Source organism: Cetorhinus maximus, chromosome 15 (genome assembly GCF_964194155.1).
Source record: "Cetorhinus maximus chromosome 15, sCetMax3.hap1.1, whole genome shotgun sequence".
Taxonomy (NCBI): domain Eukaryota; kingdom Metazoa; phylum Chordata; class Chondrichthyes; order Lamniformes; family Cetorhinidae; genus Cetorhinus; species Cetorhinus maximus.
Window position 1 is genome coordinate 16,835,945 of NC_135893.1, and position 72,089 is coordinate 16,908,033.

A 72,089-nucleotide genomic window follows, 5' to 3' on the forward strand; every position below is an offset into this window, starting at 1 on the left:
GGAACGTAGACATTTTCCAAAACAAAGCGGAAAGAAATAACAGAAGCAATGTTTGTTTGGATCAATTTTAATTGACAAAATTGATTTGGATAAATTGTTCACTCTTGTGAAGGACTGAAGACCCAATGGACACAAATTAAAAATTCATGGGTATAATAGCACGGTGCCGATGACACTGAACTAGTAATCCAGAAACCTAAACTAATGATCCGTGAGTTCAAATCCCACTGTGGCAGCTATGGGATTTAAATTCAGTTAATTAATTAAATCTGGAGTGTGGAAAAAAATAGTATTATTCATAGTGGCCATAAAACTGGATTGTTGTAAAGCTCTATCTGGTGCTTCAGAAAAGGAAATCTGCTATCCTTACCAAATCTGGCTTCATATGTGACTCCAGACCCACAGCAAAGTGGCTGACTCTTAATTGAAATGGCCTAGCAAAGCACTCCGTTGTACAGGGATGGGGCAATAAATATCAGACCTGCCAGTAATATCCAGATAATATGAATGAATAATTGTAAATTTGGAGTAAACAGGAAAGTCAGGTGGAATTTTTTTTATTGAAATGTAATGGAGTTGTGGAACAAGTTACTAGGAGTGATCTTTGATTTGGATGATATAGGTATGTGCAAGAGGCATAGAGATGTGATAATGGAGAAATAAGGGATTGAGGGAAATGAAGAAGAGTGCAGCTGCAATCCACCTCTGATGCAGTTTACCACTTCAATGGGGAATAGCATCATCCAGTTTGATATTAAACAAGGAAAGTCCCATATTTGATCTCTGGTTAGCTGATTTCATCCAGTGCAGCAGCTAGGTAAGTCCAATTGGCCTCAGGACCCTCTTGGTTAGAAAGACGAAAATTAGCTCCTGATCATTATTGAGTGATTCTCCCCTGCCCTCCCCATCACCACCCCTGCTTCCCTGCTGAGAGTTTGCAAGTGTACATGTGTAGAGGTCACTGGAAGGGGAAGGAGAACAATTGGGTTCATTTGTGATATTCCTCACCATCAAACGATGGACTAAAACTATGTCCAGGCACGATGAGTAGTAAATAAAAAGACTTGCATGTACACTGCGTGTTTCATGACCTCAGGGCATCACAAAGCACTTTACAGTCAATGAAGTACTTTTAAAATGTAGTCACTGTTGTAATGTAGCCAAACAGCAAGGTCCCACAAACAGCAATATGATAATGATCAGAATCTATTTTTAATGATAAAAACAAAAACTACTGCGGACGCTGGAAATCCAAAACAAAAACAGAATTACCTGGAAAAACTCAGCAGGTCTGGCAGCATCGGCGGAGAAGAAAAGAGTTGACGTTTCGAGTCCTCATGACCCTTCAACAGAACTGGGTAATATTAGGAGAGGGGTGAAATATAAACTAATTTAAGGTGGGGGGGTGGGGGGAGAGAAGTTGGGGGGGGGGGGCGTGGTTGTAGATACAAGCAAGCAGTGATAGGAGCAGATAATCAAAAGATGTCACAGATAAAGGATCAAAGAGGTGTTGAAGGTGGTGATATTATCTAAGAGAATGTGCTAATTAAGAATGGATGGCAGGACACTCAAGGTATAGCTCTAGTGGGGGTGGGGTGGAAAGACTGACAGGGCATTACAGGTATGATTTAAAAATAATGGAAATAGGTGGGAAAAGAAAAATCTATATAAATTATTGGAAAAAACAAAAGGGAGGGGGAAGAAATGGAAAGGGGGTGGGGATGGACGAGGGACCTGCTGAGTTTTTCCAGGTAATTCTGTTTCTATTTTTAATGATGTTGATTGAGGGGTAAATATAAAGAATTCCCTTGCTGTTCTTCGAATAGTGCCATGGAAACTTTTACATCCACCCGAGAGGTGAGTAGGGGCCTTGGTTTGACATTTCATCAGAAAGACAGCATTTTCAACAATGCAGTACTCCCTCAGTCCTGCCCTGGGAATGCCAGCCTAGGTTATCATTCAATTCTCTGGAGTGGGACTTTGGAAGTTGTGTTGAAGTACAATGGAAGTGCATAGAGAATCATATGCCAGTAAGGAGTCAGTAATTGAGGGAAAGGAGGGGAAGAAAGGTATGGGGGGAGGAAGAGGGAAAGAGTCTTTAGAAAAACGCACTGCTCAGTTAGCCAAAGCTAAGCAATATGGTTTTGTAATAACAACAACATATTTGCATTTGTACAGCACCTTTAACATAGTAAAAGTCCCAAAGCAATAGTGTTATCAGGCAAAAACGTGACACAAAGCCACATAAAGAGATATTAGGAGGGATAACCAAAACATTTGGTCAAAGAGGTAGGTTTTAAGGAGCATCTTAAAGGTGAGAAATGGAGACATTTAGAGAGGGAATTTCAGAGCTTAGGGCCCTGGCAGCTGAAGGCACAGCCACCAATGGAGGGATGAAAGAAATCGGGGATGTCCATGAAAAGGAGGACACTGTTTGTCCAGCTGAGTACTCAATATCTGTACTCATAGGCTTTCAAAATTCAGAAGGCTTTTGATCAGGGAAGTTACTCTGCTTTCCTGTGGCCGGCAGATTTGAGTGACAGTCAGATCTCAGTTAAATGCCTCACTATAGTGCTAAAGCTACCAGACTGCCTGTTGAGAAGAGAGTTAATACTCTGGAAGCAATCCAGAATTCAAGATTTCAGTATAATGTCTCGCCAGCCACATTCTTCTAGCTCAGCTGAAGCAACTCTGGATTTACTCCAGGAAAGAAGAAACTGTGCAAACTGGGCTGATTGCCATAGAGATGTCAGCACAACGCACTTCTGTTAAGTGCATAATCGATTTTCGACACATATCAGCAGCAGCACACACAAGGAGAAGCTACAAGCTACACAGCAATATAAAAATTAATTTATTTGAAGAAATCAGTTTTTATATCTACAGTAATAAAATAGTGTCAGGTGGAGTTGAGCCATACAGATCAGAAAGTTCCCAGGTATGATCTCTGCTCTGTGCTGTGTCAGCTAGCTTCAGTTGGGTTGTTATAATTGGCCTTAATCGGCAAGCTAGGGAGAGTGAAAATTCACCAGTTCACTGGTCCAATCATTATTGCTGGAAAATGCACTTTGTGGAAATTGGTCAGGACAGGGTTGATTTGGCTTGTCCTCATCAACAACTTACCATTTTATAGCATCTTTAACATAATAAAACTCCTAAGGTGCTTTACAAGTGTTATCAAACAAAATTTGATATCCAGCCACACAAGGAGCTATTAGGGCAGGTGCCCAAAAGCTTGGTCAAAGGGGTAGGTCAAAAGGAGCACCTTAAAGAAGGAAAGAGAGGTAGAGAGTTGAGGAGATTTAGGGAGAGAATTCCACAGCTTAGTGTCCTAGCAGCTGAAGGCATAGCCGCCATTGGTGAGGCAATTAAAATGAGGCCAGGGACACAGGGGTCTTGAGGGCCTGTAAAGCTGGAGGAGATAGCAGAGCTAGGGAGGGGTGAGGCAATGGAAGGATTTGAAAACAGGATGAGAATCTTAAAATGGAGGCACTGCTTAACCAGGAGCCATTGTAGGTCAGTAGTGGGTGTGTAGGACTTGAGGCAAGTTAGGACAGGGGGAGCAGGGTTTTGAAGGACCATGGGTTTGCAGAGAGCATAATGTGGAAGGCCAGCCAGGATTGTTTTGGAATAGTCAAGTCCAGAGATAATGAAGGCATGGATGAGGCTTTCAACAGCAAATAAACTGAGGCAAGGGCTGAGTCAAGCAACGTTACAGGGGTAGAAATAGGTCATCTTAGTAAAGATGCAGTTAGGTGATAGGAATCTCATCTTCAATGCAATTTATGGTCCAATTGCATATCAGCATTCACTGCCTAAGCTTACTCGCAAACAATAGTCATTTGGAATTGGTATTGGAGGACTGGTGACACCAATGATACCAAACACAAAGGTGAGTTGGTGCACCGGGAGTGAAAATTGAATACTGTATAATAAAATGTTAAAGTGTAACTAATGATACCTAGTGAGGCCATGTTTATTACTCCCAAAGCTCAATTAGCTCAATGTGAATCTAGTTTTCACAGGTTATGTTCATCATCATTTATTAAGGAAATGCATATTGCTTGGAGTAAAAATAAAAATAAAAACTGCAGATGCAGAAAATCTAAAACAAAAACAGAAATGCAACACTCAGCACAGCATTTGTGGAGAGTTGGTATCCTGCCGCCTAATTCCAGCATTTTCTGTTTTTGTTGTATATGTCTTAGCTCTGGATACTGCAGCACATTAGACTTTGGCCTTTCAACTCTGGAATTTGGGTTAAAATTAAATCTAGTTAATGGAGCTACCTGCTGGTTGTAAGGATCCTACCTGAGTCTGGGCAGTATCATGCCAATTCCTTGAGCCCACAGCACAGAATTGGCTCCTCTTATCCCTCAACAAATACCACCAAAACAGATTATCTGGCTATTCATGTCATTGCTTTTTGTGGGAACTTGCTGTTCTCAAACTGATTGCTGAGTATGCCTACAACAGTTTTGTTTTTTTTATATTCATTCATGGGATGTGGGCTTTGCTGGCTGGTCCAGCATTTATTGCCCATCCCTAGATGCCCTTGAGAAGGTAGTGGTGACATTTCAAACGCATGAGGTGCTGTGGGACACCCTCAGGATGACAAAGGTATCAGTGCAAAACTCTATGCAAAATTGCCCCTAATTCAACAACAGTTGGCACTATACTAATAAGCTGACCCATAGAAGCATTAAAATAGCCAAGGCAATGGAAATTGTCACGCTGCTGCAGCAGGAGGAGATCTTCCTGGGTTCAGACTGAGATGCCTTGTTGGGCCAGAGTTTGTTCTTGAGATCTGGGTGATTCTGGCAAGGCTGCATTGATGGCCCATCACTAAGGTGGTGATAGTGGACCTTCTCCTTGAACTGTTGCAATCCATGGTGCTGCCATAATGCTGTTAGTTGGGGAATTCCAAGAGTTTAATCCAGTCAGTATGAAGCAATAGCAATATATTCAAATCAGGATGGTGTATGACTTGAAGGGGAACTTTAGAGAGATTGTATCCCCTGATATTACTGTCCTTGTTCTTCTTGGTGGTAAATGATGCATGGCTAGGAGAAGCTGTTCAAGTCTGCCTCTACACGATACCTGATCCTTCATGCTTGGAACCCAAAATGAAAGTGCTCCATTCCTAAATGCAGACATTCCTTACCTTAATAAGAACAAGATTCACATAGTGCTAAAAGAAAGTTTTAAAAAAAAACTACATTTTTAGCAGATCATAGTGCTGTCGGTATTCATTTTATCTGATGGGCTCCTCACAGAATGTTAAGTTTCTATGGAGACAAGCCAAAGCATTTTTTTTTTTTTGCAAGTTGTTCGTCTGGGACCTGCTGACGAATGTAATTTATAGACGAGTTACATGACTTGCATTAATCCAGCACCACCAACCTCCAGTCAGTCATTAAAAAATGATGACTTTGTTATAAAAGATCATGAGATTTCAGGGCTGCCGAATGACATTAAACTCCATGTCCCAACTGAGAGATCATCATATCCCTTCTCTTTTTTTTTTACTGCTTTTTAGATAGCCTGCCATTTTTCCCAGTGCAACTTATTGCATAATGCAACATTTCTGTGCTTGTTCAGTTTACACAACAGCATTAGACAACTTCACAAAACATTGACTAATGTGAACTACTCCTATAACAGCTCCAATACAACAACAGCTGTTTGCATTTATGTAGCACTTTCAAAACAAGCCAAGGTGCTTTACAGGAGCTTTATTAAACATAATTATTTAATACTTAGTAATAACTAGGCCTCGTAAGGAGATATTAGGACAGGTGACCAAAAGCTTGGTTTAAGAGGTACGTTTAATAAGGTGAGAGAGCAGCAGAGCGGTTTAGGTAAGGAATTCCAAAACTTTAGGCCCAGGCAGCTGGTGGCATGGCTGCAATAGTGAAGCAATTAATATCCTGAATGTGCACAAGGCCATAATTGGAGGAGCAAAAAGATCTTGGAGGGTTTTAGAGTTGGTGGAGATTATAGAGAAAGGGACAGGTGAGGCCACGGAGGGATTTGAAATCAACACTACTATAACACCCAATAACACCCTACCATAATACTCATCAGCTCCATACCATAACAGCTTTCAAGCACCCTACCATAACACCCGGCAAACCATCATATTCTTCAACTCCCTATTATAACGTCCCCAAAATTTATCATAACACCCTCCAGTATACTATACTGTAATAGCCACAAATGCTCTAACATAACTCTGATTAACATTATGATGTAACACCCACTAACATTCTACTGAATAATGGAAATGTGAGTAACAATATTCTGGAGTGTTACTTGATTACCTTTGGAGATCAAGGGCCCTAATATCTCATTTTGTGGTCTGGTGTCAAATTGTAATTTGATAACACCCCTTGAAGTGTCTTGAGACATTTTACTATGTTAAAGGCACTACATAAATGCAAGTTGTTTTTGTTGTTGTGTTGGAAGCTATTATAGATGTCATTCACATTGGTCAATGTTTTGCAGTTAGTACCTTCAGGAAGTTAAGTGGAGTAGAGTACATAATATGTTCTATACAAGGAGTGGACTTAATGGGGTGAATTGTCTTTTCCTCACTGTATGCTTTTTACCTTCAAAACCAACTCCTCCCATTATGGGCCCTCAAATATGATATCATTGTTTCCCAGCTCAATTCCCACCTCTCCCTAAACTCCACATTTGAATCCTTCTAGTACAGCTTCATCCTTTCACAAAGCACTGAAACAGCTAAAGCCACATCGTAAATGGCATTGTTTTTGACTGTGGTGCTTTTTCAAACTGCATCCTCCTCAACTTTTCTTCAGAATTCAAAACAATTGATGTTTGAAGTGCCATCCTCTCCTCTGTTGTCCAACTCTATGGGATTGTTCTTGTAATTTTTAATTTATTAATTCATAGGTTGTGGGCATCTCTGGCAAGGATGGCATTTATTATCCATCCCTAATTGCCCTTAAGAAGGTGTTGGTGGGCTGCCTTCTTGAACTGCTGCAGTCTGTGTAGTGAAGGTACTTCCAAATTGCCGTTGGGTGGTTCCATTCTTACCTATCAGAGTGTGCACTGCGTATCTCCAATAGCTTCTCTTCCTTCTTCCACAGGATCGGTTCAGGGGTCCCTTAAGGATCTATCCTTTGTTCCTCCTCTTCATTGTCTACTTTCTGCCCCTCAACAACATCATCTGAAGAGGTGGGGTCATCTTTCTCATTTACACTGATGATACCCAGCATTCCTTTTCCACAGCTGTTTTTCCCCTCTGCTACCTCTCTATTGTCTGATTGCCTGAGTGACATCAAGTCTTTCATGGGTCACAAATTCCTCCAGCTCAACATTGGGAGGACTTCCTCAGCCTCCATGACAAATTCAGTTGCCTTGCCACTGACTTCATTACCTTCCCAGCTACTGTCTCAATCTGAAGCAGACCTACTATAATCTTGGCATCCTCTTTGATTCTAAGTGACAGCTCATTGCCAGGACTACTTACTGTCTCTCCTCAACATTGCCCATCTCCTCCCCATACTTCACAGAATCACAGAATTTTAACAGCACAGAAGGAGGCCATTTGGCCGATCGTGTGTGCACCGGCTCTCCAAATGAGCATTACGACCTAGTGCCATCGCCCTGCCTTTTCCCTGCACCCTTGCGCATTGTTTCTATTCAAATAATCATCTAATGCCCTCTTGAAAACCCCGATTGAACCTGCCTCCACCAGACTTCCAGGCAGTGCATTCCAGACCCGAACCACTCATTGTGTGAAAAAGTTTTTTCTCACGTCACATTTGCTTCTTTTACAAATCACTTTAAACCTGTGCCCTCTCGTTCTTGATCCTTTTACGAGCGGGAACAGCTTCTCCCTATCTACTCCGTCCAGCCCCCTCATGATTTTGAACATCTCTATGAAATCTCCTCTTAGCCTTCTTCTCTCCAAGGAGAACAGTCCCAGCCTCTCCAGTCTATCCTCATAGCTGAAGTTTCTCATCCCTGGAACCTTTCTTGTAAACCTCTTCTGCATTCTCTCCAATGTGTTCACAGCCTTCCTATAATATGGTGTCCAGAACTGTACACAATATTCCAGCTGAGGTCTAATGAGCGTCTTATATAAATTCAGCATAACCTCCCTGCTCTTGTACTTTATGCTCCTATTAATATGCTTTATTAACTGCTCTCTCCACTTGTCCTGTCACCTTCAATGATCTATGCACATATACACCCAAGTCTTTCTGCTCCTGCACCCCCTTCAAAATTTCACCCCTTATTTTATATTGTTTGTCCATGTTCTTCCTACCAAAATGCATCACCTCACACTTCTCCGCATTGAACTTCATCTGCCACATATCTGCCCACTTCACCAACTTGTCTATGTCCTCTTGAAGTTCCACACGGTCCTGCTCACAGTTCACAACACTCCCAAGCTTCGTATCATCCGCAAACTTTGAAATTGTCCCCTGCACACCAAGATCTAGATCATTAATATATATCAGGAAAAGCAAGGGTCCCAATACTGACCCCTGGGGAAGTCGACTACAAACCTTCCTCCAGTCCGAAAAATATCCATTGATCATTACTCTCTGCTTCCTATTTTTCAGCCAATTTTGTATCCACATTGCTACATTCTCTTTTATTCCATGAGCAATAACTTTTCTCACAAGTCTGTTGTGTGGCACTGTGTCAAATGCCTTTTGAAAGTCCATGTACACCACATCAACAGCATTACCCCAATCGATAAAAGCAAAACACTGCAGATGCTGGAAATCCGAAACAAAAATAAAAATAAAAATAGCTGGAAAAACTCAGCAGGTCTGACAGCATCTGCGGAGAGGAATACAGTTAACGTTTCGAGTCCTTGTGACTCTTTATCAGAACTGAGGAAAAATAGAAATGAGGTGAAATATAAGCTGGTTGAGGGGGGTGGGACAGGTAGAGCTGGATAAAGGGCCAGTGATAGGTGGAGGCAAAGAAGAGATTGCCAAAGATGTCATAGACAAAAGGACAAAGGGGTGTTGATGGTGGTGACATTAGCTAAGAAATGTGCTAATGGTGACATTAAGGGTAGAAAGCAGGACGAGCAAGTGACAGATAGCCCTAATGGGAGTGGGGTGGGGGGAAGGGATCGAAATAGGCTAAAAGGTGGAGATGAAACAATGGATGGGAATACATTTAAAAATAATGGAAATAGGTGGGAAAAGAAAAATATATTTTAAAAATATATAAATAATTAGAAAAAGAGGGATTGAAAAGGGGGTGGGGATGGAGGAGAGAGTTCATGATCTGAAGTTGTTGAACTCAATATTAAGTCCGGCAGTCAACCTTTTCTGCTACCTCTTCAAGAAACTCCAGCAAGTTAGTTAAACACTATTTCCCCTTTATAAATCCAATCTGGCTCTTCATTATCAACCCATATTTTTCCATGTGACTACTAATTCTATCCTGAATCATTGTTTCTAGAATCTTGCCCACCACTGAAGTTAAACTGATTGGTCTGTAATTGCTGAGCTTATCCTTACAACCTTTTTTGAACAAGGGCGTAATGTTTGCATTCTCCAATCCTCTGGCACCACCCCTGAGTCTAGGGAAGACTGAAAGATTATGGCCAGTGCCCCAGCAATTTCTACTCTCACTTCCTTTTCAATATCCTTGGATGCATCTCATCCGGTCCCGGTACCTTGTCAACTTTAAGTACTGACAGTCTGTTCAACACTTCCTCCTTGTCAATTTTGAACCCTTCTAGTGACAGAGTTTCCTCGTCTGTCACCATGGCCAGGGTAGCATCTACCTCCTTGGTAAAGACGGATGCAAAGTATTCATTTAATACCTCAGCCATGGCCCCTTCCTTCATTGTAAATTCCCTTCTAGGTCCCTAATCGGCCCTACTCCTCCCTTTCCCACCCTTTTCCTATTTATATGAATATAGAAGACTTTGGGATTCCCCTTTATATTGGCTGCCAGTCTTTTCTCATAATCCTTCTTCGCTCCTCTAATATGCGTATTCACCTCCCCTCTGAACCTTCTGTATTCCTCTTGGTTCTCAATTGTATTTTCTACCTGACACCTATCATAAGCACACTCTTTCTTCTTTATCTTAATTTTAATCTCCTTTTTCATCCAAGGGGCTCTGGATTTGTTTGCTCTACCTTTCCCTTTCGATTGAATATACCTTGACTGTGCCCTAACCAATTCCTTTTTGAAGGTAGCCCATTGTTCAGCTACAGTTTTTCCTGCCAATCTTTCGTTCCAGTCTGTCTGGCCCAGCTCCGTTCTTGCCCCATTGAACTCAGCTCTTGTCCAGTTAATTATTCTTACTCTGGATTGCCTATCGTCCTCTTCTATCATCATCCTAAAATGTACAATAGAATGATCACTGTGTCCTAAATGTTCCCCCACTGACATTTGACCTACTTGGTGAAGCAGGTGAAGCTGGATGGAAGGCCAGGGTGGGGGCAAAGGAGAGATTGACAAAGGTGTGATTGTCCCTCCTGGCTGATCTCATTTCGGCCTCAACTCCAATTTCCCGCCCTCTCCCCATAACCTTTCAACCCCTTACTAATTAAAAATCTGTCTATCTCCCCCTTAAATTTATTCAGCGTCCCAGCATCGACTGCACTCTGAGGTAGTGAATTCCACAGATTCATGACCCTTTGAGAAAAGTAATTCCTCCTCATCTCTGATTTAAATCTACCACCCCTTAGCCTAAAGCTATGGCCTCTCGTTCTAGAATGCCCCACAAGGGAAAACATCCACTCAACGTCTACTTTGTCCATCCCCTTTAGCATCTTATATACCTCAATTAGATCTCCTCTCATCCTTTTAAACTCTAGCAAGTATAGGCCTAAACTGTTCAATCTCTCCTCATACGACAAGCCCCACATCTCTGGAATAAATCTAGTGAACCTCCTCTGAACTGCCTCCAATGCAACTACATCCTTCCTCAAGATAGGGGACCAAAACTGTGCACAGTACTCCAGTTGTGGTCTCACCAAAGCCTTATACAGTTGCAACAACACTTCCCTATTTTTATACTCTATTCCTTTAGCAATAAATGCCAAAATTCCATTTGCCTTCCTTATTACCTGCTGTACCTGTATACTAGCTTTCAGCGATTCATGCACGAGGATACCCAGATCCCTCTACACTAAAGCATTCTGAAGTTTCTCGCCATTCTCTCCAAGATAGCCTATTTTTATACTCTCTGAACCTAGCCTCTGAAAACCTGACTAAGCCAGTTATCTAATTAACTAGTTGCAGTTGCAAGCAGAGCCTGTATGAGCCCTGTTTTAAGGCTGGACTAAAACTCACCTTCTTCCAACCCTAACAGTATCTTCATAGATTCCTTTATCAACTTGAGACTCGACTACTCTAACCTTGCTACCTTCCAATCTCCAGGAATTCCAATTTGTTCAACGCAGTGACACATATCTGTGCTGCACCAAATTGCACCCATCCTGCTGACCCAGATGAGCTCCTGCCTGCTGCTTTTCTTTGATGTTGCCTATCTGTGACTCCAGTTCCACATCAACATGGTTGATTCTGATATGACCTTGCAAGCTAGATGTTCAGTTGTATTTTACTGCTACTCTGTAGTTCAAGAAGTCCACCACCACCTTGTCAGCTTAACTAGGGATTGGCAATAAATACAGACCTTGCATTGCACAGATAAATGTGTGATTTATCTCATTGTACTGGGGCTTTGCTATGCAGAAATTGGCTACTGCGCTTGCCTAATTAAAAACAGTGACTATATTTCTAAAATAATTCATTGGCTGTGAAGATCTTTGGGGCAGACCTGAAATTTGTGGCAGAATTTTACTGGCCCCCAGGAGGTGGAAATGAAGGGTGGGGACAGATAAAATTGTGAGGGAACCATGTCCTACCGTCGGGGCATTTTACCGATGGCAGAAACAGGATCAGACAGGCTGCCCATATTCTTGGAGCATGATAAAAAAAAGACCCAATTAAGGGTCATTTTATGGAGGTTATCGATGGTCACCGAGTGAGGAGGCCTCCCCCTAAATGGAGAAGATAGTTTTTATCAAGCACTGAGGGGAGCGTGCGCACAAAGGGCAGCTACCACCCCCCCCCCCCCCCCTCTGTTTGGAGCTACCTGCTTTAAGCGGCTGGTACGCCCCCTGGCTGTCTCAGAAGTGACCGCCACTCCTGGGGGCGCTACTGAGGCTCCTGAGCATGCTAGCCTTCTGATTGGACCGGCAGCTCTGTCGAGGGGGCGGGCAGGCGGACAGACCGCCGTCCTTAATTGGGCGGCAATCCCGGCGGCAGCCCGTCAAATTGCCGGGGGAAGGAAGATCTGCCGGTCGCCCGCCCGCCCGCTTTTCTGGCCACCCGTCCGGCAAAATTCAGCCCTGTTTCTCGCTTCACACAGACGTTGCCAGACCTGCTGAGTATTTCCAGCATTTTCTGTTTTTATTTAAGGTCTTTGCGATGTGCTGAGGACCTGAAAGATGCAAAAATAAAGAAAGATTTTTTTTGGGGGGCGCGTATTTCAAGTGCAAATTCTTTGGGCGGCAATGGTTTTCCGCTTCATGCTGCCGGTCCTCCCCAGGCCAGCAGAGGGCGACAGAAAGGAGTTGGGCAGGTTGAGAGGAGAGGGAATCTCTTTGTGAGTCGCGTCCTCCTTTGCAGCCGGGGCTGGCTTGAGGCCGGTGCCCCGCTGCGGGGTGAAAGGTGACAATGGCGGCGGCCTTGGTGGATGAGGAGATTAATAACGATGACTTTTACGCGCTTTTGAACGTCAGGAGGGAGGTGAGGGGGCTTCTGTTAGCGCACTCCGGCTATTTAATGGGCCGTTTTAGTGAAGGACGGGCAGGGCGAGGAGGAGATGGCAGTATTTTTATCAGCCGCTGCTTTGCCGTTATTGACAGCGGGCGCCAGGCGACTTTCAGTTAACGTGCGGCAGGGCCCAGCCAACACTGTGTAAATCCACGGTGCAGTGGAACAGAGACCCGTTTAAATATAAAACAGGTCTTTATTTTAATGTAGAAACCTAGCTGAGTTGCTTGGCTATTAGGCTGTTTCACCTATTATGAATAACCCAATACTGTGTCGGACTTTAGTCTTTTCATTATTTCTATTGTCTAACGGTGTACATGTGAATTTTTCACGTTTTGTCCACTTGCTTTATGGGGAAAACGCCGACATTACAGTTGATTTTGTCCTTGCAAAGGGGACTGGTATCTGCCCGGATTTGGGACAGTTCTTGCGACTTTGGCCATTGCCTCCATCCCGCTCCCTGGCACTGAAGCTGAACCAGACTGTTGGCAATCTTGATGTCCGATTTGACCCTGAGCTGAGCTTCTGACCCCTGTCCACATCATCACCATAACCACCAAAGTAAAATCACAGAATTGTCACAGCGCTGGAGGAGGCCATTTGGCCCATCGTGTCTGCACCGGCTCTCCGAGTAGGCAGTTCGCCTACTGCCATTTTTATGTCTTCTCCCTGTAACCCTGCACATTCTTCCTTTTAGATATTGGTCTACTTCCTTTTTGAATGCTCCAATTGAACCTGCCTCCATCTCACTCTCAGGCAATGCATTCCAGACCTTAACTTTGCACTGCGTGAATAAGTTTTTCCTCGTATTGCTTTTGCTTCTGTCAATTATTTTAATCTGTACCCTCTTGTTCTTGATCCTTTTGTGATTGAGAAGAGTTTCTCCATATTTACTCTGTCCAGATCCCTCATGATCTTGAATACCTCTATCAATCTCCTCTCCAACTTCTTTTCTCCAAGGAAAATAGTCCCAACTGTCCCAATCGATCTTCAAGTTCCTCATCCTCATTCTCTCGAATCTCTTCTGCACCCTCTCCAATGCCTTCACATCCTTTCTAAAGTTATCACCACCTCTGCCTCAGCACATCTGCTGCAGAAACCCTAATTTATACCTTTGTTACTCCAGATTTATCTACTCCAACACTCGCCAGCCAACCAGCTACCACCCTCTACAAACTTGAGCTCACCCAAAACATTACTGACATATGCTAACCAGCCCTGCTAACCCACCTTTCCTATGCTTTCTAATCTGCATTGGCTCCCAGTCTGGTAATGCCTCGTTTAAAATTCGCACCCTTCTGTTCAAATCCCCTCGTGGCCTTCTCCCTCCCTAGCTCTGAAACTTTTTCCAGCCCTACAAACCTCAGGGATCTCTGCACTCCTCCAATTCTGGCCTCATGTGCCTTCTTGATTTTAATTGCTCTATTATTGGCAGTCATGCCTTCAGTTTCCAATCTGTCCCATTCATTAGTGATATGGATTATTAATTTTTTGATTAAAAGGGATGGTAGTGAAACTGCCTCCATGCCTGCGGAATCTGTCCTTTAACCTTTTTAGACTTGGCAGAATCGACAAGTATCTTCTATCTGACAGCAGCATGGACCTAGTGTGAAATTATTCTGAGTGGAGCTCAGCCCAGTTTCAAATGGGCATGAACCCATAAACTAACTGTGAAGAGACCGTTTTTGGTTGTATTCCAATTCAGTGAAATACTGAGATTTCAGTTTTGTTGCTGGTGATGGTTGTGATTTGTAGTAATGAATTAATGGCTTTGTACAAGAAGTGCATTGCCACAGTGCATTGGTATCAATGTTCATACTGAATAAATGTAGTGACAGTCCTTAGAGTTATTGCCTTTTGCCAAGTCCAAAAAGGATGGGTGCAGTGATTTAAGACTCGGTTTGTTTTGCTGCTGACCAAAAAAAAATCAATAGCCTTGATAATTAAAACCTTCATATTGCAGGACATTGAAATAAGTGGAAGAAGTGGATTCCCATAATAAGAGACAGACTTAGCATCTATTTAAGTTTTAGAAATTCATAGTGCAACTTTTGAAGTGGAGAGCCTATCTGCTCCAAATCTGGGCAAGTGGCAACCCTGACATCTCATGGTATTGTCATTATTGACTAGATCATTTAGAATGCTTTGACCTCAACCCAGTTTCAAATGGGTGTCAATCCAAGGGGTGTAACTTGCCAGGAGACAAGGTGCAATGCCTACATGGAATGGAAATGTTATGTGGTTGCATTCTTCTGGTTTATGCTGCACTATTTCAACATAATAAGTAAAATATTGCCAAACTGCACCATGTTCCAATCACAAGTTCCCAACAACTGTGTTGAATGGGCACAGATCTCTGACAGGAGCCAGGTGCATGCCCCACTCAGTGGAAACAAACCTATGGGCTAATGACCTCATTGAGTGACAAGTTTAGATGGCTTGCTGGAAGTTAGGGTGCGTTGAGGAGGTAGAAATAAGAATTTTAATTTTTTTGACAAATGGGATTGTAAGAAAAGATATGCTGCATAATTTCCAGATCAAAGATTGCTTGAAATGGTGAACTTCTGTTTCACAGATGGTTGTCAGAGCTTAGCAGATATAAAATACTGAATGTATTTGCGATTGAAAAATTAGTACTGTGCCACGTGGATAATTCAGTGTTGTCCCTTATATTTTCATGACGTGCCTGCTTCAAACATGAAAAGCACTCTGGAAAACAAATACAGACCCTGACTTTGAGATTGGGTTTTGTCTGAAGCAACCACTGGGATCTCAGCAAAATGAAGTGGTTGAGGTGTCAAATGTTTCTGCTTGTGTATGTCCACTTGAACTGAAAAACATCCAGCAGTACAATGAAACAATTTGACTTAGATGTGGACTGTATCTGGAAAGAGCATCCAGATTACTATAAACTGGAGTTTAGTACTGGGGAGAACAAGCCTGTCACTGGCAATATGAGCAATTTAAGATGAATGAAGGGAATTACACAACATATTTGTTAGAGCTAGTATTGATATGGCACATTGGTACCAATACATTAAATCCAGTGATGGTGTGTTTGAAATATCTTAATATCCCTTTAGGTTGCTATGCTTGATACCTTCTGTGCTGCCTTTCGTGGTGTGTAATGTTACTTTGAATAATCAAATTCTTTGGTGTTTGAAAATCTTTTCAGTTTTGTTCTCAGTAAATGTTTGTTTCTGTTCTTCAGTCAAGGACCAGCTCAGCATGTGAAGCTCAGGTTGAGATTTTTACACCATAGTTACTCTGAGGTCTTGTGCATCATTTTGAATGTTTTAAATTTTAATTGAAGTGAGTGGTAACTGTTTTAAAGATGGGATATTTCAGATGCTGAATCCAATAAAGGGAATTGAATATTCGCAGGTTAGGTACATCAAACCTCTACACTGTCCCAGCAAACAATCTCTCAGGTCAGGTATATCATGGCTTAGATCAATAGCTCCTTCTATCCTATCTTAAGGAAACTGAGACTTGCAAATTAACATGGGCCTGCAAGACCAAACCATGTTTTTTTGCCAAACGTGAAGTAGGTTAAGTTTGCAACTGGCCTGATGGACCACTGAGTGAATCCCAGCTCAACTGCTTGCTCACTGTGCAGGAAATCTTATGTTTACAGATTTTTTTTTCAACTAACCTTAATCCAACAAACATTGATCTTTCAAACTGCTGACTACTGTCAGGCACTGTCAGTTCTGCTCCTTTTGATTAGGAGCCCTGATGCTTGGTGATGCTTTGTATGTAATACGTGACCTTTGGAGCTAGGTAAAGCATCGAGGCGCTGAAGTCCCTGTTACAGTCTCTGTAGTGCTCCCTCCATTTAAAGTAGCTTGAATGCTGTGTGTAAAAGCTCTCTCCTGGTTTGTGAGTGCGTCACCTGCCTTGGGTCTAGCGGATTCCTGGCCTGTGCTGCTGATACAATGTGATGGGGTGTTACCAATAGTCTTGTTGCCCCTGTTGGGTGAGGAAGAAGCAGGTCGGCCAGGGTTTCTGGTTGCTATCCAATGATCCCTGCTGGAAAGTGTATGTATCTGGCGTCAAATGAGGACAGAACCTGGCTGCGATGTCTCCTTCAGATCATCAGGCTGATTCGAAGAAATGCTGCTTGGCTGAACATTGGGCTCAAATCCCAGCCAGACTCCAGGTGGGATTTGGAGGAAAGGAGAAAGTATGTGAAAGAAGTAGGTGGGAAAAGAAAATTTCATACACCCTCCATTATACTCTATTGCAAAACCATTGACAATGTGGGATTGACTGATGCAGCTCGCTACTGAGCTGGATGGTGGCAGTACCTTGCACTTTATAATCACTTCAGACATAAGTCATCATTCATCAAGTATTGAACACCTGACCTTAAGGACTCGGCTGTGATGGACGATTCAACCTGCTGTTTCAATGAATTCAATATTAACAAGAAATGAAACTGTTCACTTATATCACATAATCGATAGATTGTTAAACAATTTGTCAAATAAGAGAGAAGGTCATTCGTGAAGTGCCTATTCAGGGATCTTCGCTTCCAGTTTAGTTTTATATTAATAACTGTGTAACGTGATTGGCTGCATCAAAGGTTCAAGCAATATTTTACTACTTGTCTTTGATTCTCCTTACTGCCACCATCCTTAATGAAAACTGCCACGCTTCTTGTGCATTTTGACTTTGTGGGATGAATCCCTTTGCATGCCTGATGAGTGCAGGTAAAATGATATAAGCCACTTTCTTTTCCCTGCTGTCAGAATTAATTGACAGGCATTTCACTGCGACATTAACGGCTTCTCTTCAAGACCTACTGGTGTGATACATTGTGCTCTGGTGTTCCATGGCGTGGCTCAATATTGCACAGTGACTTTTCATCTCAGTCAACCTTTTTGGCAGCGGGTCTGAATAGTAATTGTTGGAGTTGACCAGATCCAGACTGCTTTCATGTCAAAAACAGAATTACCAGGAAAAACTCAGCAGGTCTGGCAGCATCGGTAGAGAAGAAATCAGTTAACGTTTCGAGCCTTCACGGCCCTTTGGCAGAACTGAAGCATAGTTAGGAGAGGGGTGAAATATAAGCTGGTTTAAGGCGGGGGGGTGGAGAGAGAAGTTGAGGGTGTGGTGATTGTGGAGATAAGCAAGCAGTGATAGGAGCAGATAATCAAAAGATTATCTGCTTTCATGTGCCTGGTCATGCTGACCAAGCAACATGGTCTGGGAATACTGCTTGGTGTCAAGTAGGTGAGAAAGAAAATCTCGAGAGACAAGGAAATACCTTTCCAAAAAATGTTTTTTTTTAATAAAGCTGGTCATTCAGCATCAGCAGAGAGGAAAGATGGAATGATATTTTGGATGTGTAGCCTTCATTAGAACTGGAAAGATTTATACCCAAAACAGTCTAACATGGCTTCTGTTTTTACAAATGCTGGCTGATTTGCAGTGTGCTTCCAGCAATTCCAGTTTCTAATGATTTTTTTTTTCAAAAAGCTACTATTTAATGCAGAAAATGGTCTGATTGTAAACAGCTTGTTCAAAGTCATTTGTACAAACAAAAAGCTGTGCAAGAAAATTCCTATTTATTGTTTGATACATTTTTTCTAAAGAACTTTCTGTTGAGGATAAAAGTGCAAACCAGTGTCTTGCTAAAGGGTTGCTCTGGGGAATGCAGTGAACTGCAGTGTGGACAGATTGGAAACTCGGCGCCTGTGACTCTCCACATAGTGTGCTCCTGATTCATTTGTGTTGCTGCGGGCAGTTATCAGCTGGAGATCCTGCTGTTTGAGACTGGAAGAAAGCAAAATTCTGGGTGAATAGTTCAGTTAAATACTCCTGTTTTAATAGGGCTTTCACTTGCTGTTGAAGTTCTGGCTTTTTCCCAACTCTTAACTTATGTGTATGACAAAGCAGTTTCCGGAAGCATGTCCCTAATTCCTGGAAGCAAACACGTTGCCTAATGTGTGCAATGACTGGGATAGTGTACACCAGGACTAATAGTTACCCTCTTACCATAGATGCTGCTCACCAATTCTCCTGTCACGTTTGAAAAGCGGAAAATATCTTGCACTGTATTGGTCAAATTTATTTATAGGCAGGGTAATGACTCAGGGGCAAACTCCAGTAATAGAGTCCTTACCATTGCAAAATCATGGGTCTGGACAGAGTAGATAAAGAGAAACTATTCTCATTGATGGAGAGGGCGAGAACCAGAGGACTCTGATTTAAGATGATTGACAAAAGAGCCAACGTCTGCGTGAGGAAAGACATTTTACACAACAAGAGGTTAGGATCTGGAATGCACTACCTGAGAGTAGGGTGGAGGCAGAAACAGTCAAGACTTTCAAAAGGGCATTAGTTAAGCAGCTGAAGACTAAATATTTGCAGGGCTCTGGTGAGAAGGCAGGGGAGTGGGTCTTGCTGAGAGCCAGCTCAGACATGATGGACTGAATTGCCTCCTATTGTGCTGTAACTGTCTATAATTCTATACACAAACAGTTTTGCAGCTGAATCTTCACAACTCAATATAGAGACAGGTGGTAAAAACCCGAGAATTGTTGCCCAGATGCATCCCTTGAGATAATCCTTCTTTGTAGTGGAGGCAGCCTTTGAAGAACAAATGAATTGTTTCTCAGGTTTTCGAATATTTATTATTCCAACATTCAAAGTAGATAGTGTGAACAATCTCTTGGGTTTTTTTGCTTTTGATATCTGACCACAGCACAAGCTATTTGGAATGACTGACACAAATCTGCATGCACTAACATTTGAAAACTGAGATTTGTGAAGAGACTGGATTAGATTCTGATTAAAAGAAATTGTGCCACCATAGGTTGACCATCCCTTCTCAAAGCTGTCTCTTGACTACCTTACCTTTCTCCTCGCTAAGGCAATGTACATGTTTATACATGTGCCCAACGTGGTAAAAATGTACAGAAACATTTTTTTTTGAGATATAGTAGTGGCCAGCATTTATTAATGTGCTGCATAAAAGCTAGGATAACCTTGACTGCTAGTTTATTTTTACTGGAGGACAATGTTGTTGTCTACATGCTTCACACTTCTCTTTCAGAACAGTGTGAAATTGAGGAAGGTTTGTAGGCTCATTAAGTCTGACAGGCTGCAATGTGAACACTTCTTTCTTGGCCACAACCATCTTTATACCAATTGATAGGGTATTTGCCCTATATGGTGGGAGGATTTATGGGCTCCCACAACCGATACGATGAGTGGAGGGCGGGGCAGGGTGGGGGGGGAGTGAGGTGGGCACCAATACTACACCCTCCTAGTACGATTATCCTGTTTTACGTTAACCCAAAATTTGATCCTCCTGGTTTCAGTCTTTCAGTCTCCACTTGCTGTTGCTGTCTGGAGTGGGGTTTAAACCGAGGATCATCTGGGTCCTTGGCAGGTCTGTCATCACTTAACTAGAGAACAGTAGAGAGAAGGAACAGTATTGTATCTCGCTGTTGTCAATGTGTCTCAGCTGGACAGCCAGTGAATTGAGCCCAAAGGCACAAAGAACAATAAGTCAGCTGTAAGCAACAGTTGAAAGCAAGGCAGGTCACAAATAGTCACTTTATTAAATGGCCACAGTTTAAGGGTTTTTGAATAAGATCATAAATGAATTACTGATGGTCCAGTAAGTAAATGCATCGAGTGTGATTATGACAGAATTGTCCAGGACTGATATTCCTCCATACTTAAGCATCCCACTTACCTGGTCCAGTCTCACCTATGAAAAATGTTGCAGAATGAAATTGCTGGTGCTCATGAAGCTGTAACCTAACAAAATTTAGCCTCTTCAGGAAAAGGGGTGAATTCTAGAAAATCACTTCCCAGGTTTTATGGTTATTGCTGTGGAGGATTAAGAAAGCAGTGTTCAGATAGTTACTGTGACTCTGCTGATGCAATCCTCCTAGAGAAAAATGGTAGAAGAACAAGTTGTCTCTCGAGCTTATGAGTTTAAGGCTACTTATTCCACCAACAGGTTCCACTCTCCAAAACATTAAAGGGGAAACTTTGTTGCAAAAGATTTTTTAAAATCACAAAATAACTGCAGAAAATAAGTGTTACTAATTGTGTCTAGCAGCTTTTTTCAGAATCTCTTTGGAGCCAGCCAGTTTCCTTTTTGAGTGTTTCGGTCAAAGTTGTATCCATAAGTGGTTGGTTTAACTGTCCTAAACTTTTTAGATTGCTTGTTAGGCTCATTGAGTAGACAGCCTGTTCACACCCAGTTCACACCCTGTGCTGCGTTAGCTGATCTCGGCTGGGGAAATAATAGGGTTGCGTCAGTGGGTTTGCATACGCCTGCAGGAGGATGAAGAAACCTGAGTGGGATTTTCACGCTCAATTGTAACTCGGTGACTCCTAGCTGGAAAGTACTTATTTGGTGAGGGCAAGATCGAGCTGGGCTCTGGTATTTAGTTCAAGTGGGTGTTGTTTTTTCATTCTTTCTCGGTCTGTGGGCGTCACTGGCTAGCATTTGTTATCCATCCCTAATTGCCCTTGTGAAGGTAGTGGTGAGCCACCTTAGACTGCTGCAGTCCATGTGATGTAAGTACATCCACAGTGCTGTTAGGAAGGGAACTCAAGGATTTTGACTCTATGAAAGAACAACAATATAGCTCCAAGTCAAGATGGTGTGTGACTTGGAGGGAAACTTGCAGGTGGTGGTGTTCCCATGCATCTGCTGTCCTTGTCCTTCTGGGTGGTAGAGGTTGCGGGTTTGGAAGGTGCTGTTGAAGGAGGCTTGGCAAGTCGCTGCAGTGCATCTTGTATATGCTACACACTGCTGCCACTGTAAATCGGTGATAGAGGGAGTGAAGGTTGAAGGTGGTGGATAGGGTGCCAATCAAGCAAGCTGCTTTGTCTGGGATGGTGTCAAGCTTCTTGGGTGTTGTTGGAGCTGCAGTCATCCAGGCAAATGGAGAGTATGCCATCACACTCCTGACTGTGCCTTGTAGATGGTGGATAGGCTTTTGGGGAGTCAGGAGATGAATTACTTGCCGCAGAATTCCCGGCCCCTGACCTGCTCTTGCAGGTCCAGTTAAGTTTCTGGCCAATGATATCCCCAGAATGTTGATATTGGGGGATTCAGCAATGGTATTGAATGTCATGGGGAGATTGTTAGATTCTCTTTTGTTGGAGATGGTCATTGTGTGGCACAAATGTTACTTGCCACTTATCAGCCCAACCCTGAATATTGTCCAGGGCGTGCTGCATATGAACACAGACTGCTTCGGTGTCTGAGGAGTTGTGAATCATACCGAACATTGTGCAATCATCAGCGAACATTCTCACTTCTGACCTTACAGTGGACGAAAGGCCATTGATGAAGCAGTTTAAGATGGTTGGGTGGTTGGGCCTAGGACACTACCCTGAAGAACTCCTACAGCAATGTCCTGGGACTGAGGATTGACCCAAGAACCACAATCATCTTCCTTGGTGCTCGGTATGACTATGACTGCAACCAGTGGAGAGTTTTCCCCTGATTCCCATTGACTTAGTTTTGCCAGTGCTCCTGGATGCCACACTTGGTCAAATGTACCTGTACTGGAACAGCTTGGCTGGAATGGCTAGTTCTGGAGCATAAGTATTACGTATGATTGCCTGAATTTTGACAGGGCCCATAATATTTGCTGTATCCAGTGTCTTCAGCCTCACATGGAGTGAATCAAACTGGCTGAAGACTGGCATCCGTGATGCTGGGGACCTCAGGAGAGATTGGTGAGAATGAGTCCCTCTTGTTGGCTCCCTCACCACTTGCCACAGGCCAAGTTTAGCAGCCATGTCCATCAGAACTCTGCCAGCTCATGAGTAGTGGTGCCACTGAGCTTCTACCAAATACATTCTGTGCCCTTGCCTACTTGGTGCTTATTCCAAGTGGTGTTCAACATGGAGGAGTACTGACTCATCAGTTGAGAGAGAACATTAGGTGGTGATCACTAGGAGGTTTCCTTACCATGTTTGACCTGATGTCATGAGACCAGATGTGGTCCGGAGTCAATGTCGGAGGCAACTTCCTCCCAACTGTAATCACCTTCTCTGCTGGGTCTGTCCTCCTGGTGGGACAGGACATACCCAGGGATGGTGAAAGTGGCATCTGGGACATTGTAAGTTATGATTCAGTGCCAAGGCTATGTCAGTCTGTTGCTTGACTGTTACTGTGAGACAGCTCTCCTAATTTTGGCACAAGCCCCCAGATGTTGGTAAGGAGACTTTGCAGGGCCAACAAGGCAGGACAGAGGGCATTAAGAATCAACCATATTGCTGTGGGTCTGGAGTCACATCTAGGACAGACCAGACCGGGTAGGACAGCAGATTTCCTTCCCTAAAGAATATTAGTGAAACAGGTGGGTCTTTATGATAGTTTCATAGTCACCATTACTGAGACGAGCTTTTAATTCCAGATTTATTTTAAATTCCATCAGCTGCCGTGGTGGGATTTGAACCCGTGTCTCTGAAGCATTAGTCTTTGCCTCTGGATTACCAGTCCAGCGACATTACCACTCCGAAACAGTGGAAACAGCCAGTATTGATTTATTCAAATGTAAATTAGATGATTTTTCTTGGAACATAATATTTTGGTACACAGTATATGAGTTATTTGAGACATAACGTAGTAATTGTAGCATACTACGGAGGAACAGGTGACTTTGGATCTATGGTTCCGAAAGCTCTCTACCACTGGGGGTTTTACTCACCTCATGTCGGCATTTGTTGTAGATTACTTGCAGAAATTAATTGCTGCGACTAGCCAACAACTCCATCATTGGTGTATCATGCAACTAGCAGGATGGTAAAAGGCAAATTAGGTAAACTATGGTCTTTTTTTTTACCCAGAAATTCCCATGAATAACCTGTCAAACTCTCTGTCTAGGGCCATACACAAAGAATGGCCACTTGGATGAAGTTCCAGAGGATATTTGTTTCTTGTGGAACAGTAACCCAGCAGAAGTACAGGAGGAGGAATAGAGGTGAAATTGTCAAGCGAAAAGTTGACAAAAGTATGAGAACATAGCTGATGACATTCTATTTAATTTCAGGTTTTCAGAGATTCTAACTATGTGCATGAGCTTCCCTGTGGTTCTAAGAATAGATTTGTCACATCCATCATACAATAAATGGCCTGACTGTCCTTTCAGAAGATAGTTGAGAGAGAGAAAGAGCCAGCGAGTGTCAGCTGGCTGAGAGAGATGCCTTATCCAAGCCTAATTCTATTCTTTCACTTCCCCTACCAGCCTGGAGGCACTGAAGTCACTTGAGGGGCTCCCCAAGTAGCACTTTGGATAGCCCTGATCTGTATGCTTCTATACCACAAAATGTGTTACATTGATCCAAGGAGCTCTGGAGAGTGAATAGGAAAGTTTTTATTCAGCGCTCAGCCTTTCAGGGAAGTGAACAGTGTCAGAATAGCTCTCCCCTGTCATCTGCCCTGACACCAACTACAGTGATACTTACACAGATTACACAGGCAGAACTGAGTGATGTACCTTCCAACAAGTTGTATCTGGAGGACAAAATTAAACTCTTGGATTAGACAACAGCGCTGTCATCTTGACTTTACCAGGTCACTTTGAAACAACTTTTGCTTCTATCTTTTTGTGTTTAATGTTGCTGATTCATCTGTTGATCGCAGGCCACACAAGATGAGCTGAAGGCTGCTTATCGCCGGTTGTGTATGCTCTACCACCCAGACAAGCACCGAGACCCCGATCTGAAACAACAGGCAGAGACTCTCTTTAACCTTGTGCACCAGGCATATGAAGGTAAGAACCTTGGGTGGTAGAAGAAAATGGGATGCACAGCTTGATTTAATCTTTCCACCACCCTTTTTCTCAGTACCTTTGCGCAGTTGGTCTATTACATGTAAGATAATCCCAAATTATTCATACCTTTTTTTCTGGGTAGCACAGGTTGTTGTGAACCAGTTCAAAGTGTGACATGTCAATTGTCCACCTTTCCCTAACGGTTAATCCTGTCTGAAGGCAAAAAGGAAATTAAGAGGCTGTTATCCCTCAATTCCCCTTATGGCCTTTACTCTGCTCCCCTCCTGTTCTGTTCACTTTGTTGTGATCAAGATACTCTTCTCTTTTTGATCTCTTTTCTCATTCTTTCACTCTTTTCTCTCTCACTTTCTCTTTCTTTCTCTCTCTCTCTGTCGCACATTTTCATACCACAATTTAGGTTACAAACTCTCAATGGGTGTAGAATCACATATCCTGTGTATTGTGCACCATAGTTTTTAAAAGATCAGTTCATTCTGATTCCTTGTTATTTTTCTTAACAGTACTTAGTGACCCCCAGAGCAGAGCCATCTATGACATCTATGGTAAAAAGGGCCTGGAAATGGAAGGATGGGAGGTAAGGCAATATTCTATCCCAGCACTTCTCCCCAAAGGCTGGATTCAGGCTTAGACTGAAATTAGAAGGATCTTTCTTTGAGAACCTTGCATGAAAGGAGTTTGGGTGTTCTTGATTCAGTTCCTGGTGAGTGTGAGGCCACAGTCCGAACTGTTCACTAAACCAGCAATAAATTAATAACCCAACAGATTTCCTGGGTGCGAAAGCTGGTATGAACTGTCACAGTAGTGCAGCAGAAGATACCAAAATCTTGGTGTCAGTAGCGTTTGGTATTAAACACATATTGCAAATGCTTAAAAGATTGCTCCCAGGATGATGAATTTAATTGAAGCTCATGTATAAACTGCTGCTTGAGCAATACAAGGTCCAGGAGTTTGGAATAGTTTTAATTTGTATTTTTTTCCTGCAAGTTATGGCACACAATTCCATTTAAGGAGCTAGTGGTATGGAAGGGAGTATAAATCTCCTTTTGACCTTTTCCATTTTGTAAAATATTGTACTCACTGCTCAGAAGCCATGTTCCCTGATCTCTGTGACTCTTGTAGGTGAATTGCACATCAGGCCTACTTAAGGTGTCATTTATCAACTTTAATTCATAGATTTTTCAACTCTGCCCTACCACCTCACATCTATATCAGACCTCGCCTGGTTGAGCTTCCCTCCCTTTCCCATTCTTCTCCCCTGAAGCTATTGACTCCATGAGCTGATATTGCATAGTTCCATGAATATTGTACTATCTTGCCTCTTGTTTGAGCCTATGCTTTGGTTGTTGGTGTGAATCACTGTCCTAATTGATGTCCACATGTGTGAGCACTTGCCGTCAGGTTTAACTGGATCACAATATGGAACAGAACCTTGGCTTTTTAAAATATGTGCCCCTTGGATGTAGTTGATACTGGCGAGGCTTTAGCTCCTGGCTATCTGGAAATGCCTGAGGTGGTGGTGGTGGGCAACTCCTTCAACTGCTGCTGGCCTTGTAGTGAGAGTGTTCCCACAAAGATATTGGATAGGGAGTTACAGGATATTAAACCAGCAATGATAAAAGAATGGCAATATATACCCAAGTCAGGGTGGTAATGCTCTTGTCCTTATTGGTGATGGGGTTTGCCAGGTAGGGAGATTCTGTCAATGTCGTCTTGATGATTTCTGATTTTCCCTTCCAACTGAGGCTTTGGACTATTGGTCCTTCCAACCCAACTGAGATCTGCTAACTCCACATTAGAGTGCAGAATCTGAGACCCTTCTGCCCTGGCTCAGACAACGCTCACTGCCTCAGCCAGCAGAGTCACCAGGAAGTGCTATTTCCCAGTTCTGAGTGGGAGAGCATTAAATTCTGCAGGGCTGTTTTTTGACTCTTGTAGAAAATTGCAATTAAGCAGTGTGATGTGCAAGAAATTACAACCATTGCTTGTGACTTGTGTATAATTCTGTAGTTTGTGAATTGATGTTTTTTTTTACAGGTAGTGGAAAGGAAGAAAGCAGCGGCTGAAATACGTGAAGAATTTGAAAGACTACAACGAGAGAGGGAAGAGAGGCGACTGCAGCAAAGAACAAATCCCAAGGTATGCTAGGATCTGCTAGATCATTTGGAAGTGAGGTGCCAGAATGACAGCATTCCAAGAGAAGGGGGTGGAACGTCAGCCAGGGTTCCTGCTCCAGCTGGAGGGAGGGAATGTATGGGAGAGATCAAGGTCAGGGTTGTCTGTGATAGCTACCACAATGGTTGTGGCTAAAGTTTATGGCCCAGGCTTGTTCATGGAGAATGGCCAGCTGAGTGTGAAGCTATAGAACATCTGTCATTGTTTGTGCAAAGGTACCTGAGCAAGAGTTGATCTGTTCAGGGGAGGACAAGGAAATTGGTGCAGAAATAGAAAATAGAACCAAGTGGCCGAGTTGTTTCAGCTGCAAAGCATGAGTCTTGTAGGTTCTAAAATGATTTTTAATTGAAGGATTGGGTAGGCTCTGTGCCTTGTTCTGTTATTGTTATAAAAGCTTTGTATAAGGTTGTATTTTAACCCTCTTGTTTTTAGCTTTGCATTTTCATGGAAATTCAACCCAATCATACCAAAACACAATTATGGCTATTACTGTGGTCACTATTTTATATCCAAAGAAGGCTTTGGACTTGAACAATTAACTGCTAAAGGGTTACTATGTGAAATATTTTATTTCCAATGGGTTTCTTTCACTTGTAGGATGTTTCTCGCACAATTTCCTTGTCTTTAATCCCACGGAGTACGATGTACTGTTTCAATTCATTGCAATCCAGCCATTGTCTGAGTGGTTGTAAAATACTGACCATGTTTACCATAACATTCTCTTGTTTCTAAGCTGAGAAGAAAATAAAGGACTTGTATTTATACAATGCCTTTCACAATGTCAGGACTTCCTAAAACATTTCATAGCCAATTAAGCATTTTTGAAGTGTAGTCACTGTCTTGCCATAGACTTGGTGATTTTCAAATGTCAAACAGGTGCAAGAGGTGAAAAATTGAAATCGCTTCAAAATGTGCGTGTATGTCTATGTTCATAGTACATTACAAATGTGTCTGTGTGTGAATTCTGTTAACATTTTCTATTATAAGTTCTTATGTCTGCACTTAAGTACCCTTGTAAATTTGTCACGTTCAACTTGTAATCTCCCACCAGTGGAGGAGCTGCAGTGCCACAACTGGTGTGATTGGAATGTGACAAGTATACACTGTTTACCTTGCAACAATGTACATTTGTGTGGCAAATGTGGACATTGGAATTTATAATGGTAACATAAAAATATAGATTTGCCCGCTAACCCTACTTCCTCTGAAGACTTGGTTTTGATTCCCGTGCATCATTGCAAGAGGTAAACAGGTATAGATGTCAGTTTAAGGCCTGGGTTCTTCTTTTGAATAGTGCCAGGAGCTATACACATCATTTGCTGCATTGCCACTCTAGAATTGCAAATCCTAATAAAAGAGCAATAACTTATTTAATTGTCTTGCAGGGTATGATAAGTGTCGGCTTGGATGCCACTGATCTGTTTGACCGCTATGATGAGGAGTTTGAAGAGCCAGGCAGTCGGTTTCCTCAGATTGAAATTAATAAAATGCACATATCACAATCTATTGAAGTAGGTGGCAATATACTAAAGTCCCTCTTTGTCACTTGGCACCCTCCTTGTGTTAGTATATGTTGTGGGAACATTGTTTCAGAACTTCTAACAAAAGTTTGCAAAGCAATAATTGTTTTGAAATTGTCCTGTAACACTTGCCTAATGGTTCATTAAATAAACCATGCTAGATGTAAACGTAGAGAGCTATAACAAACACTAAGCACTTCCTGCTGCTGCTTCTACCAACATCCTGTACTCCCAAAGGACTATCCAGGGTAAAGTGACACCACCAGATCCTGGCTGTGTTATTGGAGTGAGAAGCCATGATGTTGATTTAACTAATATCATCCCTGGTGCACTATGAAGCCCTCTAGACCAGGAAGGTCTGTGCCAAATAAGCTGACAAATAAGTTGGGGCAATAGTGAGGAGCTGCAATCGCCTAGAGGACTGCAGCTGCTGCATATTGAATCAGCAGTATTTGTTAAGTGCCCTTTACTAGGCAATCCAACTATTTTCTGCTTTAGGCAAACCAAATCTTTAGTCAGAATTTTGAGACTCAGAAAATTAAGGGAGATGGGGAGTGGATAGGAAAGTAGAATCGAGGCAGAAGAATGAACCATGATAATATTGAATGGCAGAGCAGCCTCGTGAGACCATATGTTCTGCTGCTATTTTTGTTCATATGTAATATAATTTGAAGGCGCAATTAAGCTGTCCAATACTTATACAAATCAGGCCCTGTTGTGGAGTTTAAAGGGATGCAGGTTCTACCTTGATAGGTTAGTAGGGAGGCGGGGTCAAAGGTAACTGCCATTCTTGCTGCTGATTACTACCCAGTAATGGAAGGAGCATATTTGTGGATGTTTTGTTGAGGGTACTTTTGGACTTGGCTGTAATGCCACCCACAGTCAAATACCTTTCCAAGTCCCACTGTCCAGCTGACACAAAATAAATTCTAGCTTGCATGAGATAAGGAGGACTGCCATCACCTGTGGTTCTGCAACCCACTGTGGGTTAGCATCTTCAGGAGAGTAAGTTAGAAAGGTGAAGTTAAATATAATTTAATTCATGTTTTTCATCCAGGCTCCATTAACCACGACGGATACAGCTGTTCTGGCAGGGAGCCTCTCAACACAGAATGGCAATGGCGGTGGTTCAATCAACATTGCATTGAGGCGGGTAACCTCTGCAAAGGGATGGGGTGAGGTAAGGGCTGAATCTTTACTCCTCACAGTAACAGTGTAACTTTCCATTCTTGGAATTCCTTTGCAGTTATTGTTGAGATTTAGGATGCATTTGCTAAGAGGTGTTGAGCTTGAACTTGGATGTAGATAAGTTGCATAAAATTGACAGTTTGCAAATGGTTGCTCCACACACCGTTCAATCACTCCAAACAAGACTCTGCAGTGGTAGTGAATTGAATAGGGTTTTGTATGAGGATTGTTTAAAATACACATGAATTTATTTGGCATCACCTGTACATTTTGTATTTTATATGTTATTAGAATGCAGCATGTTCTGTGAGGCTATGATTCATGGTAGAATGCAAAATAGGTTGCTTACGTGATGTTCAGGCAACTTAACTGAGCAGTCCATATGAAACTGGCATGCCATCAAACGCCTGATTTCACAAGTTGAAATATATAACATGTTCCCAATATCTTTTGACCCTTAATTGGCAGATTGGTTGCGTTAATTTGACAATTTGCAGTTATGCCCCCCAAGTAGAGCCCGATACAGCGTAATGCTCCTTTTAACTGATTCCTTTGCCTCTCTGTATTGATAAAGATTGAGCACCATATGTTATTTGTCCAAATAATGCACATCAGTCAATAGCAGCAAGTAACTATTCTCCACTATCAATGCCTGTCAGCTACTTGGCAGAGATCTTCAGGTGGTGTGGCCACATTGTTGCTGTCAGTTACAATGCAGGGTCAAGCAGCAACAGGTTGTGTTTTAAAGTTGCCTGTTAACAGATTGAAAATGGCTTTGGTGTTTAATCACTGGGAAAGGATTTTAGACATAAAGCATTTGTGGGTAGAGATTTGTGCTCTCCAACACCCAACTGAATACACTGCAGATGAAAGTTTTGCATTTGTACAGTTCTTTATTACATTTTACTCGAATATTTTAAAGCAATGAGTTCCTTTTGGAAAACAGTGACTACTGTGTAGCCAAACATCACAGCCATTTGTGCAACCATACAAAAACACAAAGATCAAATGAGATGAATGAGCAGTTTTTCTGCTTTTTAAGGAGCAAAGTTGTCCAGGATGCAGGGAGAACTCCCTGCTCTTCAAATAATGTCCTGAGATTTTACTGTTCACCTACTTTTGCATGTCAGGCAGACAGATACTAATTTGTCATCTCATCCTTCAGCCAGGTTTGTATATTTAAGTCTGAAGTAGGGTTTGAATCCGCAACCGCTGATTAGGAGGCAGGAATGCTACTGACCTGAGGAATATTCAATGATATTAAAGCAGTCATATAAATTGGCACAGGGCCTGTAATGTTCTATTAATTCTTAGTTACTCACTCATTTGTGTTTCACAGTTGGAATTTGGGGCAGGAGACATTCAAGGGCCTTTATTTGGGATGAAAATATTTAGAAACCTCACATCGCAAAGGTAAGTGATGTCAGCAGGTTCCAATATAATTTCCAAATAGACATAACTATTGTTACTGGTGTTTTGTTCTGTGTTCAGTAGAAATTAAAATGGCCAGCAGTACATTTATAGCTCTGTCCTTCTGAAATTGCTGCATTCCAGTTCTCCACTGTCCTTTGTGTGAGAAAGAGCTTCCTGGTTTTACTCCTGAATAGCCTAACTGTAATTATAAAACTATCCCCTCTTGTTCTGGATGCCCCCCCGCTCCATCACAGGAAACTTTCTCTTTATCCTATGAAATCCTTTAATCATTTTAAATATCTCAATCACCCCTCAGCCTGCAAGCCAGATCTATACAACCTGTCCTCATAATTTATCCCTTGAAGCCCAGGTCTCAGCCTGGTGAATCTGTGCTGCACCCCTAGACCAGTATATCTTTCCTGAACTTAAGACAACGTACTCCATAAGATTAAATGGCTACCAATGTGCTACATACAGCAATGATGACACGGTCTGATTCCAACTGGCTCCTGTTTATAATAGTTACTCCAAGGCAATGGTTAGTTGGGAAGTGCTTGGGCTTCCGGCTGGGCTCTTGCCAGTTCTGGCAGGTGGTAAGAGAACAACAGAAGTAGAGGTGTGGAAGTGAGGCACTCACCAACTTTCTCTCAGGAAACGATCTTCAAGTATGGAAAATGTTTTTTAAACTGTAAGGAAAATGAAAGCGATCTAGGGATCGTGATTAATAAATTGAGCAACAGTGCTTGATGGCAGTAAGTAAATCATATCAGATTATGGGACATTTAGAGAATCAGTATTGAATGGGAAGTAGTGAGGTCATCCTGCAACTTTGTAAATCGTTGGTGCGACCGCACTTAAAGTTCTGACCGTGACCGAGAAAATAATATTTCAACTATTGAAAGGATATGGAAGGGAGCAATGATTGAGGAGATGGAGGAATTGGATTATGAGGTTAATTGGGCACGTTCTCACTACCATAGGGAAGGCTGAAAAGTGATTTGACCTTTCGGATTCTAAATGGACTATATAAATGTGGAATATAATAAGGTCAGTGTTTGACATTGTCTGGAGCCTACACTCGTAATGCAGTAAATGCAAAACTTATCCGAGGAAAGATTATTTCAATGAATGAGTGATCAATCTATGGAACAAATGCCACAGGGTGATGGCAGAGGCAGATAGTGTTGATTCATTCAAATGCAAATTAAATATTGTAATATGTTATTTTCTGAAAGAAATATATGTGAGTAATTTGACACATGACATTGAGTGTGGCATGCTCTGGAGAAGCAGATGATATTGGACCTATGGTTCTCAAAGCTGTCCGTTATCAGGGATTTTCCTAGCCTCGTGTCTGGATTTGTTTAGACTATTTAATAGAGATTGCTTGCTTTGATTAGTTAACTTCATTATAACTGTCCCAAGTCTACTAGGATGGCAGAAGGTAAACTGGAGGGACCGAGTATCAAGAAGACATAATAATGTCTATAATGTTATTGGAAATTATTTTAAAATAGAGTTTAGTGGTGTCTGTGTCTATGTATGTATGTGTGTGTGTGTGTGTGTGTGTGTGTGTGTCTTAATTGGATTAAAGCCAGTTGGTCTAGAGACTTTGGTGTATAGAGGAGAAGTAGGTTTGAAATGGTAATTAGATAAACAAAGGGAAATAGAAGGTGAGGTATAAAGGGGGCAATTTGCATTTCTAAATAGACCATTCAAAAGAGCGGGTGAAATATTACACCTAACCAGGTGAAGCTCAGAAATAATGTGTTTGTTTTTAAAAAGCTTACTCATAAAGTGGGCATTATGGAAGGATTTTATTGTTAGAAGATTTAAAGGGTTAAAAAAAACCTAGTGACAGTGAAAATTTGCATTCAAAGAGGAAAATATGTATAAAGGAAGAGAAGGCTGTTGGTAAAAGGAGGAGGGATCCTAAGATCTAAAGCCTCCAGCCTGTAAGCCGCAAGTCTGTTTGCAAGGACCCAGAGCTGAAAGAAACTCATTTTGAATGCCATTGTCCAGGATGTGCTTTGCCAGGGGTCTGTTTAAATCCATCTGTTTTACTGTTGCCTTACCAGGGGTCTAACTGAGAGTCAGATTAGCTAAGTGATTATTATAGTTATTATGGTAGTAATGTTGTAGACATATGTATGTGCTTACAATCTTTCTTGTATTAATAAATGTTTAATTTAGTTCCATAGGAACTACTTATAGGAAAGATGTGATTGCACTGGAGGGGGTGCAGAGGAGATTCACCAGGATGTTGTCTGAGATGAAACATTTAAGTTATGACGAGAGGTTGGATAGACTTGGGTTGTTTTCGTTGGAACAGAGAAGACTGAGGGGCGACCTGATCGAGGTGTACAAGATTATGAGGGGCGTGGATAGGGAGCAGCTGTTCCCCTTAGTTGAAGGGTCAGTCACGAGGGGACATAAGTTCAAGGTGAGGGGCAGGAGGTTTAGGGGGAATGTGAGGAAAAACTTTTTTACCCAAAGGGTGGTGGCGGCCTGGAATGCACTGCCTGGGAGGGTGGTGGAGGCGGGTTGCCTCACATTCTTCAAAAAGTACCTGGATGAGCACTTGAGACGTCATAACATTCCAAGCTATGAGCCAAGTGCTGGTCAATGGGATTAGGTGGGTGGGTCAGGTGTTTCTCACGTGTCGATGCAGACTCGATGAGCCAAAGGGCCTCTTCTGCTCTGTGATTCTACAAAAAACCTCTTGAGACTTGGTGGTTTTATTACTACTGAATTCAAAGCCTGCATCTCGAAACATACAAACTGCAAAAATGGGTTATGACAATTGTTTCAAGTTTCCCTCTGGGATTTGAACAACGCAGCCTTTACCATTGGCTGTGTCATAATACCAAGGTTGTTTTTTTTTGTCTGTCAGTTCCTATATTTGTAAAGGCAGGGGTGTGGGGAGAAGAAGGTGAATGTGTGTCATTGTTATTGAAATGAGGACTGCAAACCCTTAGGTTCACATTCAATAGAAACTGAGTTAATGATGACTGTTCCCCTCCCTCCACATCAACACCATTTCCTGGTGGAGAGCACTGGTCATATGGCCTGGCCTGTAATATCCAAAGTTGGTCCATGGGTAACAATCAATTGGCAAAGCCAAAATGCTGCAACAGAACTTTGCTATGTGGAAAATGTCCTTATTAGTTGAGAATATTAAACAGATTTCAACTTAAAAGTTCTAATTATCTTTCCAAGTCAGTGAGTGAGTAAATACACAGCCAACAGAATATGGAATCATACAGCCCAAAAGGACTAGACATTCTGGCCAGTTACTGAGTTAGCTGATCTCAGCTGGAGTGTTGATGAGGGATATGGATTGGGAAGGAAAAACAATCGGATAAAGCACCCACACCCAACCACTTCCATTGATTGCAGGTACATAGGGTGCAGGAAATTGGGCGAGGGCAAGGTCAGGCTTGGCTGATCAACATTCATTGCCTCAAGCTTGTTCCTGATGAACAGCTACCTGGGTAGCCTAAGAGGGAGGAAAATCAGAAAGATAACTTTTTTATTAAAACTAAACACTGGCCTTCACTAACAAATGTTCTCTCTGCTCTCCCTTGTCTTGTACAGTTTTATCACCACTCATTGTGGGCTACAGTTTTCATCTCGTGGAATCCGTCCTGGCTTGACCACAGTCCTAGCACGAAACTTGGACAAGAACACAATGGGTTACCTGCAGTGGCGCTGGGGCAGTCAGTCTGCCATGAATACCAGTATAGTAAGGGACACTAAAACCAGCCACTTTACAATAGCATTGCAGGTAAGGGAGATTTAAACATGTTTAAAACAAGTGCTATTGCCTCTTATATCACAAATATTCTTCTAGTTATTATTCAGTTTGGTTCATAATTTTTAAAAATTCATTCATGGTATGTGGGCATCGCTGGCTAGGCCAGCATTTATTGCGCATCCCTAATTGCCCTTGAGAAGGTGGTGGTGAGTTGCCTTCTTGAACCGCAGCAGTCCATGTGGTGTAGGTACACCCACAGTGCTGTTAGGGAGGGAGTTCCAGGATTTTGACCCATTGACAGTGAAGGAACAGCAATATATTTCCAAGTCAGGATGTTGAGTGGCTTGGAGGCGAGCTTTCAGGTGGTGGTGCTCCCACGTATCTGCTACCCTTGTCCTTCTAGGTGGTAATGGCCATGTGTTGAAAGGTCCTGTCGAAGGAGGGTTGGTGAGTTCCTGCAGTGCATTTTTGAGATGGTACACATTGCTGTGGCTTTGGCTGGTGGTGGAAGGAGTGAATGTTTGTGGATGGGGTGCCTATCAAGCAGGCTGCTTTGCCCTGGGTGGTGTCAAGCTTCTTGAGTGTTGTGGGAGTTGCACTCAGCCAGGCAAGTGGGGAGTATTCCATCACAATCCTAGCTTGTGCCTTGTAGATGGATGGTAGGCTTTGGAGAGTCAGGAGGTGAGTTACTTGCCGCAGGACTCCTCGCCTCTGACTTGCTCTAGTAGCCACAGTATTTATATGGTAGTCCATAGGGGATTTCACCCCTCCCCCCAGCAATTAGTGATATTTATTATGATCATCATGAATGGTGCGGAGGTTTGGAGCTCTTCCCATCTCAGTCACCCATCAAACATTCTCAGGCCAGATACAGCAGTGGTTAGTTGCAGAGTGAAATAGACTGAACCAATTCATGTCCAGGTATTGCTGCATATGGACAACATTCAGGCTTGGACTGATAAGTGGCAAGTAACATTCCTGCCACAAGTGCCAGGCAATGACCATCTCCAGCAAGAAAGAGTCTAACCATTTCCCTTGACATTCAATGGCATTACAATCTCTGAATCCCCCTCTATCAACATCTTGGGGTTACCATTGACCAGAAACTGAACTGGACCAGCCATATAAATACTGTGGTTTCAAGAACAGGTCATAGGCTTGAAATTCTGCAGAGTAACTCACTTCCTGACACCCCAAAACCTCTCCACCATCTACAAGGCTCAAGTCAGGAGTGTGGTGGAATATTCTCCGCTTGCTTTGATGAGTGCAGCTCCAACAACACTCAAGTAGCTTGACACCATCTAGGACAAAGCAGTCCATTTTACTGGCGCCCACTCTAGTACCTTAAACATTCACTCCATCCACCACTGACACATAATGGCAGCAGTGTGTACTATCTACAAGATGCACTGCAGGAACTCACAAGGCTCCTTCAACAGCACCTTCCAAACTTGCAACCTCTACCTCTTCAAAGGACAAGGGCAGCAGTTGCATGGGGGCACCACCTGCAAGTTCCCCTCCAAGCCACACACCATCCTGACTTGGAACTATATTGCTGCTCCTTCACTGTCACTGGGTCAAAATCCCAAAACTTCCTTCCTAACAGTACTATGGGTGCACCTACACCACATGGACTGCAGTGGTTCAAGAAGGCAGCTCACCACCACCTTCTCGAGGGCAAATAGGGATGGGCAATAAACTGGCCTAAGCCAGGGATGCTCACACCCTGTGGAAAAAATGAAAAAAAAACTTTGAGATCTCAGTATATCAAGGAATATGGGGAGCAGGCGGGAAAGTGGAGTTGGAGCCGAAAATCAGCTATGAATGGTGGAGCAGGCTCAAGGGACCGTATGTGCTATTCCTGTTCCTATGTCTTTTGTTCTTATAAAGCTTCCTTTACACTGACTAATCAAACACCGCCAGGTCAGATACAGCATGAGTTAGGAACAGAGTTAAAACTCCATCTACACAGTCCCACCAAACACTTTCTCAGGACGGGTACAGCACTGATTCAGTACAGAGTAAAGCTCCCTCTACACTGCCCCAACAAACACTCCCAAGACAAGTACTCCACACTGCACAGGCTAGATGCAAAGTAAAGCTCCCTCTACATTATTCCATCAAATACCCCCAGGGCGGGCTCAATATGGGTTATAAATAAACAGTTCCCTTAACACTATCCCTACCTCAGTAGTGCCCAAGTGACATGTACAGTTTAACACCACCCATTCTTTGCCTGACTGAGATTGGCAACTTGTGTCCAATTAGAGGTATTTTTGTCCTGTGACCTGATACTCAGGATTGTGTTGAAACTGTCCAAACCTATTTTACATTGGTCTCCCACAGCCTGTAGATAGAGGCAACTTTTATCCCATCAGCCTGGCAAGGTTCCAGAAGGTAAATGTACTCTGCTACCTAGTCCCTGCTCTGTTATTAAAGCCTTTTGAGTAAATATTTTAAATAATGTATGCTGACTTGTTTACAGCTAGGAATTCCTCATTCATTTATGCTAATGAGCTACCAATACAAGTTCCAGGATGATGACCAAACCAGAGTAAAGGGGACAATCAAGTAAGAATATTTTTGGTGTAATTTTAAATATACAGTTTAAATTACTAATTTATAAGGTACAGACACTTCTAACACACAATATATGATACGAAATGCAGTTACCTTGCTTTAATAAATAGTAACAATGATAGGAAAGATAACAACGTAGACAGTTCGAGCAATTCTAGGAGTAAATATGCGGGAGTGAGTTACAGGCTTGCAATCTAATCAAGGGATTCAGGGGGTTTCTATATAAAGTACATCCAAGAATGGGTTCCAAGCTGCAGGTTAATCAGAAGGTTCAGATGGTTTACATATAGAATAGCACATAACTGGAAATAAGTTACAGGCTGGAATCTCATCAGGGTATTGGCGGCACATGTATAGAATAACGGATACCCTGGAGTGAGTTACAGGCTGGAATCTTATAATGGATTGCTAGGAATGAAAACTACACAGAAGTGGCAATGTTTCACGGAGCCTGGTGTGGTTCTGCCTGCAGGACAGGATTCTTTGGTACTCTGGTTGAATATGGTGCTGAGAGGAAGATCTCCAGACACAGCATCCTAGGAGCAACTGTCAGTATTGGAGTGCCTCAGGGAGTGTCCCTCAAAATTAAGTATGTACTGAACAATGTTTTGCATGTGTAAAATTCTTTGAGAATTTTTTTTTTTTGTCCTAGTTAAGGAGCCAGAGTTATTGACTTGAGGGGTTTGTTGCAGCTTTTCCATTTCGGGTGACCTATGTCCTGGATGTGTGCAGTTGCTGAGCCACTGAATGGCACGGTGTGGCTTCAGCCCCACTATTTCACCTTGCAGCTCACCAATAGATGCAGTACCCATGGGGAAGTTGCCAGAATTTGTGATGGCTTTTCCAGAGGAATGGCAAATAAGGTCAGAGGAGTTGGTTCCACTTCTTACTCCTCATTCTGCTTTCAGCAACTCATTGACAAAAAAACTTGGCAGAGAGTGGATTGTCTGCCTGCCTCTCAACGCACTGAGAGAACAGGAAAATAAATTACTTTAAAGAATACATTTTAGGAAAACATGTATAGCTCTATTCCAGACCAGGCACCTGGCACGTATCTCATCGTTGCATCTCCTCTCCTGTAGATTTTTGTTCAATACAGGTATTGAGGGATATGAAACCAAGCAGGTAGATGGAATAGAGATACAGATCAGCTGTGATCCAATTGAATGTTGGTACAGGCTCAAAGAGGTGAATGGGCTTATTCTGTTCCTATGAGTCATTGTAACCATCCTACAGTGCAGTGGAACACTTTACAGAAGTGTTCAGTTTTTAATCTTGAGAAATTGTCCCTCCCGTGACAACCCCCTCAGCGCCTCCCAGAACATCATGATCAAAACTAAAAACTCAATGGCATATAGTAAATTGAAACTGTGTCCGGTGACTGGTTGGCAACAAGTGTTGATGCAAAGCACAATGAGCTCTCCTTCACAGAAGCAAGCTGTTGATTCTTTCCCCTCCTTCCATCGCTTAGTGGGTAGATGCATTGCCCAGAGTCCTAGGTTCAACCTCTGGGCTGTATTGACTTAGCTGAATCTCAGGCTGGAGCATTAACAATAGCCTTCTGAAGCTTTTTATACATGTAGAGTGGACCTTTACTGAAGTCATTGCTTTCAGTCCCCACTCCAAACTCTTCTTTAACTACCTGACTCCATCCCTCTCTCTGGCAACAGTCCAAGATTAAGCCAGCCTGTTCACAACCTTAGTGGCACATTCGCCCCCAAGATGACCTTCTGACCTTAGATTCATGCCATCACTATGTCCATCTATTTCCATCTCCGAAACAGCGCCCATCTTTGCCCCTGTCTCAGCTGATCAGCTAATGAAACCCTCATTCATGCCTTTGTTATGTTCAGACTTAACTATTCCAATACATCCCTGACTGTCTCCCACATTCTACCCTCTGGAAACTTGAGGTCATCCAAAACTTTGTGACCCATGTCTTAACTCGTAGCAGTTCCTGTATCCCTATCACCTCTGTGCTCCCAGTCAAGCAATGTCTTGATTTTAAAATTCTCATCCATGTTTTCAAATCCTTCCATGGCCTTCCCCCTCCTTACCTCAAGAATTTCTTCCAGCACCACAACACTCTATAATATCTGCGCTCCTCTAATTCTGACCTGTGTGACCCCGATTCTAATCACTCCACCATTAGTGGCCAATCCTTCAGTTGTCTAGGTCCCAAGCTCTGGAATACCCTCCCTGCACCTCTACACCTTGCTTTCCTCCTTTAAGGCACTCCTTAAGATCTCCCTCTTTGACCAAGCTTTTGGTCATCTGACCTAAATCTCCTCATGTGACTCGGTATCATACTTTGTTTTATGATGTTCCTGTGAACCGCCTTGAGATGTTTTATTACGTTAAAGGTGCTATATAAATATAAGTTGTTGTTGTACAAACTATACCCCAGCAATTTAAAGGGGGTGTCCAACTGTTGAATCAGTATTTTATGGGGAAATAAAATGACCTGCATGCAGTGTCTTATGATGATGTCTAAAGATTGTGTAGCAAGCTGGAGATCCTTAAGCAGTGAGATAACCTGCATCCATGGATTTTACTTTTCCCTTCTGAATTCTGCTTTTAAACTTCTTTTCGCTACAGGTTAAATCGAGCCAGCCAGACTTACTTCTTCCCTATTCACCTGACAGACCAACTTTTGCCCAGTGCCATCTTCTACGCTACTGTTGGACCCTTGGTCATCTATTTTGCCATGCACCGACTCATCATCAAACCCTACCTCCAAATGCAGAAAGAAAAGTGAGTGTTCCTTTGTTAAGGTGTCAGACTGTCTTTTTTCCCTCTTCTCTAGGTCTCCCATGTTTTTCATTCCCCCAGCTAAACTTGATCCAGTTGTTCATTAGAAAGAATGTACTGCCTAGTGTGGCCCTGAACCATACAGAGCAGGAAGCCCCAGGCACATGCAAAGAATACCTATTTGATTGAGGGACCAATGAGCACCCCAGCATCTGTACCCCAAAAAGTTAGCGTCTTTGGGAGAGAAAATAGACAAAGGGAAAAACAAACTATTTGATTCTGAAATCCTTTGTGCACTTAACAATTTACAGTAATTATTGAATGCATTGGTATAATCTAGTAAGGGAATGTCAGTGCCATATCAGCTTTTGCAAACTCTTTATTGGACACTAGGGACAGTCAGGCACCATCCTCAGCCAGTGACCTTATTCTATTTATAAACTATCTGATCCTCTTGGCTTGACACCAGCCTGCAACTGACTCCAAAGTATCCATTATTCAATTTCTAAACCCCACTAGCAGATTCTAGTCTGTAGCGTGCCCTTCGATCTCTGTCACTTAATTTATACAAATGATACAAATCTGTGTTCGATTCTAGCCTGCAACTCCATCCACTATCTATTACAAAAATTACTGAAAGATAGGGCAGAAAATTCCTGCATACAACCCTGACTTCCTGTTACCCTGATTCATATTTTTAAAAATTGCTCAAGCTTTTATTACAACCTTTGCCAGTGTAAATTACTAAATTACAATGTCAAAACTCCCCATTCAATTTTGCTGTGGCAGCTCCCATGGTATAGTCACAGGCTCTGGCCACAGGGTGGCTCTGTGAAGCAAGTTTCTAATGTGTCTGTCCAAACTACGCTACAATCGTGTAGAGAAACATATTCATTAATTGACTGTCAGCAACACCAGTGGAAATGTATTAATTCTATTCCTGGAAATTGTATGAACTCCTGTTAGAATCCAGCCTATAGCTCACTCTCAGTTATCTGTTATTCCCTCTATAAGTTCTATGTTACTAATTCCCTAGAATACCATTTTCTCTATCTTTTTTAGATGAAAAAATTTGAGGCTTTGGGTGGTCACTGAAATAACTTGACATTTTGTTTTGTGTGCGTGTATGACAGGGAATTAGAGAAACAGAGAGAGAATTCATCGAGTACTATAGCATTGAAGAAGCAGGAGGCTGAGGCAGCGGTAAGTGATGTGCCTTAATCAATTACCAGTTAGGCACAGACCCTGTATGCTATAGCCAAAATTAGGAGTGCTAATGGTATAAATCTTCACACAGTCTGTGAGGGGGTAAAAGCAGCACTCTGTGCCATAGGAATATAGAAACAAGAGAGCATTCAACCCCTCAAACCTATTCCACTGTTCAGTAGTATCATGGTTGATTTGTATCATAATTCTGTCCACCTATCTTGGCTCCATATCTCTAAAAACCTTTGGCTTGTAAAAAAAACTATAGATCTCAAATCTAAAATTATTAATTGAGCTAACATCTACTGCTTTTTGTGGGAGAGAGTTCCACACTTGTACCATATCATGCAAAAGGTGTTGTCTAACTTCTCTCCTTAATTGCCAAGCTTTAATTTTTAGGCTGTGTCCCATTGTCGCAGACTCTCTCACTAGCATTAAAAGCTTTCCTCTGTCTACCCTATCAATGCTTTTCAAAAGCATGGAAAACTCTAATCTATTTATTAACTGTCCATATTCCAAGGAATACTAACCTAGCTAGTTTATGTAATCTCTCTCCATCTGAATTTTGATAACATTCTGATTAATCTGCTGCACTCCATCCATGGTCACTATATTCTTTCTAAGTAGTGAGCTATATAGCTCAGGCTGGTCCAGGTTTGATCATGGCTGTGTTAAGTGACACATAGACGTTAACAGCACAGAAGGAGGCCATTTGGCCCATCGTGTCTGTGCCAGTCAACAAGGACCTGACTACACTAATCCCATTTTCCAGCGCTTGGCCCATAGCCCTGGAGGCTATGGCAACACAAGTGAATATCTAAATACTTCTTAAATGTTGCAAGAGTTTCTGACTCAACCACCCTTTCAGGCAGTGAATTCCAGACTCCCACCACCCTCTGGATGAAAACATTTCTCCTCAATTCCCCTCTTAGCCTTCTACTTCTTACTTTAAATCTATGCCCCCTGGTTATTGACCCCTCCACTAATGGAAAAAGTGACTTCCTATCCACCCTATCTATGTCCCTCATAATCTTATACACCTCTATCAGGTCCCCTCTCAACCTTCGCTGCTCCAAGGAAAACAACCCCAGCCTATCCAATCTTTCCACATAGCTCAGACCCTCCAACCCAGGCAGCATCCAGGTAAATCTCCTCGACACTCTCCCCAGTGCAATCGCATCCTTCCTATAATTTGGTGACCAGGACTGCACGCACTACTCCAGTTGTGGCCTAACCAGCATTTTATACAGTTCTAGCATAACATCCCTGCTCTTGTATTCTATATCTCGACTAATAAAGGCAAGTATCCCATGTGCTGCCTTAACCACCTTATCTACCTGCCCTGCTACCTTCAGGGATCTGTGGATATGCACACCGAGGTCCCTCTGATCTTCAGTACTTTCTAGGGTCCTATCATTCATAGTGTAATCCCTTGCCTTGTTAGCCTTTCCCTACCTCTCACTTTTCCGGGTTGAATCCCATTTGCCACTGCTCTGCCCACCTGACCAGTCCACTGATATCCTCCTGCAGTTTACGGCTATTCTCCTCACTATTTACCATCCGACCAATTTTCTTGTCATCCGCGAACTTCTTGATCATACCCCCACATTTAAGTCCAAAGCGTTTATGTACACCACAAACAGCAAGGGCCCCAGCACCGAGCCCTGTGGAACCCCACTGGAAACAGACTTCCAATCACCGAAACATCCCTCTACCATCACCCTCTGCTTCCTGCCTCTCAGCCAATTTTGGATCTAACGTGCCACTTTGCCTTGGATCCCCTGGGCTCTTACATTCTTGACCAGTCTGCCATGAGTGACCTTATCTAAAGCCTTGCTAAAATCCATGTGGGCCGCATCAAATGCATTACCCTCGTCAACACTCCTGGCACAGGTATAGACATCAGGGTAGAGAACTGCGTGATATTAGAGGAAATTAACATAGAGGGAGAGGAGGTACTAGCGGGTTTAGTGGTTTTCAAAGTGGATAAATCCGCAGGCCCGGATGAGATGTATCTCAGGCTGTTCAGGGAGGCAAGGGAAGAGATATCAGGGGCCCTGGCAGTAATTTTCAAATCCTTTCTGGCCACAGGTGAGGTGCCAGAGGACTGGAAGACTAACATTGTCCCACTATTAAAAAATGGTTACCTCCTCAAAAAATTCGATCAAATTTGTCAAACAGGACCTTCCCTTGACAATTCCATGCTGACTATCCCTGATTAACCCGTGTCTCTCCAAGTGCAGATAAATTCTGCCTCTCAGAATTCCTTCTAGTAACTTCCCCACCACCGAAGTTAGACTGACTGGCCTGTAATTTCCTGGTCTATCCCTTCCTTTTTTAATAATGGGACAATGTTAACAGTCCTCCAGTCCTCTGGCACCTCACCTGTGGCCAGAGAGGATTTGAAAATTATTGCCAGGGCCCCTGATATGTCTTCCCTTGCATCCCTCAACAGCCTGGGATACATCTCATCTGAGCCTGCAGATTTATCCACTTTTAAGGCCGCTAAACACGCTAGTACCTCCTCTCCCTCTATGTTAACTTCCTCTAATATTTCACAGTCCTCCGCCCTGATGTCTATACCTGTGTCATCCTTTTCCATTGTGAAGACCGATGCAGAGTATTCGTTGAGGACTGTACCCACGTCTTCCGGGTCCATACGCAAGTTACCTCTATGGTCTCTAATTGGCCCTAGTTATTCTCCTGCTTTTTATGTATTTAATAAACCTCTCTGGGTTTTTCTTTATTCTATCCACCAATGCTTTCTCATGCACTCTCTTAGCTTTCCTAATTTCCTTTTTAAGTTCCCCCCTGCACTTTTAATACTCCTCTAGGGACTCTGCCATATTGAGCCTTTGGTATCTGCCTATAGCTTCTCTTTTCTTAATCCTAACCTTTGTGTCCCTTGACATCCAGGGTTCTCTGGGCTTGGTTTGCCACCCCCCCCCCCCCCCCCCCCCCCCCCCCCCCCCCCTGTCTTTATGGGAACATATTTGCCCTGTACTCTTGCTATTTCCTCCTTGAATGCCTCCCATTGCTGAGACACAGTTTTATCTGCAAGTAGCTGCTCCTAGTCCACTTGGGCCAAATTGTATCTCATCTTAGTAAAATTAGCCTTTCCACAGTTTAGAACTTCTATTCCTGGCCCAACCTTATCCTTTTCCATAACTATCCTAAATCTAACTGAGTTATAGTCAGTATCTCCAAAATGCTCCCCTACTGATACACCTTCCACCTGCCCAGGCTCATTTCCAAATATTAGGTCCAGAACTGCCCCTTCCCTTTTTGGGCTTTCTACATACTGGCTAAAAAAGTTCTCCTGGATGCAACTTAAGAATTTTGCCCCCTCCCTACCTTGCACACTAAAACTATCCCAGCTGATATTTGGGTAGTTAAAATCCCCTACTATTACTGCCTTATTATTCTTACACTTCTCTCAAAGTTGATTACATATTTGATCCCCTATCTCTCCCTGACTGTTTGGGGGCCTATAGTACACACCCAACAGCAAGTTTGCCCCTTTTGTGTTTTTTAATTCTACCCACATGGCCTCATTTGATGATTCTTCCAAGATATCATCCCTATTCACTGCTATAATTGATTTCTTGATCAATACTGCGACCCCTTCTCTATCTTGTCTGAATACCCTATAATCAGGAATGTTGAGCTGCCAATCCTGCCCTTCTGATCTGAGTTGGGGAGGCTGTGATACTGGCCAGGTATCCAGCTCACACAATAAAAATGGTCATTTAAGCCAGAACTAGAGTGTGAAGACTATCTGGGAACTGCGCCTCAGCAAGGAATTGAGAGGAAAGAGAGATTTATGCCAATCCCAATAGGAAAGATCATTTCCTTGTTATGTTGCTGAAATAAAATAACTTATATGTGGATGAGTGGTGTGCAGAGAAGCCCCCAGCTTAGCATTGACACAAGCTAGTTTAAAGGTAAAGTGCGTAACTGGCTGTATCTTCCTCCTGCTGTGAAGACCCAAATTCTGCAGTTGGAAATTGTAAAGTTCCTTGGACAATCAGCCAGGTCAAGGCATAAACCGTGGAATGTTCTTAGAAATTAATCCATATTTTAAACACTATAAGCAAAGGAAAGGGAAGGATCCACCCCCAACCTGTCAGCATTTTATTGTAGTACCAAATTTCTGCCACCATGTGGCAACATAAAGCTTTGCACCATCCTGCAATGCTGTCTGGCAGGATCTGAAGCTGGAAAGGGCAGGTTAATGATTTGGGCTGAGACACTTCATCTGAAGACCAGCAAGAGCTCTTAATACAGGTGGGCACATTTCCAGTATTGTTTTTTTAATTTCTGTAATTGTCTTCAATTTCTTCTGACTCTCCTCTGACCCCAGCCACACTCTCCCTCGAGAGCATATTCATTCACCACAGCCCCACTCTGAGATTCTTCTTTTAATTTCTTTCCGCTTCCCAATACCTCATGTGTTCAGCCAAAGTCTCAACTACCTTTCCCAATGCCTCTCTAGATGTTACATTTCTCTGTGTTGACCTGTTAAATGCCTTGGGATGCACCTTAAGTTAAAAGCACAGCATAAGTACAAGTTATTAGGATATGCAAATATGGGAAATTGTGGGCCTGTAGTGCAGCGTTTCAAAACACTGACTCGCTGTCCAAGACCTAGATGGTTTCTAAATTGTTTCTCTGGACATTTCAAGCACAATCAATAATTGAGTCTGTTGCTTTTAGAAAGTAAAATCAGTTTTTATTGCTGGGTCTCTTACACAGGAAAGCTTGTTATTAAGGTTATGGTTTTGGTTTGAATTTTCTTTAGCAGCACACAATTTGCATTTGTATAGTGACATTAACATAGTAAAATACCTTAAGATGCTTCACAGGAGTGTTATCAGCTGAAATTTGACACCGAACAACATTAAGGAAATATTAGGACCAAAGAACAAAAGTTTGGTCCAAGCAGTAGGTGTTAAGGGACATCCTAAATTGGAAGGAGAGATGGAGAGGTTTAGGGAGGGAATTCCAGAACTTAGCGCCTCAGCAGCTGAAGGCATGGCTGCCAAAGGTGGAGCAATTAAAATCAGGGAACTTCCTATTTGGAGTTAGTCAGCCAATCTGTTGTTTTTGTATCATGTGCCAATCTGGATGGTAGAAGTCGAACCAGATGGAATGTAGTCTTTTTTTCACCCTGCAATTCCTAAGTTTCATTAAAAACAACAGCTTGCATTTTTTTAGCGCCTTTATATAGAAAAACAAAATGTCTAAATAAAGTAAGTAGAATTTGTTCACAAATGTTCCTATTACTGTATCTAATAAAAATGTTGATCTAATGCATGTACTCTCTCTGCTGTTTATGGTAGGTAATTTGTGTACTGAGGCTCTGTAACAGCTTTTGTTTTGTTTTAGGTTCGGTTGATGCAGGAATCTGTGAGGAGGATTATAGAAATAGAGGAGTCTAAGCTAGGTGAGAATTTGTGTTGCGCGTTTGATTTTAATGTCACTATTTTTATTGTTTTCTTTCTCACCCATTAATGCTGCATTAGCCCAGCCCCACACATGGTGAATTGCTGTAACATGACCTGAGTTATAAAAACCACAATAACTGAGGTTGAAATTCATCCCCACAATGAATGCAAGGATTAAAGATGAATTCATTTTTTTTAGTCTCAAACTGAGAAAGTGATGTATGCCACAGCAGAAAGTAATTTATGAAAAATATAAACCAATTTAGGCCCAGATTGCTTATGGAAGGGGAGGGGGGAGTTCTGTGGCTGTGTCCTGTGGAGAAATCACACCTCCCAAAGTCTACATCTTTGGATTCTGTATTTCGTGCCTAAAGATAATAGTCATTTTTCCAATCTCCTCTGTGTGGATGCCTCCTGCTAATTTTGATGTATTTTCGAGGAGCAGTTCTCTCATCTGATCCATATCCTTATTCTCCTAGGAGCCCCGCCTTCCCTCAGCCAAATTTATCTATTCCTTGGGAACCTCGTGACCCATATCCACATAGTGCTGGGGTGCCCCTGTACTAAATGGCAAAAGGGTGATTCAGGAACTTAAAGAAAAGCAATGCTATAATTGCCACGGATTTTATATAATTGGCATTTTGCAATAGAGACAAAACCTGAGTAATATAGACTCACTGCTCAAGATGTACAGTACCAGACCCTAGATAGACAGGAATCCACTGACCCCATGCCCTCCTCAAGACCTTTGAAAACCCCTCCAAGGCCAAAGGGACCCCATTTTGAGAATCTGTTTTATAATCTCACTGGCTTATGCAGTAGTATTGGGCGTGACTGGTGTGAGCACGGTATTGCTGGAACGTGTGTAAATGTCCGCTTGTCTCTTCTAGGATTAATTATCACCAACGCCTGGTATGGGAAGTTTGTGACTGACAGCAGTGGGAGGAATGAGAGGGCGAAGGTGATTGATGTGACTGTTCCTCTTCAGTGCCTGGTGAAGGAGTCGAAACTCATTCTTACTGAAGCCTGTAAGGTGAGGCTGAATGTTTCTTTGATAAGGACCTGCCTTTCACTTCAGTTCTCCAATATTGTAATGCCTTACACAGCCCTCATTCCGGCCCAGGAATGACTAACCAATCTTTTCCCTTTTTCTCTCTGTTCCCACGTCCACCTCCCACTTCCCCAAAACCATCCTGAGACTATGACACTAGTTTATGAGAAGAGGAGCATTTTCTCAGCATCTACATGGTCAAGTCCTCTAGGAATTTTATACATTTACGTTAGATCACCTCTCATTCTTAAACTCTAGAGAATATACGTCTATTCTACTCAGTGTCTCCTTATAGGAGAGTAACCTCAATCCGGGAATCAGTCTAATGAACTTTTGTTGCAATCCTTCTAAAACTAGTATATCCTTCCTTGCATAAGGGGACCAAAACTGTGCACAGTACTACAGGTGTGGTCTCACCAAAGCCCTATATATTTGTAGCAAGACAGGAAGGGACAGAGAGCTCAAATCTAAGAGTAAATCAGTAGATAAGGCTAGACGCTTCAAAAATAACAGAACAAAACTAAACGCACGTAGCATTTGAAACAAAACATATAAACTGACAGTGCAAATAGAAATTTATAAATAAGTACGATATGATAGCCATTACAGAGCTACAGGATCACATAGATTGAGACCTGTATATTGAAGGGTATATGACATTTAGGAAGGACAGAAAGTTAGGAAAAGGTGGAGGGGTGGCTCTGTTAATTAATGATGGTATTGGCGTGTTAGAGAGGGATGACCTAAGTTCAGGAAACCAGGATGTAGAAGTGGTTTGGGTTGAGATGAGAAATGATAAAGGCAAGAAGTCACTTGTGGGAGTGGTGTACAGGCCCCCAATTGCAACCATACAGTAGGACAGAGTATAAAAGAAGAGACAATGAGAGCTTGCCAGAAAGATACAGCAATAATCATGGGAGATTTTAGTCTACATAGAGACTGGAAAAATCAGATGGGTGGAGATGAGTTCATAGAATATTTTTGGGATAGTTTCTTAGAACAGCACATTCTATAGCCAACCAGACAGCAGGCTATATTAGGCCTGGTATTGAGCAACAAGATAGGATTATTGATAGCCTCATAGTGATGGCACCCCTAGGTAGCAGCAATCATAATATGATTGAATTTTACATTCATTTTGAGGGAGAAACTAGTGCATCTGAGACTCGTATTTTAAACTTAAATAAGGGCATTTATGAGGGCATGAAAGCGGAGCTAGCTGAAGTGAACTGGCAAATGAGGTTAAGGGATAGGTCAATAGAGGTTCAGTAGCAGACATTTAAAGGGATATCTCAGAATACACAGAATAGATACATTCAGAAAGAAAAATTCCAAGGGGAAGGCCCACCATCCTTAGTTAACTAAAAAAGCTAAAGACAGTATCAAACTTAAGGAAGAAGCATATAATTACATAAAGACAGGTGGCAGTTCAGAAGATTGGAAAGAACATAAAGAACAGCAAAGAATGACAAAAGGATTATTAAGGAGGGAAAATTTGGAGTATGAGAGAAAGCTAGCTAATAATATAAAGACAGATAATAATTTCTATCGATATTTAAATAAGAAAAGAGTTAACAAAGTAAGCGTTGGTCCTACAGAGAGTGCGTCTGGGGAATTGATAATGGAAAGTAGGGAGATGGCAGATGGATTAAACAGGTATTTTGCTTCGGCCTTCACTATAGAGGACACACATAACATCCCAGAAGTAGCTGTAAATCAGGAAATGGAAAGGAGGGAGAAACTTGGGAAAATTACAGTCACCCAGGATGTGGTATTGAGCAAATTGTTGGGGCTGCAGACTGATAAATCCCCAGATTGGGAATGGATTTGACCCTAAGATCTTGAAAGAAGTGGCTAGTGAGATAGTTGATGCATTGGTTTTAATTTTCCAAAATTCCCTAGATTCGGGGAAGGTTTCATTAGATTGAAAAATAGGGAGGGAGACAGAAATCTGGAAACTACAGGCCAGTTAGCCTAACATCTGTTATAGGGAAAACGTTAGAAGCTGTTATTAAAGATGTTATAGCAGGGCACTTAGAAAAATTCAAAGCAATCAGGCAGAATCAACATAGTTTTGTGAGAGGGAAATCATGTTTAACCAATTCATTGGAGTTCTTTGAAGGAGTCACACGTGCTGTGGATAAAGAGGAACTGGTGGATGTACTGTACTTAGATTTCCAGAAGGCATTTGATAAAGTGCCACATCAAAGATTATTGTGGAAAATAAAAGCTCATGGTATAGGGGCTATCATATTGACATGGATAGAAGATTGGCTAGCTAACAGGAATCAGAGTTGGCATAAATGGGTCTTTGGCAGGATGTGATGAATGGTGTGCCACAGGGATCAGTGCAAGGGCCTCAACTTTTTACATAATTTATATAAATGACTTGGATAAAGGGACCAAAGGAATGGTTGCTAAATTTGCTGATGACACAAAGCTAGGTAGAAAATTGTAAAGTAAATTGTGAAGAAGCCATAAGGAGGCTACAAAGGGCCATATAGGTAGGTTAAGTGAGTGGGCAAATATCTGGCAAATGGAGTGTAATGTGGGCAAATGTGAAATTGTCCATTTTGGCAGGAAGAATAATAAAGAAGCTTATTATCTAAAAGGTGAGAGATTGCAGAGCTCTGAGATTCAGAGGAATCTTGGTGTCCTAGTGCATAAATCACAAAAGGTTAGAATGCAGGTACAGCAAGTAATTAGGAAAGCTAATAGAATGTTATCATTTATTGAGAGGGGAATTGATTACAAAAGTAGGGAGGTTATGCTTCAGTTGTACAGGGCACTGATCAAACCACATCTGGAGTACTGTGTACAGTACAGGCCTCCTTATTTAAGGAAGTATGTAAATGCATTAGAAACAGTTCAGAGAAGGTTTACTAGACTAATACCAGAAACAGGCAGGTTATTTTATGAGGAAAGGCTGGACAGGTTAGGCTTGTATCCACTGGAATTTAGAAGAGTAAGAGGTGACTTGATTGAAACCTTTAAGATCTTGAGGGGTCTTGACAGGGTGGATGTAGAGAGGATTTTCCCCCTGTGGAAGAATCTAGAACTAGGGGTCACTCCTTAAAAATAAGGAGTCGCTCATTTAAGACAGGGATGAGGAGAACTTTTTTCTCTGAAGGTTGAGAGTCTTTGGAACTCTCTTCCTCAAAAGGTGGTGGAAGCAGAGTCTTTGAATATTTTTAAGGCAGAGCTAGATAGATTCTTGATTAACAAGGAGGCTAGGCAGGAATGTGGAGTTGAGATTACAATCAGATCAGGCTTGACCTTACTGAATGGTGGAGCAGGCTCGAGAGGCCGAGTGGCCTACTCCTACTCCTGCTCCTAATTCATATGTTTGTATGTAACTCGTTTGCAATAAAGGCTAATGTACAATTTGCCTTCCTAATTGTTTGTTGTGCCCTCTGTGGTTCATGTGCAGGGGAATCTGTGATCCATGAACTGGGCAATCCAAGTTCTTCTAATTACCAACACTTAATGGTGTCTCTCCTTTTAAAAATAATCTTATTTTCCATTCTCCTACCAATGTGAATAATTTCAGACTTTCCCACATTATACTCCACCTGCTACTTTCTTTTCACTCACTTAACCTGTCTGTATCCTTTTGTAGGCTCCTTGTGTTCCCATCATAGTTTACTTTTCCACCTAACTTTGCGTCATCAGCAAACTTCGTCATATTACACTCGATCCATTAATCCAAATCATTGACATGCATTGTAAATAGTTGAAGCCTAAGTATTGATCCTTGCGGCACACCACTTATTGCCCCTTGCCATCTGGAAAACTGCCAGTTTATTTCTACTCAGTTTCTGCCAGTTAACCAATCCACAATCCAAGCTAATATGTTACCCCCAATCCCATGAGTCTAATCTTATACAACACTTTCTTCTGGTACCTTCTGAAAATCCAAATATGCTACGTCCCACTGGTTTCCCCTTACCTGCTAATTACACCCTCTAAAAAAACTCAATGGATTTGTCAAACACCATTTCTGCCTTTCATATTGTGATTTTCCAAGTGTCCTGTTGCTGCATCCTTAATAATAGATTCTAGCATTTTTTTCCCCTATTACTGATGTCAGGCTAACTGGCATATAGTTCCCTGTTTTCTCTCTCCCTCTTTTCTTGAACAGCGGGATTATATTTGCACATCGGAAAGAACTCCCCTGCTCCTCTTTGAAATAATGCCATGGGATATTTTATATCCACCTGTGTGAACACAGGGAGCTTTGATTTGCAATTCATCTGATAGTTGGCACTTCCAATGGTGCTGCACTTCCTCGGTACTGCTAGCCTACATTATTGGGCTCAAATTTCTGGAGTTGGATTTGAACCAACAACCTTATGATTTGGAGATGAATGTGCTACCCACTGAGCCATAGCTGACACCATGAGTGATATAAGGGTTTGATCCCTGCGATGAACCAACACACCCATAGTATGATGTGCTGCCTCATTCTCTTCTTAAACTTCTCCATCTCCCTACTCTCCTGATCTTCAAGAACCTCTTTATAATCTACCATTTTAACCAAACATTCAGTCACCTCCCCTAATTCCCTCATCTATTCATTCAGGATCCTTGAACTCAATGTAAAATTCTTTGGGTTGTTTCACAACATTAAAGATCTAATTTCTGTTAAAGATGAAGAAGAGTTTCACTTCGTGTCTTTCATGACCTCAGGACATCCCAGAGCATCTCTCAGCCAATGAGATACAATTACTATTGTAACATAGGAAAATGCAGCATCAATTTGTGCACAGCAACCTCCCACAAATCGCAATGTTTTTGATGATGTTGGTTAGGATAAATGTTGGCCAGGAAACTGGGAGAACCCACTGCTCTATTATATCCACTTAAAGAAGCCTTAATTTAATATCTCTTCTGATAGTTATTATGTACTCCAGCCCTGCAGTGGTGCTTGAAACCACGGCCACCTGCCTCAGAGATCAGATGATACCAACTAAGCCAAGCTGCCAACTGCCAGTGAGAAAGCTTAAAATTAAAAAAAAAAATTGTAATTAAATGACAAAATGAAAGGATCATTCTGTCCTGCTTTACAGGATGCTGTAATTGATCTCTCTCAAGCTAGTGAGCCTACCTGAGATATGGTTCCACAGATACCATGCTTGACACAAGTGGCCATTCTTCTTGTGAGCCAAAACATGATTGTCAATAGAGTACTTGACCATGGTCGGCATCACAGCCAAGCATAAGTCTTTTCCTTGACCATGTTATGATCCCAGCTGATAATACTGGATAAGTCTGATCCTAGAGTGAAACCTGGCTTGACAGATCCCAGCTTTTTTTTGAAACCATGAAGGAAAGCTACTGAACAAATTGACAGGAATCTGCTGATAAACTTTTAACACAAAGAATAAAACATTTATTAAAGAAGAAAAATGAACTATATTGCACCAGACAATAAAAAGCATTAGAAAGATCTCAGTGCAAACACGAGAATATGATTCAAACATTCACTATTCATTTACCCCAGCTATATGTTTACAGATACATACAAATTCGTAAAGATAAAACAATTTACCATACCTCTCTTATACTCTAATATTCAGGGTACGTATGTGGTACATGTGAATTAACAGGCGAACTGTGGTCAGACACACCACACTCCAAAGTAAATGACAGATGCAACCAAAGCAGATTCCATGGATTTCTCGACAACCCACCCAGGTGCTCATCACATTGCGAACCCTCTAGTCTCACTGAAACTCTGTCTTTCTCATGAGGATTTCCAATCTCCAAGTTTGAAGAACTCCCCCTGGAAATGCTGTCGCAATAAAAACAAAAAATGCTGGAAAAACTCAGCAGATCTGGCAGCATCTGTGGAGAGAGAAACAAGAGTTAACATTTTGTATGTGAAGAAGAGTCATGTGGACTTGAAACATTAACTCTATTTTTCTCTCTCCGCTGATGCTGCCAGGCCTGAGTTTTTCCAGCATTTTCTGTTTTTATTTCAGGTTTTCAGTATCCGCAGTATTTTGCTTTTATCTTAGTGCTGTCCTAATGTTGCTCCAACTAGGATGGCTTCGACAAGGATCCACCTCCAGGGTTTCAATCTCACCTTCAAAGATTCCTTTCCCCTTGATTTCCGAGTACACCCTCACTTCAACTTCCAAGCACACTTTCAGATCTTCGACCATGCCAAGCAGAGCACCACTGCTCCAAAAAGGGTACCTTTGGCCCAATGGCCCGCAGTACGGAGTCACCAACCTTTAGCTGCCCTCTCGGATCTTCTGGGTTCCTCTTAAGCCTGCTTTGCTCCCGGCCTGCTCCCCATAGCTCTCTCTCTAACTCGGAGCCTATTTTTCTGCTTCTTCCTCTCTGATCTCTATCCTTGTCCCTTATCTGGGACTTTCTCCTGGGACCTCTTTCTGTCTCACTCTTTGGTTTGCGACCTTCTCCCCGTCCCCTCCCCATGTCCTGCTCCCTGAGAAACCTTCCTCCTGTTGGCACTCTGCTTTCTATGCCGTTTCATTTTGTTGTTCTTTTCTTATGAGCGGGAGCAGTTAGTTCCAGGCGTAAAGAACGTAAAAGCCGCTAACTGAGCACGTGCGGCCCTCTCCTGGCTGGCACACGCGCAGAAGTCCCAAGGCCTGTCGGGAACTGTAGTTCCAGAACTGCGGCTGCCAATTTTGATAAGTACTTTGCATTTCATCACAACCAGCATTCGCAACTGTGCCCTCCGCAACTCCCTCCATAATATTCAGGAGCAGGAACTTGGAAGACTTATTATCATTCTTCTTATTTTACTGGCGTGTTCCTGTTGCTCCTCCCCAACTACTGCCCTGACTATGATTCAGCGCAGACTGGGGTGAATCTTGGCCTGTACAACTCCATGCTGCACTAACAACCTCCCAGCAGTGGGGAGCGGTGGGGGGTTGCAATTTGAAATTCCTCGGGGCCTGGTGTAGCATACACACCCAGATTCTTCCTGTAGAGTCCAGCCATGTGTGTTCTGTTTGTATAATTCCTCACTCGCTATGTTTACCACAGATCGGCGTACCAGGATTCTATGACCCATGTGTCGGAGAGGAAAAGAGTCTGAAGGTGATCTATCTGTTCCGAGGGGTTCTACACCAGGTCATGACAGCAGACAACGAGTCCCTTAGGATACCAAAGCAATGTAAGTTATGTTCATAGTGATCCCCATGCCACCTATTGACCATCAGTTTGTTAGTAAAGGAGACCATAGCTGGATGTTGCAAGATAAATAACTGTGTTAACAATGCACACCATTATTAATGCACAAGTCAGTCAGCAAGTGCAGAGAATTAAGAAATATGCTTTGAGTTATGAATCTCCAGAATTTGCTGGTTGATATACGCCATATACATTCGTCATGGGGAAGCTGTTGGAGATGGTCAGTTACTGGCACTTATGAGGCGAGTATTACTTACCACTTATAGCCCAAGCCTGAATGCTGCTCAGGTTATGCAAATGTGGGCCTGGACTACGTCATTATCTGAGGAATTGTGGGTCGAATTGAACACTACAGATCAGTTAGTCTTGGAAAGGTTGTGCATTAATGACTGAGATATGGAATTACAGTACGGGAGAGAAAAAGAGAGCAATGGTGGTGGGGAATTCTATAGTTAGGGGAACAGACAGGCACTTCTGTGGTCACAGATGTGATTCTAGGATAATAAGTTGTCTCCCTGGTGCAAGGGTCATGGATATCACCGAGAGGATGCAAAACATTCTAGAGGATAAGGGTGCACAGCCAGTGGTCATGGTTCACATTGGTGTCAACAATATAGGTAGAAAAAGGCATGAGGTCCTGTAAGCTGAGTTCAGAGAGTTAGGAAAGAGATTAGCAAGCAGGACCTCAAAGGTAGTAATCTCCAGAATACTTCCAAGGCCACATGCTAGTGAATATGGAAATAGGAGAATGCACGAGATGAATGCATGGTTGAAGAGGTGGTGCAGGAGGGAGGGGGCTTCAGATTTCTGGGGAAGGTGGGATCAGTACAAGCCGGATGGTCTACACCTGTGTAGGACCAGGACAAATGCCCTTTCAGGGAGATTTGCTAGTGTTGTTGGGGAGGGTTTAAAATAGATTCGCAGGGCGATGGGAACCTGAGGGCAGATTCAGATAGGACAAATTCAGAGCAGGGAGCAGGAGATAGAAAATTAGCAAGTGACTCTGAAAGACAGAAGAAGCGAAGGTTAAAAGGTTTACAGCACAGGAATTTGGCAATGTTAAAAGGCATTTATTTACATACAAGGAGTATAGCAAACAAAGCCAATGAGCTGGGGGCACAGATAGACAAGTGGCAGCATGATATCATCGCTATAACGGAAGCTTGGCTTAAAGAGGGACAAAAATGGCAGCTAAACATCCGTGGATATAGAGTTTTCAGGCAGGATAGAGAGGGGGCTAAAAAGGTGGGGGTGTAGTATTATTAGTTAAAGAATCAATTACAACTGTGAGGAGGGATGACATACTAAATTAATCATCAAATGAGGCTATATGGGTTGAGCTCAGAAATAGAAACAGTACCAGGAGTGTACTATAGACCCCCAAATAGTGAGAAGGAGATAGAAGAGCAAATATGTAGGCAAATTTCTGAGTGCAAAAACAATAGAGTAATAATACTTGGAGACTTCAACTACCCTAATATCAACTGGGATGTGAACAGTGTAATAGGCACAGAGGGCACAAAATTCTTGAACTGCATTCAAGAGAACTTTTTTAGCCTGCACGTAACAAGCCCAACTAGAGGAGGCGAAATTCTAGATTTAGTCTTAGGAAATGAAGCTGGGCAAGTGAGTGAAGTAGCAGTGGGTGGCCATTTTGGTGATGTTGACCATAATACAGTTAGATTCAGCATAATTGTGGAAAAGGATAAAGATGGAACAGGAGTAAAAGTTCTAAATTAGGGATAGACAAATGTTACGAAACCCAAGAGGTGACCTGGCACAAGTGGACTGGATACAGGTACTTGAAGGGAAATCAGCGGGAGGCATTCAAAACAGATTCTACAGGCAAAGTGTAGACATGTCCCCACAAAGAAAAAGGGCGATACTGCCAAATCTAGAGCCCCTTGGTTATTCAGAAGCATACAAGGTAAGATAAATCTGGAAAAGAAAGTTTATGACAAAAAACTTTAATACTGTAAAAAGCGTAAAGGAGTACAGAAAGGACAGGAGTGAAGTAAAAAATATAATTAGGAAAGCAAAGAGAATATGAAAAAATGTTGACAGATAAAATCAAAGAAAACCCAAAGATGTTTTACCAGTACATTAAGAGCAAGAAAATAACTAATGAAAGGGTAGGTCCTATCAGAGATGTACATGGTAACTTGTGCACTGATGCTGAAGGTATGGGCAGGGTTCTCAATAAGTACTTTGTCTCTGTCTTCACTAAGGAGAGGGATGATGCAGATATTCTAGTTAGAGGAGTGTGACATATTGGATACAATAAGCACAGTGAGAGAGGATGCACTGGAGGGACTGACATCCTTGAAGGTGGATAAATCACCAGGGCAGGATGGATTGTTTCCCATGCTATTAACAAAGCCAGGGAGGAAATAGCGGATACTCTGAGGATCATTTTCCAATCCTCACAAGGTACAGGTGAGGTACCAGAGGATTGGACATCTGTGAACACTGTACCATTATTTAAGGGTGCAAGGGATAGGCCAAATAATTAAAGGTCGGCCAGTCTGACTTCGGTGGTGGGCAACTTATTGGAATCGATTCTGAGAGACAGGGTCACTTAGAAAGGAACGGACCAATCAGCGTGGTTTTGTTAGGGGAAGGCTGTGTCTTACTGACTTAATCAAAATTTTTGAGGAAGTAACAGGGAGGATTGATGAGGGTATTGCAGTGGATTTTATCTATATGGATTTCAGTAACTTGACAAGGCCACACATGGCTAACTGGTCAGAAAAGTAAAAGCCCATGGGATACAGAGGAATGTGGCAAGTTGGATCCAGAATTGGCCCAGCGACAGGAATCAAAAGGTAATGGTTGATGGATGTTTTTGCAAATAGAAATCAGTTTCCAGTGGTGTTCCATAGGGCTCAGTGTTGGGTTTCTTGCTGTTTGTTGTGTATATTAATGATTTGGACTCTAATGTGGCTGGCATGTTTGGGGAATTTGCAAATGATGTAAAAATTAGCCGTGTAGTTGATAGTGAAAAGGATAGCTGTTGTCTCCAGAATAACAATAGTTTGGTTGAGTGGTCGGAAAAGTCACAGGTGGATTTCAATCCAGTGAAGTGTGAGGTAATGCAGTTGGGGAGGGTAAACAAAGCTAGGGAATACATGATAAATGGGAGGATATTGGAAGGGGTAGAGGAAGTGAGAGACCTTGGAGTGCATGTCCACACGTCCCTGAAGGTAGCAGGACAGGAGATAAGGTGGTTAAAAAAAAAAGATCTGGAATGCTTTCCTTTATTGGACAAGATATAGAATATAAAAACAGGGATGTAATGATGGAATTATATAAAATGCTGGTTAGGCCACGGCTGGAATTTTGTGTAAATTCTGGTCACCACATTACAGGAAGGACATAATTGCTCTGGAGAGAGTACAGAGATTTACAAGAATGTTGCCAGAGCTTGAAAATTGCATCTATGAGGAAAGATTGTATAGGCTGGGACTGTTTTCCTTGGAACTGAGGAGGCTGAGGGGTGACCTGATTGAGGTGCACAAAATTATGAGGGGCCTAGATAGAGTACACAGGGATGTCCTGTTTCCCCTAGAAAAGAGGTCAATTACCAGGGGGCGCAGATTTAAGGTGATTGGTGGAAGGATTGGAGGGGACATGAGGAAAAACTTCTTCACCTAGAGGGTGGTGGGTGTTTGGAATTTACGGACTGGTTTGGAGGTGGGGGCAGAAACACTCAACTCATTTAAAAGGCACCTGGATTGACGCCTAAAGTGCTGTAACCTGCAAGGCTACAGAGTGGGTGCTGGAAGGTGGGATTAGCAGCTAATTTTTTTTATTTTTTTATTTTTCAGCCAGCGCAGACACGATGGGCTGAATGGCCTCTTTCTGTGCCATAACTTTTCTGTGGTTCTATGTATGACAGTGGGGTCTGCTGCTGGAGAACTGGATTCTAGCTTAAGACAGGAAATGGAAGCTGGCCATGTCATTGAGCACTTTTCAGCATCTCCACTTCCACATAGAGAATAAATTTGTTGTGATCAACACTTGTGGCCCATTCAGTCATTTTTAAGTTACTGCTGCAGACTAGGATTTTGTTTATTTTTGGTATTTTACACTTTATAAAAGTGATAGAAATGTTGGATACATCTGCAACTTGAGCTAATCTGAACACTTATCCCACTGCCCTTTCAGTCTAACTTTGTGTCTAATAAAGACTAGTTTTGCCTCATCAGCTTTTTTGTTTTGAAGTTGCTGCTGGCTTTAGCTATTTTTATAAATTGATGTGTGATCTGTTTCTGCGGAATAACCGTTCCCTCTGATTCCCTCCACAGCACACAGGATTGACACAGATGGTTGAGGAGGAGTGATGTGCAGACAGCGATGGAGAAGTTGGACACGAACAGAGACCAGCTGCTAAAAATCTTCTCTATGTCCCATAAATTAAAGAGAAAGTGCACATATATAATTATTTTTATGTATGTAGAGTTTTTTTGGTTCTTTTCCCATGTATAAAAGATTTAAAAACTGCTTTTACAGATCACTAAATAGCAACATTCGGTTGTGGTTTTCTCCATGTCATACTTGTCACGGGAATCTGTAACAATTTGAAGTATGGAATTCAGACCTTTTGTCAGCAATTCCTGTGCCCTGGAAGAAGATTCAGTTTTATTAAGTCAATTTGATGTATAATAAAAAATAAAACCAGACACTATTGCCATAATAAACCTAGCGCTTGTACAGATATCCCCTCCTGCTTTGTCCCTATCCCTGCACCCTAACACTACTTCTGCAAACTCTACAGGCTCTTCATTCCACCTATACCCTTTAGTGCTCCAGCTTAGACCTCAGGTACCGACCCCACATGCTGCACTTCACCCGCTGGTGCCCTAAACTCTAGAATTTGTAAAACTTTTTGTTTCACTACCTCTCTCCCGCCTCAGAAATGTGCGATCAAGGCATCTCTCCCAACTCCTCTTACTGCTTTCTCCATTTATGTGACATGCTTTGGAAAAGCTTTTTTATTAATGGGCCAGTATGAACACAAAGGGTGCAATATGTAAAACGGATGGCAGCGAGTTGCAGCCTATTTTTCATCTTTTTAATTCAGTAATTAAGAGAGATGTGAAACAGATTGCTGTCTCTCTGTCGCCCATTTACACCATTGCACAAACTCCAAGATCTACCCCAAATCACTTTAATGAGATTACTTTTTGTTGGGTCTTGAAGTTAGAAATACTCTGCATTGAATCTACACTATAGTGATCCCAGTGCTGAACTTGTTGTCAGTGGAGAAATGAAGAATGAATTAGGGGACATGATCCAGGTCTTCAGAGTATCAGCATGCTTGGATGATGTGGTAGCAAGCAGGACTGAAGCTGGACTGAGTACACAGCTGGAAGACACAAGTGGAGCACTCATCAGTCTCAAGTGAAACTTACTTTAGAAACATTTGTAACCGAATCTGAGCAAAAACACGTGCTTTACTGACTAAATGCATCAAGTAAGGAGTGTTTAAATCTCTAGCCGTGAATGGAATTGGAAGTTACAGGGTGAATACATATCAAATACTCCCTGGGGCACTCTGCTGTCTGAAGTTACATCTAAAGAAATTTGTTGAGCAGCAGCAGGAGGAAGGGAAAGAAGGAAATATTTACATTTATACGGGGATTTTTTTTTCTTGAAACATCCATTTCATACAATTAACTATTTTTTGCATTGCAATCGCTTACTTAGGGAAATCTGATAGCCATTTTAAAAGAATGAGATGAATGAACCATTTTTTTTGGCATTACTGACTTAGGAACATAGGAGCAGGAGCAGGCCATTTGACAGACTTGTCCAGCCTGCTCCACCACCATTCAATAAGATCAATGCTGATCTGGTTGTGGTCTTAGCTCCACTTTCCTATCTGCCCCCATAACCCTTGACTCCCTTGCCTAACAAAAATCTATCTAATATGTTGGATAAGTGCTGCCCAATGTACTGGGAAGGCTCCATACTGTTCTTTGAATAGTGCATTAGGATCCTTAATGTTCTCTAAGCAGGAAAATCTTTGATTTAACATTCTTAACTCAGCGGACAGCACTCCTATCTTTGAATCAAACCTCGCTCCAGAAACCCACACAAAATCCAGGCTGATGTAGTAATGAGTGTCAAGTTGTTAAAACTGCTCTCTCAGGTGAATGCAAAAGATTCCATGGCACTATTCATAGAAGAGCAAGGGAGTCCACGCCAATGTCTTGGTCAATATTTATCCCTCACTGAGCTTCATTAAATTGATAAACTGGTCATTATCTCTTTGCTGTTTGTGAGACCTTGCCATGCAAATTGGTGGCCATTTTTCCCTACACTTAAAAAGTTCTTAAATTGGCTGTAAAGTGCTTTGTGACATCCTGAGGTTGTGAAAGTTTCTATCCCAGATGAAGGACTGAAACTCTGGCAGTGTTGCATTGGAGTCTATGCCTGGATCATACCCTCAAGTACCAATGACTGACTCAAACCCACAACTTGCTGACACATGTGTAGCTTTACTCTGCATTGAATCCATGCTGTAGCTAACCTGGGATTTCTTCGTGCAGAATCCTTCACTGTATACTTTTCCTAGTAATCTACCTTTCTAACAATCGCAAGTTGAGAGATAAATTTTGTGCTTGCATCTAGGATTGTAATTTAGTGTGTTAGTTTCAGGAGATCTACATAGACCGTTTCAATTCAAAGACAAGTGGCATGTTAATCAGTATGATTAGAGTGCAACATTGGAAAGAGTATCAGACCTTCGCTCAGCTCAGACACCAAGCACTGTACAGGATTTGGTTCAATATCACATTAACAACCACTATTTGACCACAGGCATTGACAAAGGTCAATGCCTGTAGGACTTGTCAATGGTTTCATCACACATGCTGGCAATGAGAAGTGTTATGACGCGGCAGATGATGTGTGCCAGGCGGATCAAATCCATGAGGGAAACGACCACCTGGTCACAACAATTTTGTAATTTGTATTTTATTTCGAGATTCATGCCCTGAATTCAGTTGTAATAAGTCCACCGTGACTCTTGAGATTTTTTTTTAAAAACTAAATTAAATATTTAATAAGAAAAGTTTTCAAGCACATACATAGGTCTATAAATTACTACAATGATAACTCATAAAACCCCTATTTATTCTGGCTTCCAATTACACCCCTGTTAAGGCAACAGTAAAAATACAAATAGATTTTAAACAGATTCAGGCAAATCAACACAATACCCTGGACAGTAGAATTCAAAGTGGCTTTTCCCAGCTTCGGCTTCTGTAGACAGCGGCTTAATGCACAAATACTGAAGGCTTTTCACACTTCTGGTAGATCTTACAGTGCTTTCCCTGACACATAGCTTCGTTTCTCTTTAGACATGTTTCTCCCTTTTAATGCAAAGTCCATTGTTCCCCTATGTCTTTGGAACTTTACTTTTCTCGTAATTTAAATCATTGCATGGTGCTAATATTATCAGTAATCTTTGTTGGGGGTGGAGGGGGAACACACTGCTTGGTCTAGCTTCTCTGGCTAGGTGTAACATCCTACCATCTTGAAATTCAAGCTACCCTGATTTATCTAAAAATGTAAATTGTCCTCACCTCACATTCTAAGACTTGTTTACGTATTTAGCATTTCAAACCTAGCTTTTTTTAATGCGTCAAAGCCTCCAGACCAACTGTTTCCAATTCAATTAAATCCCACAAACACGCACACAAACTATGCAAACCCCACTATTAACCTACTTTTACAATAAATCACAATAATTTGAGAATAATTATATTTTTGTGACACTAGCCATTTCTGCCTCATTTGTTCCAAAGTAAGAAATATACCACAGCCACATAAACACTTGGAGATATGGACTCAGGACTCATGTATCCACACCAGCTTGGAGTATTAGCAACAATGCCAGATTTTAGCATATACAGTCTTTGATGTGGCCAGAGCTTGGAGCTTATTGTTGATGCTGAGCAATAAACCTGAATCACATCAGACCAACTAGCAGGAATAGCACACATTTGGAACCAGCTTCTAGGAAGGATGGTCCTCCTACATTTCTTCCGGTTCACGAATCCCAGATATTCCCTGTTAAACCAATCATCCATTAAATTGCACACAGTATCCCTGCTGTCTCGGAGAGAGGCTGCCACCATTGATGTCCACCAGGTGAGAACGCATGGGCTGATGTCAAATTGAATGTGGCTATCTGTTACAGTGGATCACCAGTGTTAAACTGAAGGTACATCATCTAATACCACTATGGAATTGTCAGGTCAACTGCAGCTCACTGGATGATCTGTGGCAGAGAGATCATAAATTTCTTGTTCAGAATCAAGGTGTTCAGTACCTGTAGATCTAAAATATGATGAATTCAATTCTCTACTTTATGGAATATAAAGTAGCTTGATCAATACTCTCTTTTCCTAACCCCTTTAATCAACATAGCCAGAAGGGGCTTGTGAGGATCTTCACACACTACATGTCATGGCTATAAATGCTTGTATTATGCTAATGAAACTGTCCCCTGAATATAGGGTAGAGATCCACCTACTTAACTGTCCAACAGCTGTCTATCCTACTACCTCATCCTAAATCAACACACAGTACCTGACCTCTCACCCTCCAACATTCTCTTAAACAATTCTATAAAACGTTTGATAACTAGAGTGAATGGATGCCTCCATTACACGGAACGCTCCAAGGAGAGTCTTGACTATATCAGGTTTCAATCTTCAACTACTTAATTTATAATTCCATCATGAGATGTGGGTATCACTGCAAGGCCAGCATTTATTGCCCATCCCTCATCACCCTCAAGAACACAATGATGAGCAGTTCAAAGAGTCATAGAATCATTATGGCACAAAGAGGTCATTCAGCCCTCAGTAGAGCAAACCAATCAGTTCCATTTTCCCACTATATCCCTGTAGCCCTGCAAGTTTCCCTCAGTGCCTCTCAATTTAGTTTTGAAATTATTCAACATCTCCACTTCCACGACTCTCATAGGCAGCAAGTTCCAGGTCATCACTTGCTGCTTTAAAATATTCTTCAAACACATTCCCCTACATCTCTTGCCCAAAACCTTAAATCTGTGTCCCTTGGTTCTTGCACCATTAGCTAATGAGAACAACTTTAATTTGTCTATCTTATCTAAACCTGTCATAGTCTTGTACATCTTATCAAATCTCTGTTCAACCTCCTTTGCTCCAAGGAGAACAACCCTAGCTTCTCCAATCTAGCCTTGTAGCTAAAATTCCTCATCCCTGGAACAATTCTGGTAAATGTCACCTGCAACCTCTCAAGAATCCTTACATCCTTCCATGGGGTGTAGGTACTCCTGCCATGCTGTTAGGCAGACAGCTCCAGGATTTAGGCCTAAAAACAATGAAGGAACAACAATATGTTTCCAAGTTAGGACATTGTGTAACTTGGAAGTGCAGGGTGTTCCCATGTGCCTGCTCCCCTTAACTTTCTAGGCGGTAGATGTCACAAGTTTGGAAGGTGCTGTCAAAGAATCCAAGACAAGTTGCTGCTGTGCATCTTGTAAATGATACACACTGCAGCTGAGTTACACTGGTGGCAAAAACACTCAAGCAAAAACAACAAATGACATTTATATTATACTTTTAAAGTAGTAAAATATCCCAAGGCTCTTCACATGAGCTTCATCAGAGGAGAATTTGACACCTAGCCAGAGAAGGAAACATTGAGATGGGTGTCCAAAAACTTGTTGAAAGAGTTAGGTTTGAAGCAACATCTCAGGGGAGGATAGAGAGTCAGAGAAGTTTAGGGAGAGAATTTCAGATCTTAAGACCTAGATAGCTGAAGGCTTGACTGCCAGTTGGGGACTGTATAGAGGTTAGATTTGGAGTTTCATGGAGATCTTGGAGATTTTAAAAATTCTTCCATGGTATGTGAATATCGCTGGCAAGGCAAGCATTTATTGCCCACCCCTAATTGCCTTTGAAAAGGCATTGAAGATTAGGAGATTGTTGGACTTGATGACGTGAGAGGGCTCTTGAGTTTGGAGTCAAGTGATTCCAGGGAGCCATGAAGAGCAGAACAGAGGTCAACAACTTGTATTTATATAGCACCATGGACATAGTAAAGCATCTCAAGGTGCTTCACAGGAATGTTACCTGAAAATATTGGACATCGAGTACATAAAGAGATATCAGGACAGATAACCAGGAGCTTGATCAAGGGGGTAGGTTTTAAGGAGGTGAGGGATATGGAGAGATTTAGGGAAAGAATTCCAGAGCTTAAGGCAAGGCAACTGAAGACACGGCTGCCAATGGCGGAGTGAAGGAAGTGGGCAATCGAATAAGCTCATTGCATTGGACAGTAATCAAAAAATGTAAAACAAAAGAAAGAAGAGTGAAGGGAAGATTTTAAAAATCAAGTCAGGTTCTGACCTCGGGTGCTTGTGCTTCATTAGACAGCTTCATGCTTTTAACACAATGTTGATGTCCTTTTTTTAAACAACTGTATTGTTTTCAGAGCACGCAACTTAATATCCCAACTGGAAAAAGTAGGAGGAAATAATTAAAATTTGAAGTAATTTTCCTTCAGTATTTGTACATTAGGACATAAGCTTCCAATAGTCCTAAGGATCAAAATATTGCCCAATGTTGTAGTGAGCCATACACCGCAGCAGATCTGTTGTAGGGTGGCCGAGTTGTATTAGTAATAGAGTTGATCTGCAGACAATTCTTAAGTGGAAACATTAAGTTTATTTACAATATTTTTTTTTTTTTTTTTGTAAAAATATACTTTATTCATAAAAATCTTCAATCACATTCAAAACCATTTCAAAAACAACATTACAAGGGTACAGTCCAGGTTAAACTCCTACAAAATGTATCACCAGGTGCATCAGTACAAACAATATTACACTCATTTACAGCCTTTCATTTTGATCTGTACAGCCCGAGGGGCTCTAAACAGTTCCCAGTCTCTCGGTGCGCTGTGGTAGAAAGGTCTTAGACAGCGACCCTTCCCCATTGCGCCTTTGCGGCAGCTGCCCCAAGCTTTAGTGCGTCCCTCAGCACGTAGTCCTGGACTTTGGATTGTGCCAGTCCGCAACAATCGGTCGGGGACAACTCTTTGTGCTGGAAGACCAACAAGTTTCGGGCAGACCAAAGCGCGTCTTTCACCGAGTTGATGATCCTCCAGCTGCAGTTGATGTTTGTCTCGGTGTGTGTCCCTGGGAACAGCCCGTAGAGCACAGAGTCCTGTGTCACAGAACTGCTCGGGATGAACCTCGACAGCAACCACTGCATCTCTCTCCAGACTTTCTTTGCAAAGGCACAATCCACAAGGAGGTGAACAACGGTCTCTTCCCCACCACAGCCACCTCGAGGGCATCGTGCAGAGGGGGTGAGACTCCTGGCGTGTAGGAAGGATCTGACGGGGAGGGCCTTTCTCACCACCAGCCAAGCTACGTCTTGGTGCTTGTTGGAAAGTTCTGGCGATGAGGCATTCTGCCAAATGACTTTGACAGTCTGCTCGGGGAACCATCCCACAGGGTCCACCCTCTCCTTATCCCTCAGGGCCTCTAGGACGTTACGTGCTGACCACTGCCTGATGGACTTGTGGTCAAAGGTGTTTTTCTGCATAAATTTTTCCACCAGGGACAGGTGGTACGGCACGGTCCAACTACTTGGAGCGTTCCGCGGCAGCGTGGCCAGACCCATCCTTCGCAACACCGGGGACAGGTAGAACCTCAGCACGTAGTGACACTTGGTGTTTGCGTACTGAGGGTCTACGCACCGCTTGATGCAGCCGCACACAAAGGTGGCCATCAGTATGAGGGCGATGTTGGGCACGTTTTTTCCCCCTTTATCTAGAGGCTTGTACATCGCGTCCCTGCAGACACGATCCATTTTCGACCTCCAGATAAAGCGGAAGATGGCTCGAGTGATCGCCATCGCGCAGGAGTGTGGGATGGGCCAGACCTGCGCCACGTACAGCAACAGCGAGAGTACCTCACACCTGATGACCAGGTTCTTACCCGCAATGGAGAGGGAGCGTCGCTCCCACATGCCCAGTTTCCTTTTCACCATAGCCACTCGCTCCTTCCAGTTTCTAACGCATGCCCCGGTCCCTCCGAACCATATCCCCAGCACCTTCAGGCCGTCAGCCCTGACAGTGAAGGGGACAAAGGATCGGTCAGCCCAGTTCCCAAAGAACATGGCCTCGCTCTTCCCACGATTTACCTTGGCTCCCGAGGCCAGTTCGAACTGGTCGCAGACGTGCATCAGTCTGCGCACCGACAGCGGATCCGAGCAGAAGACGGCGACGTCGTCCATGTACAGGGAGGCTTTTACCTGAGTGCCTCCACTGCCTGGGATCGTCACTCCTCTTATGCCCGGATCCTTCCTGATGGACTCGGCAAAGGGTTCTATGCAGCACACGAAAAGGACAGGCGAGAGAGGGCAGCCCTGCCTGACTCCAGATTTAATCGGAAAGCTATCTGTTTCCCACCCATTGATTGAGACTGCGCTACTGATGTTAGTGTAGAGCAGTTGGATCCAATTTCGAATTCCCTCCCCAAAGCCCATTTTGGAGAGCACATCCCCCATGTAGGTGTGCGATATTCTGTCAAAGGCCTTCTCCTGATCCAAGCTGATGAGGCAGGTATCCACACCCCTGTCCTGTACATAGGCAATCGTATCCCTGAGCAGCGCCAGGCTGTCAGAGATCTTCCTGCCTGGCACAGAGCAGGTCTGGTCAGGGTGAATCACCAATTCCAGAGCGGATTTGACCCGGTTGGCGATGACCTTGGACAGAATCTTATAGTCCATATTCAACAGTGAAATGGGTCGCCAATTTCTAATTTCCTCCCTTTCCCCCTTGTGCTTGTAGATGAGGGTGATGATGCCTTTCCTCATGGATTCTGACATGCTGCCGGCCAGGAGCATACTCTCGTACACTTCTAGCAGGTCTGGGCCGATCAAGTCCCACAGAGCCGAATACAACTCCGCCGGCAGGCCGTCGCTTCCGGGGGTTTTACTCTTCTCGAAGGACTCGAGGGCCTTAGTCAGTTCGTCAGGAGTTAGCGGTTTGTCTAGGCTCTCCCGCGTACTGTGGTCTAGGACCTCCGTGATAGAGGACAGGAAGGACTGGGAGGCCGTGCTGTCCGTGGGCTTCACGTCATACAGTCCGGCATAAAAGGATTTGCTGATCCTCAGAATGTCGGACCGTGATGACTTTACTGAGCCGTCTTCTTCCTTCAGGCTGCTGATCACAGAGCGCTCTCTGTGTACCTTTTGGAAGAAGAAACGTGAGCACGTCTCATCCTGCTCCACGGAGCGGACTCTGGAACGGAAGATGATCTTGGAGGCCTCCGAGGCAAAGTGCGAGGCTTGCTGGCCCTTCACCTCTTGGAGCTCCTCCTTGACATCGACCCCCATCGACTGCAGCCGGAGCAGATTCTGCATCTTTTCCTGGAGTCGGGACATTTCCCTCTGTTCCTTTCTAGCTTTCTGGGTGCCTTTGAGGATGAAAAACCTCTTGATGCTTCCCTTGATCACTTCCCACCAGTGTGTCAGGGACTCAAAGAGGGGTTTCACGGTTCTCCAACCTTTGTAATCCCTCTTGAGCTCCTCAATGTTCTCTGGGGTCAGCAGTTGCACATTTAGCTTCCATGCCCCCCTGCCCACCCTCAGGTCTTCCTCCAAGTGGCAGTCCGCCAGTAGGAGGCAGTGGTCAGAGAAGAACACCGGCTTGACGTCGGTGGATCTGACTGTGAATGCACGGGACACAAACAGGAAGTCTATCCTGGAACGAATGGACCCGTCTGGCCGCGACCAGGTGTATCTACGCTGCGCTCCGTCTGCAGGGTTGCTGAAGACGTCGTGCAGCTTGGCATCCTTAACTGTTTCCATCAGGGATCTGGACGTAGCGTCCAATCTGCTTCCGGCCCTGCTGGATCGTCCAGCCGCATCGATGATGCAGTTGAAGTCCCCGCCCAGAATGACCGGCCTGGAGGTCGCCAGCAGCAGTGGGAGCTGCTGAAAAACCTCCAGCCGCTCAGCCCCTTGTGCCGGGCCGTACACGTTAATTAACCGGAGTGGAGCGTTCTTGTACATTACGTCTGCTACCAGGAGTCGCCCGCCCACCACCTCCTTGACCTCGGAGACGGTGAAGTTGCCTCCCCGCAGCAGAATACCCAGGCCGGAGGAACGAGAGTCGTTTCCGCCCGACCAGATCGATGGCCCGTGGGACCACCATCGTGACCATTGCCTGTAGGAGCTGAGGTGCGGTATCGCACACTCCTGCAGAAACAACAGGTCAGCTTTGACCTTGGCTAGGTAGTCCAAGGTCGCAACACATCGCGTAGTAGATTTAATGCTACGCACATTTATGGATACAATCTTTAAACCCATATTAAAGCATTTATTCTCCTACCAAACCCACTGTCTCTGAGAGTCCCAGACCTTTAGTCTGCTCCTTCATACCCGTAGTGAGCTCAAATTCCTTCACTTTGGATGGGCTGAGGTAGATCTCCTTGGCCGTGTTCTGCTCCAGTGGCATCTGGAGGTTCACGTAGTGAGCGGATTTTGAGATGACCTTTGCTGGAGAAGCTTCTCCAAAACTCACCCCCTCTGGGGGGTTGCTGTTCCCGGCTTCCTGGAGCTGGGGTGCGATGATTGCCTCACTGCTCCCAGATTCCAGGGGCTGTGGTGCACTGGCCTCCTCAGGTTGCAGGCAATGTTGGGGTGCGCTGGGCTCCTTGTTGTCTCCAATTTTCTGGAGCTCGGGTGTCTCGTCCTCCAACGCCCTGGAGCTTTGCCGCCTCTTCTGTCGGTGCCGCTCTGGCACTTCATCATCCGAAGAGCTGCTGCCCTTGTCATCCGTGTCGGATGGGAGACGCCTCTTGCCGCTTCTCTGGGAAACGCCTTTGCTTCTTCTTCGCTCCCTCTTACTTTTCTTGTTCTTCACCGTCCGCCACTCCCCCTGCTGCTTTTCCACTGCTGCCTCCTCCTCCATTGATTCGCTGTCCTGAGGACTGGAAGGTTCAGGGGGTAGTGCTGTTGATTGGCTCTCTGTTGCCTCAATCTCTTTCTCCACCTTGTCTCTCTCTGTGTCCTCCTTTGTCCCGTTGAGCTCCCTGGGGGCCTTGGTGGTTGGAGTGACACGGAACATTTCTTCTGCTTCCCCGTGGTCGGCTTTGGCTGCCTGTGCGTAAGTACGGCAGCGTTTGGGGCAGGTCCTGTAGAGGTGACTTGCCTCGCCACACAGGTTGCAGCACTTGGCCTGTTTGCAGTCTTTTGTCTGGTGCCCTTCCTGTTTGCAGATCTTGCAGAGGGAGGCGCTGCAGTTGGCCGCCACATGACCAGCCTTGCCGCATGAGCGGCAATGCTTGGGTTGCCCAGCGTAGACCAGGTAGCCACGGTTTCCCCCGATTGCGAAACTGGAAGGAGGGTGGAAAATGGCTCCCTTACCATCGGTCTTTAGCGTGACCTTAAACAGGCGTTTGCCTGTCCAGATCCCCAAGTCGTCTCGAATCTCAGTGCCGCTCCCCACCTTATCGAAGTACCTGGTGAGGAAGGTGACCACGTCGGCGACAGGGACGAAGGGGTTGTACACATGCACCATCACCTCACGTTCCCGTTGCAACGGCAGAGAAAAGTGCGGCTCCGCCGTCAGGATCTTCATCTCCGGCAGGTCTCTCTTCTCCTCGAACACCCTCAGGAGCCGGACGCAGTCTGCCACTTGCTTGAACGTGACGTCAAAATAACCACCTTTGCGGGAGTCGTGCAGGGTGAAGATCTCCGTAGCTTGGAAGCCGCACGCCTTCAACAGGATCCTCCTGGTGAAGAAGCCCCGATCCATAGGTGATCCTCCTTCGTCGCTGTGGTTCACCGTGACTCGGACGGTGATAGGTAACCCACGGTATGAATTCGGATTGCGATTGGTTTTCGCCCTTCCATCCCGACCTTGCCATGGCAGGACCATGGTGTCGCCCCTGCAACACTACACTTGATCTTAGCCAAGAGGCCGAGAAGCGATCTCAGCAGCAACTAGGCCTGTGCTTTCAACTCCAACTCAATCTCTGCACTGTCCGCTGAGGTAGCCTGGGCTACTCTCCTATTGGTTACTACAGATCATGTGATCTTTCCTAACCAGCATTATTCTTAAAGGTACATCATGCACTAAATAAAACCATAATTACTACATTCCCCCCCCACCCCCCCAACTTTAACTCGGCCATACATATATTTAGAAGTACACATTTTTCAAGACAATATAATGTTTACACTGGGTAAGGAATTTACAAGTCCAGGTGGTTTCTTGGCATGTGTGGAATGTCGCAGCTCCACAACTTCAGATTCTTTGTCAGGAACCTCCTTTTCCAGAGTTGCCTGAACATCAGGTGCTTCGATGGGCATTTGCAGTTCTGCATTCTCAACTCTTACAGGAACATCAGACATGTCAGTCCTGGGTTGAGTATCCTCAGCAGGAAACACAGACCCAGTCATGATCACTGGTGGAACCAAATCTTGGTGATTTATCTCTCTCTTCCTTAAATGGTCCACCTACTTACGGATGATCTGGACTTTCACCTCCATGTGGTAAGATAGAGGTCCAGTCACCACACTTATTTCACCCGGTAACAACTTTGGTCCTTCCCCAAAGTTTTTCACATATACCGGCTCTCCCATGATAAATTTTCTCTCTTGACTATGCCAGTCGTGTCTAGTTTTCTGGCTTCCCTGACTCCTTTTCACTTTCCCCTCTAAATTTGGCATTATTGAGCTCAATTTCGTCCTGAGTCGGTCTTTCAACAATAACTCCGTAGGTGTGGCACCTGTTGTTGTATGAGGGATAGTCCTGTAATGAAAAAGAAAGCAAGCTAGCTTGGATGCCAAGGAACCACCAGATAACTTTTTCATGCCTGCCTTGAATGTTTGAACTCCCTTTTCCACCAGTCCGTTTGAGGAAGGGTGGTATGGTGCAGTTTTTACTTGAGTGATATCGTTGAGGGTGATAAATTGTTGAAACTCAGCACTTGTAAATGCCGTGCCATTATTGGAAACAATTAAGGTCAGAGCACGTTGAGTTTTGGAGAACTAGCAGAATGGATAACAAGCTGGCTATAAACCAGGAAATGGGGGTTAGGGATTGAAGGTAATTACGAAGATTGGTAAATGGCAGAACTGGTATTCCAGAGGGATTGGTTCTGGTACCACTGGTGTTCAGCATTTACGTAAATGATTCGGACTCGGGAATCGGAAATGCATTTTCAAAATTTGTGGA

At 43.1% G+C, this 72,089-nt stretch overlaps 1 protein-coding gene across 3 annotated transcripts; it reads left to right on the forward strand.

The window, feature by feature from the left end:
• Positions 1-12,619: 12,619 nt before the first annotated feature.
• Positions 12,620-59,530, forward strand: LOC144690442 (dnaJ homolog subfamily C member 11). Of its 3 annotated transcripts, none has more exons than XM_078557953.1 (16): positions 12,620-12,768; positions 24,428-24,557; positions 25,079-25,152; positions 26,613-26,714; positions 28,136-28,261; positions 29,328-29,450; positions 30,798-30,871; positions 34,469-34,658; positions 37,114-37,199; positions 37,681-37,797; positions 39,807-39,962; positions 41,093-41,162; positions 46,554-46,611; positions 47,503-47,645; positions 54,684-54,813; positions 59,138-59,530. In XM_078557953.1, exons 1-16 carry the CDS (start codon positions 12,697-12,699, stop codon positions 59,161-59,163), a joined length of 1,677 nt encoding a protein of 558 aa, XP_078414079.1. In that variant the 5' UTR covers positions 12,620-12,696; the 3' UTR covers positions 59,164-59,530. The 3 variants fall into 3 exon arrangements, with proteins under 3 accessions (XP_078414079.1, XP_078414081.1, XP_078414080.1); XM_078557954.1 differs by lacking the exon at positions 12,620-12,768 and adding an exon at positions 24,229-24,358; XM_078557955.1 differs by lacking the exon at positions 37,681-37,797 and having other exon boundaries at positions 12,636-12,768.
• Positions 59,531-72,089: the final 12,559 nt, after the last annotated feature.

Coding starts and splice junctions, on each gene's coding strand:
- LOC144690442 (XM_078557953.1), top strand. CDS start 12,697: ATGGCGGCGGCCTTGGTGGATGAGGAGATTAATAACGATGACTTTTAC. Junction 37,200..37,680: donor AGAGTAAAGGGGACAATCAA/GTAAGAATATTT, acceptor TTCTGCCTGCAG/GACAGGATTCTTTGGTACTC. Junction 39,963..41,092: donor CTCCAAATGCAGAAAGAAAA/GTGAGTGTTCCT, acceptor CGTGTATGACAG/GGAATTAGAGAAACAGAGAG.